The sequence below is a fragment of the Eupeodes corollae genome, chromosome 2 (assembly GCF_945859685.1).
Source record: "Eupeodes corollae chromosome 2, idEupCoro1.1, whole genome shotgun sequence".
Classification (NCBI taxonomy): Eukaryota; Metazoa; Arthropoda; class Insecta; order Diptera; family Syrphidae; genus Eupeodes; species Eupeodes corollae.
Genome location: NC_079148.1, coordinates 18,481,819 through 18,553,907, shown reverse-complemented (window position 1 = coordinate 18,553,907; position 72,089 = coordinate 18,481,819). Strand labels below are relative to the sequence as shown.

At 32.5% G+C, this 72,089-nt stretch overlaps 1 long non-coding RNA gene across 1 annotated transcript; it reads left to right on the top strand.

Annotated features, from left to right (window-relative positions):
• Positions 1–14,436: 14,436 nt before the first annotated feature.
• On the top strand, positions 14,437–52,058 carry LOC129947388 (uncharacterized). The gene is made up of 3 exons (XR_008781709.1): positions 14,437–14,673; positions 51,516–51,577; positions 51,943–52,058. It is a non-coding gene; the product is annotated as an uncharacterized LOC129947388 (long non-coding RNA).
• The last annotated feature ends 20,031 nt before the right edge of the window (positions 52,059–72,089 follow it).

The following is a 72,089-nucleotide window of genomic DNA, read 5'->3' as shown; positions in this document are numbered from 1 at the left end:
CATAAAATTCCAAAACATAGTAATTTATGGAACAATAAATGTCCTTGGCATAGTATACCTCATTTATAAAAATTTCATGGATACCAGGCCCCCTAAGTGTATAATCAAATATTTCCCACTATTTTTTTTTTCTGATTTAGCCAAATTTAATAATTTACCAAGAATAACACATATTTCATATAAAAGACACCAGATTCATAAAAAGTTTGTGCACGTTTTTATAATATTAGAAGTAGTAATTTTACATCTTATCTTGCAGAGAGTGGGTATATACCACTCCCCCTAAATCGAGGACCACAACCAATTTCCCAGCTAAATTTTAAGAATCTTCAATGTCGGGTTGCCATTGTTTAACCAATCATTCGGATAAGTCAGTCAGTCAGTTACGGTTTCTACGGTTTCTACGATTTCTAAAATTCTATATTTCAGAAATTACTCTTTCTAAACTGTTAACATTTTTTGAAATGCGTGTTAAAATAGCGATTTTTGAATTTTTTACATTATTTTTTCTGTTATAGGAGGTATAAACCCGGCTGATTCTGCTCCTGTAAAAGAGAGCAGTGCTAGAACTTTTGCTGGAAATGCGTTTCGCTTCCGTAAATTGACTTTTTCATCACTAAATTTTTCACTCCGATATTTATTCGATTAAGAATTGATGAAAATTGTCCCCCTTTTAAATTATTCATATTTGTGGACCCAGGCCTGACACAGAATAAAGGTACACATTACATTACATATTTTATTTCGAATTTTTGTTACATCAATGAGAATTGTTGTTAGTTATGTTGTTTTTGTTGCTGTTTTTGTTGGTATTTTTGTTGTTATCGCCGTCGTCGTGTCGTTGGCTTAAAACATTCATACTTTAGCTTACTATACATTCGATTGAATAAGAGGCAATGTAAAGAAAATTGATATGAAAACTTTTTTGTTTTATTACAATTGTAGATATAGGCATATGCATGTATATTTGGAGATATATTTTATTGATGAAAAGCAGTTTGACAGTGAATTGTTTGAGATAAATGTATTTATGTATACGAAGAGAATATTTGGGTCAGTAAGCCTGTTAGTTTTTTATTGACAATTTGATAATAAAAAAGTAAAACAAAAAGACCAAAACGAAAATCAATAAAACATAAAAAAGTTTAAATCTACAAAAAGTACTTTCATAATTAAATAAAAGAATACTGCTTTTTATACTTTAATATAACATCTATTGTTTGAGCTGTGAAGTATTAATTCTTTTTATGGACGTTATACCTTTAAATGAAAATAACAGCCTTTTGATTTTCATTTTTTGATGTATGGTTAAATATAAAAAGAATGCAAAAAAATACACAACAAACCAAAAATAAATATGAGGTTTTTCGAAAATTATAGACTGCGCTTTTTAGTTGAAACAAGATTTTAAAGAGAGTGCCCAGAAAAACCATATAAATAAAATTTAACAATTGTTTTCTTATATGCTAAGATTTAAATTACAAGTTATATGAGCGATTTCTCAAATTGAACATTTTGAAATTTGTCATAGTTTCAGGGTCCTTAGTTCATATGTAACTGCATCAGGGATACATTTTTAGCCCGTATTAAAGTGACTCAAAACCTTCTAAAAGTTTGCTTAATCTCACAAACTTTTTCCTGCATAAAAACTGTATCTATAATTTAAGATTTAAAAATGTATCTGTAAAACCAGTTCGTCTTCGAAGTTTTATAAGCCATTTAAATTCTTAAAAAAAAACATAATTTTTCAATTTTTTACTTGTGACATATAGAAACTATATATCAAGTATTGCATTCGTAACAGCTTTTGAACTCAAGATTTTTATCAAACATGACATAAAGACGAAGGTATAGAAATCGAAAAACGTGGGTCAACCGATTCTGTTCGTGTCTATCTGTTTATCATCGCCCCTATACAACTATGGTTTGGGCTGTATGTCAATTAAGTTTAAACTTGGAAATAAAGGTTTTAAGAAGATCCACGTTGGGCGTTCTTTTAATTTGTTGAAAGGCTAAAAATAACAGTAGTCCCCATACAGATTTTTGATAAGAAATCGAAAATTACAGTTGTCTTAAAAACAAGCCTATTCATTTCTTTCAATTTTTTCTTTCTTAATTTGTCTTTTCTGTTGCAAAAAGAAATACTTTTAAATTGTTCTCCAAAGGACCGTTACTTTGTTTTAAGTTTTCTGAACAAGTTATAAACCGATTTCTGACGATTTTAGGAAAACAAATTTGTGAACGAAGATTTTCCTGATTAAATAAATGGCATTTAAGTTTTTGAGCACAAACCTTTATTTTTATTTATTTAGACAGCGTCTATTTGGATGTGGATTTGTTATTGTAACTAGACTCAGGCAAAAGAAAGCGCATCACGAAAATCCGCATCAAGGCTAAATTCGCCAACATAAGCCTAATATGCGCGCATGCCCCAACAGAGGAGAAAGATGAAGACACCAAGACATATTCTTCAAGCTCTTGGACAAGACTTATGAGCAGTGCCCTGGCTATGACATTCAAATTGTCTTTTAGTGCCAAGCTAGGAAGAGAAGACATCTTTATTGTCACAATCGGGAGATACAGCCTGCACGACACCACCTCTGACATCGGATTCAGGCTGATCAATTTCGCTGCGGGGCGAGACGTTCTTGTAGCTAGTACGCAGTTCACACATCTTAATATCCACAAGGGGACATGGAAATCTCCTGATCAATAAACTGTCAACCAGATTGACCACATTGCGATCGACGCACGACTCTTCTCCAGTATATACAGGATATCCGAACTTTCCGAGAAACCAACATTTACACGGACCTCTACTTCGTTGTTGCCAAGGTACGGCTACGGATATCCCGGTCCAAGCCAAAACAAGGAAGTACTTTGAGAAGTTTCGACGTTAAACGGCTACAATCGCAAAAGACTGCCATGTCCTTTTTCGATCTAGTCTTTAGTAACCTCTTAAGGAGTCCTATGCTGCCTGCATTATGCATTGAAAAACAGTGGCAACATTGCCTTGCAGCCATCAGAGATGCCGCCTCTGAAGTGCTAGGTTTCACACGGCTACCACCAGCGAAACCCCTGGTTTGACGAAAAATGCCGACAAGCGCACGCAGCGAAACAAGAGGCATACAAAATGGCGCTGCACAGAAGGACCAGAGCTGCTCGCTAGCTCTGAGGAGAGAGAAACACAGGCTTCTTAGATAGAAAAAAGAGAGCACGAGAAGCTCGCGATTGAGGAGAGAAAGGGATGTCACAACAGGAATGAGGTTCGTAAATTTTACCAAAAAGTAAAAAAAAAACCTCCCAAGAGTACCAGCCACGAACCGAAAGACGATCAGGGGAACATCGCAGTAGAATCGCAGTCGATGTTGAAAATATGGAAAGACCACTTCTTCAAGTTATATAACGGCGATGACGAACCGAATTGCGCTGTAATGGAGAAAGAACCACTCAACCTTGGCGACGCAGATCAACAATTCCGACTACCCGTCTTCAATGAAATGAAGATAGCTATATTTAAACATAATTCAAACTAAGCTGCTGAACTATTTAAAGAAGCAGGCGATGACTTGGTAGGGAGCATGCACCAACTCATCTGCAAAATATGGTCCTAAGAAAGCATGCCCGATGAGTGGAATCTTAGCATAGTTTGCCCGATACATAAAAAAGGAGTTCCTCTAAATTGCGCCAATAACAGAGGCATCAGTCTCCTTAACATTGCATATGATTGGTCCTTTATCGATTTTAAAGCCGCCTATGACCGCATCCATAGGGAAGCGCTCTACAGAGCAATGTCTAGATTTCCCTTTCAAACTTATCCGTTTGTGCAGAATGACGATGAAGAATGTACGCTGCTCTATCGGAAAAGATCTCACCGATGCATTTGATATCAAAAAAGGTTTTAGACAAGGCGATGCACTGTTATGCGACTTCTTTAACATCGTTCTGGAAAGAATTGTGCAACACTCAACCGTCAACACTAGAGGCACAATCTTTCAAAGGTCGATCCAATAACTTGGATACTCATATGATATTGATATAATTGGAAGATCAAAGCGTGATCTCAGTGGAGCGTTTTTGAGCATTGCGACGGAAGCGAAGAAGATGAGTTTAGTGGTCAATGAAGGCAAGACCAAATTTATGCTGTCATCAAAAAAAAAACATTGAACAACGATGCCTTGAACAAAACGTCACTATGGACAGCTTTGAGGTAGTTAAGGACTTTGCTACCTAACACAGACAACGACACCAGCGCTGAAATCAAGCGAAAAATAATTCTTGCAAACCGCTGCTTCTTTGGACTTAGAAGGCAATTGAGAAGTAAAGTCCTCTCTCGAGCATGTACAATCACCATCTATAAGACACTCACCATCTCACTTCTCATTTATGGCGCTGATGCTTCAAAAGAAAAATTCTTCACGTAATTTTTGATGATTTTATTTAAGCTTCTTGAGAGTCTTTTTTGCGTCTTTCTGCATTATTACCTGTATAACAAAATGTATTGAAAGTTTATATCTCTACCAGTTCTTGGGCTATGGACGACGAAAAAAAACGTCGCGAACGTCGCGAACGTACGGACGTATACGAACTTTCGTACACACGCACGCACAGACATCTTTCTAAAAATATTTTATTCTAGGGACGAAACGTCAAGAAATGTCAAAATAGCTAATTCGAAAAATCCAACCCATTACAAATAACAATAAATCGTGCGACCCACTTTTTTCGTTTTTGCTACCATCGTAATGTAGTGTTTGATAGTTTGAATTTTTTTATGAAATCAAAATTTTCGTTAGGTAGCAGTCGTTATAGTAAAGTTGAAAATACAAAAGTTCAGTTTCGTGGCATGTAACATCAATAACGATTTTCTATTTTATTTAAATAACTAAATCTTTTAATAATAGTTTTTTCATACCTACCATTGTTTTTGACAATTAAATGTTAAGAGTTATAGAACGATTGCTTTAGTGGTTAATACTCTACATTGAACTAAAGAATTTTTGGGCTAACTTTTTAGGCATTCAATAAACACACTTAATGATAGTAAGAAGTTTTACGGTAGACATTGAAAAAAATACAAAAATAAAACCAGCACTATGATCTTACTATCAATTTTATTAGACATTTAAGGTTTGTGTATCAGAAATCAAAAAATTCACCCAATTCTTATTAAAATCCTTTTCCAGGAACTTGGTAACTTTTCGTCAGAAAAATCACAGATTTTGGTTTATTGAAAACGTAATACAACATTCAACTTACAGTTTCTAACAACATTCAACTTAATATTTACAAACCATCAGTGTACTGTAACCACGTATAAGTTAAGTAGGTGCCCACCTACTACTGATTCCTTTTCTATCCATCAACTACAATCCCAGGTACCTTTGTGATAATCACATTCAGATACACTCAAATAAACTACCACCTCCTACAACACTAAAAAAAAAACCAACCTTTCCCGAATATACTGACTGAAGTTAAAATAAAACACCGAAAAACCATTTGCAACACTCTTGAGCCTTAATGGTATCTCCAGTTCATCGTAAAAAAAAAACACCCTTAACCTACCTGATGGCCTATACAACAAAGATACGCACATAAATATATAGTAACTTATAGACTAGGCTAGGTATGGTTTGTAGGGTAAGTAAGGGAAGGTATATATATAAGGCAAGTTGTTATGTTGTGGGAAATGTTCGAAACAGGTATACCAGGTATAAAATGGTTTATTTATGCAAATTTTCGTCGTTTTTCAGCTTATTTTGCTAACAATCGTTTACACAGATTTACGTTAACTTGTTGTTTTTTTGTGGTTTTGATTTTTTGGTTTCACAAAAACATGATTCTTCGTGGGTAACCTATAATTTTAAGTTTCTGGTGAACGAAATGAAGGATTCTTTTACTCTATTTTTAAAGATTTATTGTACTTTACAAAAATTGTAGATATTGTCTTCAAACTACTTTTACCTTTCAAAAAATATTGTTGTCAACAATCAGTAAAATTTTGAAAACATCGAATGGACAGTTTTTTTTTACAAAAAATTAAAAACCGAAAAAAATTAACAAAAACTGTTAAAAATTAATTTTCGACTCAAATATCTTTTCAAAACTTTAAAATATTGACTTCAAACTTTAACTTAAACAGATAAAATATTGTTTTCAATATTCAATAATTTCTATATAAAAATCCAACAGTCCGTTTTTTCATAACAAATAAAATCTACAAAAAATAGTACGCAAATTTGGTAAAAATTGATACGAGTACATATAGACAAACGACAGACAGACGGGATGGGAAGTTATCAGTGTGGGTCGCATCCCAGCCTCTTTTTTCTTTAACAGGTGGCATTGGTTGATGGGATGGTTTCCATGGAAGTGAAACCAAACCAGATGGACGGTTTGGTGAATGGGTGCAGAAAAATTTCGTGATGGAATGGCCTCATGGCCCAACCTAAAATTTTAATAATATAAAAGTTAATAATTTGTATAAAATTATATTTTGCTATAATTTACGCTTAAATTATTAAATTGTAACTTAAATTAATGTAACTTAAACTATGTTTATGGATGTATGGACTTATAGGTTTCAAACAACGTAGTTCAAGATGAATCCTATTTCAAGTTTAGTTACAGATCCCGAACGTTAAATCATTTTTCCTTCTATTTTTTTTAAATTGATCGTAAAGTTTTGAAAAGAAGCATGTTTTTTATGTTTCTCAACTTTTGTAGGAATCGAGGTGGAAAATGGAGGTGTCTAAATGCAGCTTCTGGAATCGTCGTGACCTGAAAGTAAACCAGCGGGTGACGAATTCCATAATGACTTGCATTCAGCTGTGAGAGAAGAGCGAGTAAGCGGGATCGCGAGAATCTCATCACAAGTTGAGTTCAACAACAGGGTTGCCATGTTTTGAACTAGTCTCATAACCCAATTTAAAAATTTTTGTAGCCCAAAATCGGAGCCGAAAAAGTAGCCCAAATAGTGGCCCAATACCAATAAAAAACAGAACATTTCTTATAACTTCAATCAAAATTCATTTTTATTAAAAAAAAAAATATTATAATACATTTTTATATAAAAAAAAACAACGAAAAAAGAAACATAAGTCCATAAAAAAAAGAAGAGTTAACTTATTGTCACATTTAACATATTAGGGTAACTGCTGCAAATCAGTCTAGAAGAGCGATATCTTATCAAAGTTATCGTCACTGGCATCGTCACTAAATTTACTTATCATTTCATAGCATCAATACGTAAGCGCATAATTGCATCGATCGATGCTGTAGTCAATCGATTTCTTGGTTTTGTTTTTACACAATTTATGAAAGAAAATGTTCTTGTTGCTTACAGGTAAAGTTAACAATTGTATTACGAAATACGCCAAATCCCCGAAAACTAATTCACCCGAAATGTTTTTTACATTCAGAGCCAACTCTGTCCATAATTCTTCCAATTTCGTTGGAAATTTAGAGGGAAAAAACGGACTCCAATCGAATGAAGGGAGATTATTCCATTGTTCTTCCAAATTTTGAATATTCTGTACTGTTTTCTTGCTTTTTGGTATTGTCTCCAAGGGTAGATCCTTAAAATTTGGCCGATTTTCGTAAAGGCATACATTCGGACTAAAATAACGAATTTTCTTAAAAATTTTGTAGTTTTCGGGTATTCGTTTCTCTATTTCATGTAAAAACGTATGTATAAATTGTTTGATTAAAGCTTTTACTTTAAGTATACTATCATTTGGGTGTTTTGTTTCAATTTCAGTAAATTCAAACCTCAGTTGTATTTCATCATCATTTTTCAAATTGGTTTCAGTTTTTATGTGCAAGTGAGGATGACAATGCCGATGAATTAAAAAACTGACTTTTAAGAATAATTTTCGCCATTAAAATAACAAAAAGATTTATATCGTCTTGGGCCTGGCCAATGAGTATGTTCATTGAATAAAAAGTGTTGACAAATAGTAGAATGCATTAAGGGTATGTTTATAGGCAAAAAAGTGATTTATTTATAAATCGTTGATGTGCACGGAAAATAAAATCGTCAAAGATTAGATTTGGGCTATTTATAGCCCAATTATGATTGGGCTGTCATACTGAAATTGCTGTCGGCAATTTTGGAAAAAGATAGCCCAATTTCCGATAAATAGCCCAACTTGGCAAGCCTGTTCAACAAGCCGTTCTCCGATTGGCTGTTGATAAAGTGATTGAGATCCGCCACTCTACATTGGCTGAAAGCTGAAAATGGCGGGAGTTACTACTTTTCGAGTAGTCGAAGTGAGAGGATCAAGAGTTGAGAGAAATAGAAGACGACAAAAATGGATAAGATAAGTGAAAAAAATTAACTAATTTAAAAAGAAAAAGTTAGAAGAAAACCAAAATTTCAATAAAAGGAAGGAAGTAAGGACTGGTTCAGGATTTGTAGCTGAAGGAACAAGATAAGTACAAATTGATTGATTGTGAATATTTTTCTTGCGAATCCAAATTTCTTTTGTGGGAATAGAGACCTTAACGGTCCATCGTCCAATTTTTGTTTTACCATTTTTGTAATCTTTATAATTACTGAAAAGATCCTGAGTTTTCATCCTGCAAAGCAAGGTTTCTCAGGCACCTCAAAAATAATCATTTGATTGTGAGCTCGTCGTGGTGGCAGCACTCAATTTGCTGCTTGTTGCAATTTTTGTCTTGTTCGCCTCTTCACCGCTGTTGTTTGACAGTTTTGCATAAATTACACTTTTATAATTTCGCGGTCTTTTAAAATCGTTTTCTTGTGTTCCCTTTTCCATTTTATCTTTTTATTATAATAATATTATTAAGTGTTGGGCAAATAAAATTGCAACAAGATCATATACAACTTTTTTTTGCCTAAAATGCCAGAGCCACATGCCACACAGCACCCGCAACAATAGACTTATTGAGAGGCAAGTTCTGTGAACATTTTATTTCTCGTTTGGGACCGTTCAGTTGCCCGCCTAGATTGTGCAATTTAACGTCTTTAGAGTATTTTTTGTAGGGCTCATGTCTATACAGACAAGCCTGCTTCAATTGACACATTAAAGCATTTATTCGGGAGGTACCGGCCGAAATGATGGAAAGAATATACCAAAAGTGGACTAAGCGGATGAACTATTTAAGGCGCAGCCAAGATCAATATTTGCAATAAATATAATCTTCAAACATTAAATTATATGAACCATACCATCGATTCAAATAAAGATTTCATGCATGTTTTTTGTTGAAAAACTTTTCTATAGCTTTTAAAAAATCATCCTTTATTATTTATTTATAAGACTAAGTGACAATTAAATTTGAACTATAACCTTGAAAGGCCATTAAATACAAATTAAAGCTGAAAACTGTGACACCTTTCAAAATAATGTCTATCCAACTCGTATTTCCTTGTATTTAAATAAGGCTCGAAGGAAAAAGACATAAATATGTATACGACCATTTTATTTGCAATTATATATTTTGTATTTTGAATGCCCTGCTCTTTTTTTACATCACTTCTATTTTTATTGCATTTGTGGAGCTGAAAATGTGAGTCAGGGAACACATAAGCTAACGATAAGAAATCTACATTTTTTGAAAATTCACTTTTTATTTTAAGCACTATAAACACTACCATCCCCCTCCACAAACCATCCATCCTACTAAAAGGAAGAAAAAAAAAAGGATAATAAAAATCCACGCACCCGTACCGTTGATAGTGGTGCGGCGGCGATGACGATGCCATTATGCGGGACTTGGTACAAAATCCAGGACCAAATACGCTATCATACCAAACAACGTACATACGTATAGATAGTGCAAAGGACAAAAAGCTGTGTAGTGTATGAAAGAGCAAAAGTTGCTATCGTGAGGCGATATTTATATGAAAACACTGCACTGCAATGCACGTACCTATACAAAATATACTTATGTGTATAGGAACAGCTATAGGAGCTATATTCTCGTAGGAGCAAAAAGGATGGTTATTTTCCTGGCGGCACTTGACGTTAATTATCCTTGTTAAGTGTGAAGCTCATAATGTGACACGCTGGGAAGCGTTTAACCAATATTTATTGTAGGGAAATGAAAACACCAACTGCGGGCTAAAATGCTCATTATATGAAGGATGTGTGTTCAGTGTTCCTGTGTTGTGTGTTGTGTCTTGTGTGTGCGAAGTGCGATGTTGGTTTTTAAATTCATACTATGCCTCATATTATATTTATTTTGCTCACATTTGTATTTATTTTTGTTCTATTGTCCTTGGAGGTAGTATACAAAGCACACATCCAACAGTTTCCAGTTTAAGAGTTGTTGCTTTTTTCTTTTAGAAAATACATGTCTATACTCTCTGGTAAAATTAAAAATCAAAATATTTTTTAGCAGAGTTCTCCACAGCAGCGTAAAAAGAGGTGCTTTAATTTCAAGGATTAGATACAAAATGAATTACTAACTTATAAAGCTCCAAATACATGAAGCATCCTCTAAGATTCCAAGGACGTTACGTTATGGGATCTACGATGATTGGGTTCTTTAATCTTGAACTTAGGGGCTGTCATTAGAAAATAATTTTGACAAGAGCAATGTTGTCTTTTTATTTCATGTGGCCCAGCAAATTAAGGTCTTTTTTAAATATTGCTTTTGTGTGAAGATTGATATGAAACAAAATTTTGGGTGTCGTAAAAAAAATAGAAAAATTGAGAACATGTACAAAATATTTCGGTCATGAGTAAAATTTTAGAAAGTGATGCATACTAAAAAATACTAAAATAAAAGGTGCATCATTAAGATTTGTATATGTAGATCAACGCCGTCATGTTTCAGCCAATTTTAAGAAATCAACACAATTCTTAAACATCATTGATTTAGCTATGATTCGACACATATCGAATGAACGTATTGCAATCGTAGTGCCTTACATTGAAAACGATACTTCAATTGTGAAAACTGTGCAGATTTATAGTTAATAACATGCACGACTGGGTCGAACGAATATGTTCGTGCATGTAAAGAGTCTTTTTAAAAATGTTCTGTATATATATTTGAGATTTAAAATATACCTCCAGAATCTTCAAAAATTGCAAGCCATTTAACTCCTCATTAATTTATTTATTTTGAAAAACGTTAGAGCGGTGTTTTTATATAATTTTTGTTCGTATTTATACTAACGCATTCATACGTATCAGAACCTTTTTTCGTCGTCCATAGCTCAACAAATAATCAAGATATCGACTTTAAATTCAACATTGAAATTTAAAAACAAATTGAAAAATTTGGTTGCATCACTAATCTCTCAAATTAATAACTATAAAATATGATGTGGAACATACTTGATATAAACTCGAGAACAAAATTAAAAAAACATTTTTTATTAAAAATCACCAAAACTGAAAAAATGTGTCACCTAGAATATTTCCCCAACGAAAAATGATATTTCGTCCAAAATAATTGTATACATTGGAAAATAACGTTTTCGACACCCCATAAAAGTTATTTGCTTCAAACTAATTTGTTCTTAACATTCTTTACCGATGGTTCTTAAGTGTGAGGAAGAACTTTTTTCTTTCGCAATCGTTGACTTAAACAACAATTCTCAGTATTCTCAGCCGAAGCCTTAACAATTTTAAAAATTACGCAATTTGCCAAATATCGAAGAAAAAAAGGCTGGGATGCGACCCCCACTGATAACTTCCCATCCTGTCTGTCGACTTGTCTTGCTTACAAGTTTGTAGGTTTTCATGTTGCGTTAAAAAAGTTGTCCGTTGAATTATTCTTAAAAAATTTTAAATTATCAACAATATTTTTCATATAAAGAAATAGTTTAGTTTGAAAATCTAGTTTTGTTAAATAGTACCATTTCTTAAATTTTTACAAATTTAATAAATAATTTGAGGAATATTAAGAAATACTCATCAATTTTTACCAAATTTTCGTACTATTTCTTTTAGATTTCTTTTTTTATGAAAGAAAACGGACTGTTGGATTTTTATAAAAAAATTACTGAATATCGAAAACAACATTTTCTGTGAAATAACAAAAGTTTAAAGACAATATTTTTAATTTTTGACAAGCTATTTGAGTCCAAAGTATTTTTTTAAGGTTTTTAATTTTTTGTACAAAAACTGTCCATTCGATTTTTTCAAAATTTTACTGAATGTTAATATTTTTTGAAAGATAAAAGTAGTTTAAAGCCAATATCTACAATTTTTGAAAAGATATTTGTTTCGAAAACCAATTTTTACAAACTTTTATACATTTTTTAGCTTTTTATTTTTTGTAAAAAAACTGTCAATTTGTGTTTCTCAAAATTTGTCCTAATGTTGAAACCAATATTTCTTAAAAGTAAAAATTAGTTATTAGCTATTATCCCAAATTTTTGAAAAGATGTTTGAGTCAAAAATCAATTTTTACCAACTTTTATTAATTTTGTTTAGGTTTTTATTTAAAAAAAAACTGTCCATTCGATTTTTCAAAAAATTGTATCGAATATTCAAAATAATATTCCTCATATCATAAAATTAGATAAATGCCAAAATTCAATGTTTTGAAAAGATATTTAAGTCGAAAACCAAATTTTAACTACTTTTCCTTATTATTTTTTAGGTTTTTAATATTTTGAAAAACTGTAAATTCGGCTTTTCTCAGAATGGTACTCAATTTCGACAACAATAATTAAAAAACCATTAGTTTAAAGCCAATGTCTAAAAGTTTTGAAAACATATTTGAGTCGAATTCCAATTACCATTTTTGAGTAATGTTTTTCTTTTAGGTTTTTATTTCTTATTTAAAAAAAAAACTGTCAATTAGATTTTCTCAAAACCTTACCAGGTGTTAAAAACGTTATTTTTCGTTGCACACAATTGTTTTGTAGATAAAATCATTTTGTATTCGTAAAATTTTGGGGGTGAACATTTTTTTTATTTCTAAGAAAAACCGGTTATTTAATTTTTTTTTAAAAAACATTGTTTTTTTGTTTGGTATCACATTACAATATATTTTATAAAATTTAATTTAATTTTCTGTCGCGAACGTACGAACACACGCAAGCACAGACATCTTTCTAAAAATCTTTTATTTCGACTCTAGGGACTTTAAAACCTCGAGAAATATCAAAATTTTCAATTTGTCAAATCGAGCCCATTACAATAACTTCCTATAGGAAGTTAAAAAACAATGAAATGCACGGACAATTTTTCAGCCGTAACCGCCATCGAAAACATCAACAATCGATCATTCAACAAAAATCGCAGCCTAGTTATCTATTCATTGCTAGGCCTGCTTCACCAGGTTAATGATTGGACAGGCCCAGCTGATCCATAGTCACCAAATTAATAAAGACCCTCCACCCATTTGCCTCCTTTGCCAACTACCATCATTTAGATTACCATCAACTATTTAACTACTGACAGCTCGAAAATCAATGGCATTTTTTAATAAACTCTTTACCGATCATCTAAAAAATCTCCTTTTGGTTTCTTCCGACACAAAACATGAACAATATTTTCAAAAGTTTAAAACTATTTAACATAAATATATCAGAATTTTCAACCCATATTATTATTGAAAACCTCTGCGGGGCGCCGGGCGGTTGGAATAAGTCAGACCTATTACTCTTTCTTACTTCAACCGCCTCCTTGCAGCTGGCAACCTAAAACATCATAACATTGAAAATAATAACATTTGGTTAAATTATTAGAAACCTCCAAATTATTTATAAAAATATTTAATCAGCAAATGATAATACACAAAATTGCTAAAAAATGATATTTCGCTCGAATAGTCAAAAATATTTCAAATTATTGACTTCAAAATTATTTAATTGAATATGAAATGGTTTTGTTAACATGAGGTAATTTTTTTCAAAAACATCCAATCAGGTTAAAAAAATCCGTCAACTTTTTTAATAAAAATTGGATTTCTACTAAATTATTTTTTATTTTTATGTTTGTATTTATTTCGTATCTATAATTTATAACACTCAAATTGAAGGATTTCAAAAGAACCTTAAGTATCGTTTTTTTTTAACAATTAAAAACATAATAATTCATTTAAAACTACAATTTGCATAAATTGTTATAAAAGGTTAATCTGTCATTTCTTTCAGTCTTATAAAAGCCGGTTGTTTACAAAAATGTTTATAACACTTGCCTTTTTTGTTTGACCACGTGTTTCGGAGAAAATAGAAAAAAATAAGACTTGCGCAGTAAAGTTGAAAACTTTCAAAATAAAAGAGAGTATTTCAATTCAGTTTCTCCCTCATCTCAAATGTATGAAATTATAAATCTTGCTCTCTCTCAATATTAGTTCATAGGATATTTTGTTTCCGAAAACACTGGGATTTCGGAATAAACTTTTTGTATAAATATTTCGTTGTATCTCAAAATTCTGAATGAATAAAAACTTCCCATGATATCTCTGGCAAAATATCCTAATAGATAGTCAGTCGTTCTTTGTATTTACGTTCAACAAGAAGGAGACGAGAGTTTTTGGTTGACTGATTTTTAATTTCGATTTTTCAAAAAACTCGATATAATTTTCTTCTCAATACAAGCAAATTAATAAATCTTAAAAATATGGTTTTCGTAGTGATTAAGTTTTTCAACTTAAGATTTAAAAGTAAACAAAAAATTTAAATTTTATTTGAAAACTTACAAATGACTATAAATTGCATTATTTTGTAATCTGACGGTAAGTTTAAAAAGTTATGCACGATTTTACTGTTTTTGATTTTAGTTTTGTAGATTATTTTATAAGACTAAACAATTGAATATTTTAGAAATTATTTAAGACAAGCAATTTTATAAAAAAACCTTGGTTAACTAAAAGATTTAAAATGTTTATTTGCTTGCGTTGCGTACAGGGCTATCCATTTTCTAATTCAAAAGTAAAATTAAACAAAACGCACTTTAAATTTTGTACAGTTTTATTATAATTAATTAATTTTTTTTCATTATATTTCCTTTTTTTATAAAGTTTGAACGTTGACATTATGTGTGAAACACTACGTCATTTAAATGAATACCACGCAAATTGTTGCCAGCATCTATTCTTTTGAGGTAATTTTAAGGTCTTTGGAGTAGCACCTTAAAAAAAAAACTACCAGCGGTGTCAAATCGCATGAAAGTTGATATCACTATGACGAGAAATTACGCAGCCAGGAACTGTCTCTTGCAGTAAGGCCATTTCCGTTGGAGTTGTGTGGCATGTGGCACAGTCTTGTTAAAACCACATATTCTATAAGTCATAATATTTGAAAGCTGCCAAAAACAAAAGTCGGTTATCATATGACCATGACGGTCCAAATTTACGTTGAAATCGTTATCATTTTTGAAGAAGTAAGGTCCAATCACACCTCCGACTTTTTGTAAATGTAATGGCCTCTCTCCAATTACTAGAGGATTCTCAGAATCCCAAACTCGACAATTTTGTTTCGTTGAAGGAAATTGTGTTCGAAAAATCAAAAAACGCCGTTCACCACCTATTGGTCAAGCAACCATTCGACATATCTACGACATTGTGAATGGCCAGCTGGCTTCAGAAGTTCTGTGAGCTGGACTTCATATGCACTTAGGTGTAGTTCCAAATGCAAAATAAGCCGTATTGTGCCATAAGACAGTACTAATTTCTGAGAGCGACGAAGAATCGGTCTTCGGCAACACTTTCATTTACGCAGCGATATTCTCAGTGGTTCGAGCAGAATGATGATGCACAGGGCTTACACTATCTTTAACCAATCCAGTCTCTTCACATTTCTTCACAATATTGGCAATTGCTTGCGTAGTTGGATGATTACGTAAACCATAACCTCTTCTTCAAGCATCTCTGTGGAAGGATCAACATTTTTAGTAGGTTTTAACAATATGTATGCATTGTGCGATAGATAAGCGATCCATTTTTGTAAATGCCGGACTTTCAACTGACAAACAAAAAAATGGTTTAACAACTTCATTTGACAAATATCGAATTACAGCCCTATACTTTTGAAACCGCTAAATGGATAACTTGTTATAACAAATTAGATGGCGCCGACATTAAATTTATGAAAAACAAGAAAAAATGCGTATACGCCTCAGTGTACCAAAAAATATCAATGTGTATTCTATTACAGTTATTAAGTATTATTTATTATGCATTATAATTAGTATATTTAATAAATCAATATTTCTGTGATAATATTTTCGTCTCGGATTTTGTCGGATGTACACAACTTGTTTTGGCTTAAAATTAACTAAACATGAATTCGGTTTCTAGAAATTGTTTAAAGTCTCAGAAACTTAGAACTTATTTGGATTAAATGTTGCAAAGTCGATAGAAAAATGTGGATCTTATTATAACGAATTTTGAATATTTAATAACAGATTCCAAATTCTATTGAAAAATAAAAAACTATATTCCCCTTAATGTTAAAAAAGTGATTCTGGCGTTTCTTATGAGAGTTATTATAAAACAGATAATATTTCATAGTTTTAATTTCAAGACTTCTGCCTCAAGCTTTTTAAATGTTAGTCCAAGAATTCTAGATTTAAAAAAACTCTATTTGGAAAGTTTTTTTCATTGCTGATTTTAGTCAAAAAAGAATTCAAACATATTTGAATCAAGAAAGTCTGAATTTTGTATAAGTGCTTTGTAAATTACTGCTCTTAAATATTTTCTAAAAATGGATTTAAAAATCAGAATTTTTAAAATAATTTTAAAATAACTTGCTTCATGGTTGACTAAAACAGAATAATATGTGTAGGTTCCCAAAAATTAAAACCCTAACATTTTTTTTCTTGTTCAAACTCGAAAACTAACCAGAACATTTTCTAATAAATCAGAAAAGGTGTCTGACAGGAAACGAAAGAAAGGCAGATTGCAAAATTTAAAATAGATCAGAAAATCCAAGGATCCAACTTTTAAATATCTAGAAATGTTTAATATCTTATCTATTGAAAGTAAAAATTTAGATTTAACGCCTTGTAAACAGTAACCACTTCTTAAAAATCAAAACTTGGTCTTCAAATAAACTCATTTTTAAAATTCAATAAGAAATATATCACTCTGAATGCGAAGAACCTTGTTAGAAGAAACGATACACGAATCTTTATCCTATTTCCCTAGTGCCAAAAAACGCTCTCAGATGACCATAAAACTTTTTTCTTCATTACTTGGGGAGTAATAAATTTAATTGGCAACCACTCTATATTCGATCTAAGAAAGGTTTTTTCTCTTTTGCTCCAAGCTCAACAGAAAACTAAAAAAAAAAGAAACAAAGAAGAAACAATTTTCAAAATCCTTATAATAACCTATGAAAGTTACATACATATATTTGGTTCATTCTCTTTTTTTCTAGAAACCAAAACCATAAAATCCGGTTTCTAACCCCTCGAGCTGACAAAAGTTTTTGCCTATTTTGGTTTACTTTACTCAGTTCCGCACGACTGCAAAACATTCAATGCTTCTTCAATTTTGTGCGAAGGAGGTTGGCGGTGCAGGACCTCACCGCACCGCATCGCATCAAGAACAAGCATCCAGCGAGAGAGAGCCGTGGGCGTCCCAGCCCAGACCCAGACCCCGGCCCTGAGATCTAAGTCAAAAAGGTGCACTTAAACGGAAGCTTCATATAGCAAGTTCCATCAGCAGCAACGATTCCATATCCATATACACGAATACTCGTGAATGCATACGCCTAACTTGCAACCCTTTGAACAAAACGAAGGGACTTATAGCCTCGAAGGCAGACCTGTGGGATCTCTTCAACCTACAACCTACGTACAACTCGTATAGCTCTTACATTGCAATCCTGGGTGATAATAGAGTTTTCACAGTCTCGAAATTCGTTCGTTTGGCTGGCATCATCAGAGGAATTGGAGGGAGAATATAGGAGGGTTCCGTTCCGCTATAATGGCATTCAAGCTTATGGGTATGGGAATGTCTGGAAGGGGTCTAACGTTCGTTGGTTGTTGCACAACGTGTGTAATTAGTATTCCTGGCATGTAAATGAACAAATTTAATTTTAGCTTGCTATTTGATTTTCGTGCCGCATGAATTCTAGTTCCAGCTATATAGGGGCCAAAAGGACGAATAGTCCTAGCGAAAGAGAAGAAGAAGAGCTTCTAGTCGTGCGGTTGTTTAGGAGCATGCTGAAGGGATAAGTTGTTGCTTTTGCTTTTGCTTGCGCTGCTCTGCGCTATGCTGGCTGATGGTTATAGATGGGTATGGGATAAGGATAGGAATAGGGATATCCTTTCGTTTTATGTGAAATAAATACCAAAGAGGCACATTGTATAAAGTGAATCAATTGCGGAAGTTGTCCTTCAGCAGGGCAATAGCAATACTCTCGACTATCGTAGAAATGAGAAAACGATTTAGTTGGAATTTTAGGTTAGTTTTGTTGGAATGTTTATAGACATTTATTTTGTTATGTAGGTAGGGGTACATACATACAATATACATACATACATATGTATTAAAGGATTCTAGGTTAAGTTGGTATACTTGGTGTAGAGGTAAGATACTGGTTGATGGGAATTTTTGATACTATTTTTGTTTTAATCTTTTTCTATAGAAATGGGTTAATGCGTAGGAATAAGGATATAGTAGCTGTTAGATTTTGTGCAGGGACTTCATTAAAGGGTTTTATTGAGTTTTCATTAAACTTTTATCGTTAATCTCTTTGTGTTTTTGGGTTTTGTGAATTCCTTGAATTTTTTTGAATTCACCAGTTGATGTTCTTATAATAAAAATTGTTATCTGTGATAAACTGTTAGTGCAGAGTGTTATTAAGAAAATTTGTTTTGAGTGAAGCCGACTTATCTGAGAGTAAATTTAAATTTTGTCATAATACACTTTTGGTAAGTTTATGCAAATTTGTATGTTATTCCAGGTGCTGAACAAAATTATCGGTAAAATAAATCCCAATTTCTACTTTTAGGGTTTTTTTCCGAATTTAGATAAAAGACATTTTGGAAATTATTTCCCACTAATAAAAATTTAAACAAAAATACTTAAGTAATTTTCATTTAAATAAAATAAACAATTTTGTTTGCAGACATTTGAAATTTGAAAGTAATTTTTTAATAACTATGAACAAAACATTGAAAAATATATTATTATTTTAATTGTTTTTGTTTAGTCTTTTATAACTGTTTAAACTGAGAGCACTTACACAATTTTGATTTATAAATTTGAACCAAACATGATTTTGCGATGGTAGAAAAAAAAAGAAAAAAGTGGGCTCCAGCGATTCCATGGGTCTGTCTGTCCTCACCCCTAAAGTCAATTGATTTCAAACTTTTAATTTATGGTCTAACGGGGTTTGAATCTAAGAGTTTTTTTTAATTTGTTTTTTAAACAAAAATGACGGTAGTCAATAAACACATTTTTGGGTTAAAAATAGAAAAAGGTTTTTTTTTTAAACGGACCGATATATTTTTATGAAATCTTCTATAAACTTTTTCTAAACTTGACTTTTTTCAATATAAAGGATATATTTCTAGAATTGGTTCAGAAGAGTACCCCCATTAAAACTATTCTTGTTTTAAATTTATTTTTCTCAGGAAAAAATAAAATGATTTTAATATTTTCTTTTTGATCAAGCCCTTATCTATCTAATATCCGATGATCAAAAATATCTAAGTTTTTGTATGAATGTTTGTATTTGAATTCTTTAAAAATATTTTTATGAACTTCAAATAAAAAGGGTGTATTTTTAAGTGCCAAATAAAATCTCATTGAAAATGGATCTGCAAGGAAATGTACAAATTTTCTATATAAGAAATTGATTTGAAAAAAATAAAAAGATCCAAAAATATTGCTTACAATAATATTTTGGGCATCCACATTCATAACTTCCCATCCCGTCTGTCGATTTGGAGGTTTTCGTGCTGTGTTAAAAAAGTTGTCAGTTGCATTATTCTTAAAAATTTCAAAATTACCAAAAATATTTTGGATTTAATGAAAAAGTTTAATTTCAAAATCTGATTTTATGAAGAGATTTTTTTAGTCAAACCAATTTTTATAAATTTAAATAGAAATTCGTAGAAGTTTTTATTTCTATTATAAATAAAAACAAATTTTATAAATAAAATTAATTTAAAAGATATCGAGAACCGAACATCAATTTTACAAAATTGTCGTACTTATTTTTGTTGAAATATTTTTTTATGAAAAACGGACTGTTGGATTCTTATAAAAATTTACTGAATGTCGAAAAAAATATTTTCTGTGAGATAAATTAGTTTAAAGCCAATATTTAAAATTTTTGAAAAGCTATTTAAATCGCAAGTAATTTTTTCCAAGTTTAAGTATTGTTTTTTTTTGGTTTTTATCTTTTCTTAAAAAAAAACTGACCATTCGATTTTTTTCTCAAAATTGTAGCGAATGATGAAAACAATAGTTCTTATAAGATAAAATAAGTTGGAAACCATAATCTCAAATTTTTGAAAAGATATTTGAGTCCAAATTCAATTTTTACCAACTTTGAGTAATGTTTTGTTTGGATTTTTATTTTTTATACAAAAAAATATCAATTCGATTTTTCTCAAAATTTTACCTGATATCAAAAACGTTATTCTTCGTTGGGCAAAATTATTTTGGAAAAATCCGTACCCCAAAAGATATCGAATTCAAATAATATTAACTACACACGAACCGGTAAGTCTGTTTAAAAAAGCACCTATATAAGATTTAAGAATATACCTGTAAAATAAGTAACAACTCATCCCGGAAATGAAAAATACTTCTAAGGATACTTAACGAAAACAATTGGTTCTGTATTCAACTAGCTCGTTTAAAGCTTTTTCCTTTGGATAGCCTTATTTTAGTTTAGTATTAGAAGAACGAGGACGGAAAGTAAATTATCAGAAGATAAGAAAGAGGAAAAACATATATTTTTAAATTGTAAAGCGATCGCCTAATGGTTGTGTTGTTAGGCAGGTGTCTAAAACGCCCAGCCGTGTTTATTATGATAATGAAGGAATTTTATCAAAAGGTACTTACTACAATCCAATCACATTCCTTCTTTCCTACAAGTTTAACGCGCAAACTTGGAGTTATTACGTTCCGTTTATTTTGTTCGTTAAATTTGGAAGACACAAGCATACAAACAAGAACAAGAAATTGCTATTCATGTTTTGTTTACAGTCAGGCTCTTATGCGTTTTAGATTTTAGTTATGAAAAGACTCTTGGGAAATAGTTGTAGAGGTTGTAGCAAGTAAGTAAGTAAGCAAGTTGTTCATTTATTTACACTTCAATATAAAAAAAAGAGGCTGGGCTGCGACCCACATTGATAACTTCCCATCCCGTCTGTCGATTTGTCTTGCTTAAAAGTTTCTCTATACGTACTCGTATAAGTTTTTACCAAATTTGCGTACAATTTTTTGTAGATTTTATTTTTAATGAAAATACGGACTGTTACATTTTTAAATAAAAATTACTGAATATCGAAAACAATATTTACTGTTAAACAAAATGAGTTTGAAGCCAATATTTAAAATTTTTGAAAAGTTTTTTGAGTCGAAAGTAAATTTTTACCAAGTTTTAGTATTGTTTTTTTTTTTAGAATTTTATTTTTTGTAAAAAACTGTCACTTCGAATTTTTTCAAAATTGTATTGAATATTGAAAACAATATTTCTTATAACAATATTTACTGTTAAGCAAAATTAGTTCGGAGCCAATATTTCAAATTTTTGAAAAGATATTTGAGTCGAAAATCAATTTTTACCAACTTTTGTTAATTTTTTTTAGGTTTTTAATTTTTTGTACAAAAACAGTCAATTTGATTTTTTTCAAAATTTTACTGAATGTTAACAACAATATTTTTTGAAAGATAGAAGTAAATTAAAGAAAGTATCTAACACTTTTAAAAAGATATTTGAGTCGAAAATGAATTTTTACTAACTTTTATTAATTTTTTTTAGGTTTTTATTTTTTGTAAAAAAAACTGTCTATTCGAGTTTTCTCAACATTTTTCAGAATGTTGAAAACAATATTTCTTATAAGATAAAATAACTTTGAAGCCTAAATTTTAAGTTTTTGAAAAGATATTTGAATCGATATTCAATTTTTAAGTAATGTTTTTTTTTTTTAGGTTTTAATTTTTTATAAAAAAAACTGTCAATTCGATTTTTCTCAAAATTTTTTCTGATGTCAAAAATATTATTCTTCGTTGCACAAAATTGTTTGGGAGATGTAATCGTATTTTACTCGTAAAATTTTGGAGGTGACAAATTTTTTTTTCAGCCTTTTGATCTATAACAAAAAGTTTCTAGCGTTTTTGGTTCGTAAGATATTATGGGTTAACCAAAATTTTCATCCACGCAATTTTCTTGAGAGCCCTTTCTGCATTTTTGTGCCTTATTATCTGTATAAGAAAATTTATTTGAAATCGATATCTCTTTTGGTTCTTGAGCTATGGACGTAGAAAAAATCGTGGCAAACGTACGGACGTACGAATGTAAAAATCTTTTATTTCGACTCTAGGGACCTTGAAACATCAAGAAATGTCAACATTATCAATATGACAAATCGGACCGATTACAATAACTTCCCATGTGAGGTTAATAATTAAAAAAAAACTACTTTAAGATTCAAAATTTTACCTGAAAAACAAGCTTTTCTTAAAAAATTTAAATTCCATTTTATAAATCAAAAAACTCTTAATTTTCAATTTTTTTTTTAAATAAAATTTTGTATATATAAAATTTTTCAATTTAGTTCTAAAAATATTTTTGGTATGCAGTTGTTTAGTGATTTTAAATATACGATCTTCATTTGAATTTCGTTAAAAAATGTTGACCTGTTTTTGAGATATAAAATTTCGAAAAAAAAATCAATATTTTTTAAAAAATCCAAAAAAAAAATACAAAATTGCACTTTTGATACTCAAATATTATTAAGACAATATAAGAGCTTATTCAAAAAAATTAATGAAATCAGTTTATAGGATGCTAGGAAAATTAAAAACGCAATAACGGTTCTATGTGCGGTACCTTTTCTGAGCAATACAAAAACATGTTTTTCTTATTAAAATAACCCAAATTAAAAAAAAATTTAAGAGAACATTTAAAAAAAAATCTATCGGTTTGTTTTTGATAAAATTCGAATTTTCATTTTGTGACCAAAAAATTGAATGGAGGCCACTGTTAGTTTTTATCTTAAAAAAAAAATTAAAAAAACGCCTAACGCGAATCTGCTCAAAACCTTAACTTCCAAGTTCGAACTCAAACGACATAATGATTTCTGCTGAAGGAGCGTGGACAGACAGACAAAACAGACCGGAAACGCGGGACCCACTTTTTTCAACTTGTCTACCATCGTAATATCATATTTGATTAAAATCTCAAGTTTGAAATTTTTTACAAATGCATACATGTAGCAAGTAAAAAAGATCATGGATTTTCGAAAAAAATGGTTTAGAAAAAATGTTATGATTTTTGAAAAAAAATAAGCTAATACATCTTTTGAGAAAATAGATAGCATATACATTTTTGAAGATAAACTATACACATATTTTTAACCAGGATCTATACCATATTCCGGAGAAAATTCGTACAAATCAGGCGTGCATTTTTTTGTTTTATAAATTTTGAGATTTTAAAGAACAATTGGGTTGAATTTAACACTTTAAAAAGAGTCTAGAATACAACTCACGGTGATAACTACCTATCTGTCGATTTTTTTTAAACAAAATATTAGTATGAATATTTATTGTGAGTTACAAACATTTCAATATAATAATAATTGAGCTAAACCCCCATTTCTTATGCGGTTTTAGTTGTTTTTGTATTTCTTATTTTTTTTGAAAAGTTTGTCAGTTGAAGTTTTCAAAAAAAGTATGTACAAACTAGCAACCCAATTTTTTCATATTTCCCACATGTTTTTGGTTTCCGATATTTTTAGTTGATAACTATTTTATTAATTGTAGCATAATTTTTATTTGAAGTTGTTTTTAACTTAATTTTTTAAAATCCTTTCTGCATAGGTTGATGTTTCTTTCCGTAAAAAAAATATCATGAAGTCGATATCTCTTCTGGTTCTTGAGATGTGAACGACGAAATTATCTATGAGCTTTTTTCATTCCTTTTATATCATATAATTGTTGTTTATAAGTAAATTATTTTATAGAAATTCAAAAGAAACTTTTTGATAAAAAAAAGTATATTGTCATTTTTCTAAAATAACAAAATCTAATTGACAGAGTTCCTTAAGAAAAAAACTTACAGAAAATACTGCTGCTTTCCTTTGACTTTTAAAATATCTTCTCAGAAAATACCTACCAATATTTTTTAAATAGAAATTTTAAATTCAAAAATATATTTCCTTTAAAAAGTATTCAAGAGTTTTAAATGGTAATAATCAATCTGAATCACATACCGTGCTCCGTGTTCCATGGTTATTTTTTTAACTTATACTCAACTGAAGACCAATACTTTGTAATGAAGTTCAAATTATTTAGCTCTTCTGTATATTAAAAATAGCATTATTGAACAAAGGAATTATTTTATTTCCAAAAAAGATATTCGTGATGTTTTGATAAATTTGAATGCAAGAAAATCTGTGGGATTTGATGCTATAACAAATATTTATTTAAAAAATCTCCCAAAGAGTGGAGTTAGGTTTTTGAAGAAATTATTTAATAGTTGTTTAATAATTAGTTATTTTCCTTCGACATGGAAAAAAGCAAACATTATTCCTTTATTAAAACCCGGCAAAAGTGCTTGCGAGCCCACTCACTATAGACCAATAAGTTTATTAAGTTCACTCAGCAAATGCTTTGAATTATTGTTTAAATCTAAAATGTTAATCCATATAAATCAAAATAATCTACTGCTTCCAGAACAGTTTGGCTTTGGGGCTTTTCACAGTACTTTTCAACAAATTAACAAAACAACTCAATATGTTAAAAATAACTTAATCTCTGGAAAAAGTACCGGTTTGGTACTTTTAGATATTGAAAAGGCATTTAACTCCGTCTGGCATAAAGGGCTCATACATAAATTAAAAACTTCAAATTTTCCTTTATACATAACAAAAATTGTAAAGTCCTTCCTTTTCGAGAGGCAGTTTCAAGTTACTGTGAACTTTCCGATTTATTTCACATAAATGCAGGAGTACCTCAAGGGTCTGTTCTTGGGCCAATTTTATACATACTGTATACATCCGATTTCCCGAATTTAAGATACTGTGAAAAGGGTATTTTTGCTGATGACACGTGCATTTACGTATCAGATTCACTAGGTTCCGTTATTGAAACCAAGCTGCAATACGATCTAAATGTAATTTATTCATATTTCAATGATTGGAAAATAAAAATCAATGGTGATAAGACTCAGGCTATCTTTTTCACAAGGAAAAGAAAGTCTTGCCTCTTACCCAATAACAACGTCCATATCGATGGTAAAAGAATTGAATGGGGTAATTCCGCTAAGTACCTCGAGGTATTCCTTGACTCTAAACTTACTTTTGGATTCCATGTACGTCAAGTTGTAAATAAAATCAACGTTACAATAAAAACGCTTTACCCTTTCATAAATCGAAGATCCAAATTAAGTATTGAAAATAAAATACTTATATTTAAATCCATATTTCAAGCAATTATGTTTTATGGCTCTCCAGTATGGAGTAAATGTGCAAAAACACATATAAAAATTGCAAATAGCTCAAAACAAAATTTTAAAAATGATGCTCAACTTGCCTTGACACTTCTCAACGCAGGATCTTCATTCTGTCACTAATATTCAGCTAGTCCAAGATAGAATTTTAAAGTTAAATGTAAAATATATTCTTTCATGGCAAACATCAGAAAATTTCTTAATTTCTAATCACGATTTTGGTTAATTTCTTAAAATAAAAAAGAAATAAAAATATAAAAAATGAAAAACAAGTGATTTTAAAGATGCGTTTATTAAATTAATAAAAACAGTTATTTACATTTCGTTCTATATTTATGTATATAATAAATTTGTTCTAGTTACTTTAATTATTTATTATTTATTAGTCCATCTTTTGTTTATATAGTACATAGTTGTTAACTTATTAATTTAGTTGTTTACTTATTCATTTATTTGTTTGTTCATTTATATATATACTTTGTATTTGTGAATTTAATATCTTGTTTTTATGTATTTATTAATTTATTTATTTATTTATTTTTTTATTTGTTCATTTATTTATTTACTTCTATCAAAATGAAAAGACTGATTTAACTATTAATAAAAATAGTATTGTACTGTGATATTTATATACAATTGTTAGCATTATTTCTATTTATTTTATTTATTTACAAATTATTTAAAAAAAAAATACAAACAAAATGGTAGTTTAAAAAAAGACCACTTCCAACAAAAAATATGCACACTGCTAATTTTCAAACTACAGAAATTTAAAGTTCAATATTTAATTGGTACTAACATTTAAGCAATATTAAATTACAACCTCAAGTGTTATTTTAATTCCTTTACTCTAAAAATCCACTTCAAAAATAGATCATCTTTAATGTTATTAAATCCTTCTGTTTTTTGTGTTTTTGTAGTTTCATCTTCTCAAATTCTATTTCTGCTACGCTAATTTATTCCTCTTGAAAATAATATTCTATACGAAAATATAACCCCTTTTGAGATATACAACTGCACAAAAACAATCTACTGAAGTTGGAAATTAAATTTTGGAAGGAATTCAATTTCAACAAACATTTTTAAGTTACCTTCCTTGCAAACCACCACGAACCAACACCAACCAAAATTCAGAATTCAGAACTAAGAACTAAGATCCCAGAACCAGCATCCAGGACCATCATCATGGTATCGTGGTTGAACCTTTTTATTTTTGTTCTTTTTCTTATTATTTTTGTTCTTGGATTTTGAATTTTTTGTTTTGTTTGCTTTTTTTCAAACGAAAAAGATGATGGAGATAAAATGACTTACTGGCGCCAGACAAGATGACGCAATTCCAGATCGAATTGAAAAGTTTCGACTTTTCTATGATATTTTTGGTAAAAGTATAAAGAATCTAGATGTGGGTATAAAAATAGCAACTCAATGTCTGCATTCAATAGCGGATTAATTTTATCGGGAAAAATGTTAAGATGAAGGGCGCCAAAAATGTCACGGAAATTGTTTGCACCATATTCTGTTTTGTATGTACTTAGGTGTAAACAAGGGTCTAATTTTGAATTTGAATACCATACAAAATATGGCTTGAGAGTCAGATCTCCTCTTTCCCAATAGAAACCAGGTTTAGAAAACATACTTTCCCTTATAATACGTTTGGTAAATGTTGGCATATAAACAACAAACAGATGATACAAAAATAAGGTGAGATAACATCACAACCTGTCATCTCTAAGCATCTTGGTATCTCTAAGCAGATTGGTTATAAGCTCGATAATGGGTTTCATAATTGGATACTGTATAAAAGGTCATGGCAAGCAGCTAGGTGCATTCCGAAATAATTTGTACATAAGTTTGATGAATGGTTCTTGACCTCATCTGTACCTGCCCTGCTTTAGCTTTAAAACGTTAAACCAACCTAGGAGAATTCTTCTTTATTATTCTCAGATACATTTAAATCACTACACATACATTAGTAAAGCTCAACAATAACAGACTCTGCTCGACAAAGTTTTGTACTTCGCAATAAAATTTTACATTTGTGTTTAGAAGACTTTTACGACTCCAAAATCATTCTATTATGATTTTTGAAAGATCCTTTTTTAAACCTTGAAAAAATGCATATTTTATTAAGCTTATGAAGTAGCATTTTCAATAAAATTCGTTAAAGTTTTTTACATCTAGGTTAGGTTAGGTTAAAGTGGCTGTCCATGATAAAAACGGACACACTTAGGCCAGTTTAATGGCCCATTGTGATACCACATGTATCTTGAGGATTCCTGCTAAGCTCAATGGAACCAGTTTGATTTCCTTACAAAACGTGAGAGGCTGATTATGCTGATATGATTTAGATCGTTTATATCGTTAAAGAAGAATTCTCCTAGGTAATTCTTGCGCTTTTGAGCTAGAACAGGGAATTTACAGCTAAGTTGCATTAGCAATAGTTTACAAGTAGCGATTGGTATGCCAGCATTTGAGAAACGTGGTACGATGGACTGCACTGTACCGTTCCTGGCAAGTTCATCTGTCTTACAGTTGCCTGGAATGTCTCTCCCAGCACCCAGCAAAGGTGAATATTAAACTGACAGTTATGGATTGTTATAGAGTTTGTAAAGGCAGAGTCCAGAGATTTGATAGCGGTCTGAGTATCTGAGAAAATACAGATATCAGATGTTGATATCACGTTTTCTTCAAGCCTGGGCAAGACTTCCTTTATCGCCAATAGGTCCGCCTGGAACTTACTATAATGATTTGGCAGGCCGTATCTTTAATATTCACTCAAAACAATATTTATATTATTTTATAAGATTTTCGAGTTGTGCTACCTAAATCTTAAGGAAGGTCTGTACCATTTATTTTGGAACGGTTTTTAACGTGTAATATTTTCCTTTAATTATGTGATACAAAAATTATTCGGGAAAAGCCAAAAGAAGAAACTAAATTTTCATAATCAATACAACTTAATATTAAAAAATTGAAATATTTTTTCCCAACAATTCTCGTTTTGAAGATCCGCTCCTGAATCTGATTGTATTTGCTTTTTCTATTTGAATCATTTTCTCTCCCTCTTATCTTTCATTTTATTTTAGAATGAAACACTAAAATTTGATGGTAACTTCTTATTTTTCGTCTTCTTCTTGGAATATATATAAATGCATGAAATATAAAGGAACGATTGAGAGTTTGCTATAAAATTGATGGTATTCAAATGAGTTATTTTTTTGCATTGAAATCACTACATCAAGTTTTAAGTTTCTACAGCTGTTTCGAAAAAAACAATACTTTTTACATCACTAGAATATATCAGATTTAAAATTTTCTATTATTACGATAGAAATTTTCTGTCAATAATATAAATCAAAATAATTGTGAAACAATGAGTTTTTCAAGATTCATGTTTTAAGTCCTTATTTTGTGTTTTTTTTCCAAGAAAAGGATATATAAGCACGTATGGTAATACGATTTGTTATCCTACAGGAACAGTGACAATAGGATGCAAATATGTTTGTACTTTGGTAAGGATGATGTTAGAATAGTTTTATGAAAAAAAAGTTGTACAGTGGGGCAATTTATAGATTTGGTTACAAAATTTTGTAATTTGTTTAGTATGTAAAAGTTTCAACTTATTTTTAAGGCACTACGATTTCATAAGAAATATAAAGGAAATTTTTTGAGTGTATATACTTCGGCAACAAGAACAATATCATAAATAAAGGGTGCTTTTTTATCTAATATAATTTTGGCAACGCTGCGCTAGTATTAACAGCTGACGCACGTTTCGTGTTTTGTTTTACTGTATAATTTATGAATCGTCTGACAAATGAACAGTGCTTGCAAATTATTAAATTTTATTATTTTTTATTTTTTGGCTCAATGGGTACGTAAATCGGCAGAATTGTCGATTTTGGATTGAATATCAGCCAGAAACATTGCAAGCGCTACCGATGCATCCAGAAAAACTAACAGTTTGGTGCGATTTAAGGGCTGGTGGACCGTACTACTTCAAAGATGATCCGAATCGTAACGTAACTTGAATGGTAAGCGATACCGTGAGATGATATCCAACTTTGTTGCCCAAAATGCAAGAGCTTGACTTGCATGACATGTAGTTTCAACAAGACGGTGCAACATGCCACATAGCACGCTCAACAATAGACACATTGAGAGGCGAGTTTTGTGAACATTTTACTTCACGTTCGAAACCAGTCAATTGGCTGCCTATATCGTGCGATTTAACGCCTTTAGACTATTTTGTGTGAGGCTATGTTAAAACTTATCTCTACGCAGACAAACCCGCTTCAATTCACGCATTGGAAGCCAACACTGAAACATTTATTTGTGTGAATGCCGAAATGTTGGAAAGATCATGCCGAAATTGGACTAAGCGGATGGACCATTCGAGGGGCAGTATAGGTCAACATTTCAATGAAATAATCTTTAAACGTTAAATAATATGGACCGTACTATTGATTCAAATAAAGATTTTATGCATTTTTTTGAATTTTTGAAAAACTTTCCTATAGCTTTTAAAAAGACACCGTTTACAAGGCTGATATGATAAATGAAGATTAAAAACTAGTGAGGATTATTTAACAATTGCATAAAATACTGACAATTTTCCACCAGTGCCTTAAGAATATTGATTATAGATTTGAAAAGTTATAAGAAAATTATTTTATGAACTAACATATTCTGGAAAAAACATAATATTATTGTTGTTCGGAATTTTAAAAGATTTAATCTGGAAAACCTGATTTAAAAGAAGGATTTTAAAATAAATCAAAATTAAGTTTACTAAAAACCATAGACAAAGTATAATTAGAATGCCATCTACAAATTCTATAGTTAATAAGTGTAATCAAATATATGAATAAACTTTTAGAAAAGGGTTTCTTTTAGAAGAAGCGTGAAATATTTAAGAATAATCATACTTGCAACTCCCTTTGTTCGCGGCCTCCTTAAATGCGATAAAAAGCCAATAATGTTATGTTTAGGGAACTTGGCCACTCTACTCAAGCTTAACCGTTTACCCAATTATAAAATTTGATGAATTATTTAATTGGACTTTTTGACCTATCTTTCCAAGTCTAATATAACAAATTCAAGTTTTTAAATATTCTAAACAACATTTTCTGCATAACGCAATCTGCAGTACTAGTAGGCAGTTGTAAAAATAAATAAATAAATTAGGTGGCGCAACAGTATGTAGATAACCAGGGCCTAGTGACTTACAACTCTCAACAATTCCTGTGTGCGAGTAAATGCAGAGATGGAGGGGACCTACAGTTTATATGCCGAATCCAAAACGGCTAATTTGAGAAAGCACTTTTTCATGACTTACTCTTGGAGAATTGGTCAATTCCTCGCAAGAGCCAGTACCCGTGATTAAAACATTAAGTGGCCCAAACAGGGATCGAACCCAAGACCTCTCGCCTAACAGTCTAACGCACTAACCATCATGCCACGGGTACTACTGGCATTTTTGTACTTCACTTAAAAACTAACAAAGAGTTTTTTTCAATGGATCACAAAAATTCTGGAATGCGAAAATATTTTTTTTTAAATTATTTAGTTTCATAGTCCAAAAAAAGAAAAAACGTTGAGTGCTTCAGATTATGTCAATGACATCACCATATTGGAGTCTTTCGATACACTTTTAGCAGATAGTGCCTCTAGAGTTAAAGTGGAGGCTCTGCACTATTCTTCGCGATATTCTCAGGAACGATAATCCACAGGCCTTGCAATATCTTTAACCAATCCAGTCTCTTCAAATTTCATTTGCATGTGTAGTTGGACGATTATGTAAAGCATAATTTCCTCTTAAATCACGATCTGTTTCCGTGGCAAAATCACCATTTCTGTAGTAGGTTTTAAACAATTTGTATGCATTGTGCTATAGTTAAGTGATCCATTTTCGTAATTGTCGGACTTGCAACTGAATAAAAATAGTTCAATAACTTTCCTTGACAGTCCTATACTTTTGAAACCATAAAATGGATTACCCGTTGTTTACTTAAAAAGTAGTTGTTTCGTAATATACTTTTAAGTTTAAATTTAAATTTATTTTGTTCCACTATAGTCTGCACATTTTTAATGCACATTCACTAAGTGTATTTTTTTTAAAGCGGAAATAACGTAAGTGAATGAATAATCAATTCTCTGTCCTTAGCATTTTAGAATATACACATTTTTATAGGATTGTTTTTGAACTACTTGTGTAAAATGCCTGTTGCACTAAAATTAAAATGCGTGCACAATTCTGGAATGAATTTACGAACAGTCGGTCGTAAAAAAAAAGTATATAAAAATTACTACGTACATAAAATAAAACTTGGAAAAGCAAAGTTTAATTGACGTTTTTGTGTTTTTTAACTCGTAACGAATGAAGTTTCCTTTGTTTTTTTTTATTGTTTAGTTGATTATTTTTTATTTTTATTTTTACTAACTCAACACATAACCCAGGATGTGAGGAATTTATTAATAGTAAAAACTCACACTCAAAATGAGAATGTATTTCATTAAAATGTTTCACCTTACTTTGAGATATTAAAAAAATCGCATGGAATAATGTTAGTCATGCAATTGAATTGAAAATATTTATAGTATACAAAAAAAATGCAATGTTTCCATTCAGAAAAATGTTTCTAATTTAATTTTTTAAATTGAAATATGTATAAAGTACATATGAAAGTTTAGGTACATATGAAAGTATTCAAATTGTATACTTTGTGGGTATGAATTCCAGGAAGAAAAACTCGCAGTTATTTTGAAAAGAAAATGTTTGGATATATTTTTTTATTTATTTTTCAGATATATATCAGTAAATTAATAATCTAAAAATATTATGTGGTTTCGGTCTTTCATTTTTTAATATTTAAACATAACAAAGGAATCAGTTAAATAAATCAATTCAAAATTAATTAATTTATTATTCTATCAAATTTATCCCATTGTTATCTCAAATCGTAGAATGGATTTTTTAAAAAAGAAACAGTAGAAATTTGATTTATGGTAAATTATTTAAAGCATTGTTTTGAGTTTTATTTAATTAATTAATTTTTAACAGTTTGTCAGATTTGTATAGATTAAATGGTTTTTCTAATAACAGGTTTCCGCTTTTTGGGCACTTGTCACTTTTGAATCTATTATATCATTACACTTGACAATATAAAACTGCAACATTAAAAACACGCTTCAACAACGTATTTCTCGAACAACTGCTCATGATTGAAAACCGAGATTATACTTAATTTTAAAACCCTTAATTATTATATTATTGCTGAGCCTAGCAACTACTATTAAACCTCTAGAAATTATTTATTTTTTGAACAGATACTGGGCTACCTAATCTTGATTTATTTATTGTAATGGGTCCGATTTGTCAAACTGAAAATTTTGACATTTCTCGACGTTTCAAGGTCCCTAGAGTCGAAATAAAAGATTTTTAGAAAGATGTCTGCGCGTGCGTGTGTACGTACGTTCGTACGTTCGCAACGTTTTTTTCCTCTTCCAAAGCTCAACAACCAGAAAAGATATCGACTTCAAAAAAATTTTGTTACACAGATAATAAGGAAGAAAGATGCAGAAACGGCTCTGAAGAAAATTGCGTGGGTGGTTTTTTTACCATAGCAGTTTGAAAAAAAAGGTGAAAATTTTGGTTAACCCTAAATATCTTACGAACCCAGAACGCTAGAAACTTGAATTAAATTTTATATAATATATTGTAACGTGATATCAAAGAAGTATATTTTTTGAAAAAAAATCTATCTAACGGTTTTTTTTATAAATCAAAAATACTGAAAAAAAAATTTGTCACCTCCAAAATTTTACGACTTAATATGATTTCATCTCCAAAACAATTTTGTGCAACGAATAATAATGTTTTTGATATCTGACAAAATTTTGAGAAAAATCGAATTGACAGTTTTTTTTTATAAAAAATAAAAATCTAAAAAAAACATTACTCAAAGTTGGTAAAAATTGAATATCGATTCAAATATCTTTTCAAAAACTTAAAATTTAGGAATGAAATTTATTTTATCTTATAAGAAAAAAATTTGAGAAAAATCGAATTGACAGTTTTTTTTACAAAAAATAAAAACCTAAAAAAAATTAAAAACAGGCTGGGATGCGACCCACACTGATAACTTCCCATCCCGTCTGTCGATTTGTCTTACTTAAAAGTTTATCGGTATGAACTTGTATCAATTTTTACCAAATTTCCGTACTATTTTTTGTAGATTGTATTTTTTATGAAAAAACGGATTGTTGGATTTTTATATAAAGATTACTTAATATCGAAAACAATATTTTCTGTGCAATAAAATAAGTTTGAAGCCAATATTTTTTATTTTTAAAAAGTTATTTGAGTCGAAAGTAAATTTTTACCAACTTTTATTAATTTTTGTTAGGTTTTTATTTTTTTGTTAAAAAACTGTCAATTCGATCTTTCTCAAAATTTTATCAAATGTCAAAAAATTATTCTTCGTTCCGCAAAATTGTTTTGGAGATGAAATCATTTTTAAGTCGTAAAATTTTGGAGGTGAACATTTTTTTGTTCAGTTTTTTTTTTTTGATTTATAAAAAAACCTTTAGGTGGATTTTTTTTTTTCAAAAAATATACTTCTTTGATATCACGTTACAATATATTATATACAATTTAATTCAAGTCTCTAGCGTTTTTGGTTCGTAAGATATTTAGGGTTAACCAACATTTTCACCTTTTTTCAAACTGCTTTGGTAAAAAAACTACCCCCGTAATTTTCTTGAGAGCCCTTTCTGCATTTCTGCCTTATTATCTGTATAACAAAATTTATTTGAAATCGATATCTCTCTGGTTCTTGAGCTATGGACGACGAAAAAACGTCACGAACGTACGGACGTACGGAAGTACGAACGTACGTACAGACGCAAGCACAGACATCTTTCTAAAAATCTTTTATTTCGGCTCTAAGGACCTTAAAACGTCGAGAAATGTCAAAATTTTTAATTTGACAAATCGCAGCAATTACGATAACTTCCTGTGGGTAGTTAAAAATGAATTCCTATTTTTATTACAAGGAAAACTAGAACTATAGGTAACTTAACCAATTAGATTGGTGGTACGACTTTAGTCTGGTCTGGTCATATCACATAACACTGTTTTTTTGGAATCCAATTTTGATATGTGGTTGAATATCTTCCTAACCAAGTTTTGGGTATATTTTGTACTCACACAATCGAGAGAGTCCTTTTGTTTATCGATCTTAATATATTGATGTTCAATTTTTGTCCTTTTCAAGCAAAATTAAGGTGAACGTATTAAAGTAGTCTGTGAATAGGTGAATTTCACAAGCTACGAGTATAATTAAGATAGATTCTTATGTTCAACAACTTCAAACATTTTAAAACGACTATGAAATTTGTATAAAAGGTATTGATTACTGTGAATGGAACATTTTAGTTTTCAACAAAAATAATTTAACCCACTTAAACCACCCTCCCATCTCCTCAATAATGTGTTACTTCACTTCAAATTTAAAACAGTTTTGTTATTAAATTTTGATTTATACGAATTCTTTCGAAGTGAATGTTTAATTTTAAAAGCAATATTTTTAATCCTTTACATAAGTTAAAACGGAAAAATGATAACTTTGGTTTTAAGTGTCATACCACCACTATATCATGAAACTCTGACAAGCATAGTATACATACATATGAACTTTTTTATGCATATTCAGTAGATTTTAATTTATCAAATTGGTTTAGTATTATAAAAGGTAATTCATTTGGTCTTTTTTTTTTAAGTTAGCAACGCAGGTATTTGACACCTGTCATACTCAGCAGTCATTTGAAATAACATAAAATTAGTTTGAATGATATTTTTCTTCATATTAAAATAGCAAAGGAAAAACCTCATAAATGATCTGACATTTAACACCTGTTATGCTCAGTTGTCATTAGAAATGTCATAAAATTGGTTTGAATGTTTTTCAAACTAGTTGGAAAAAGTAAAAGGCTTATAAAGAAAGAAATTCTCCTTTTTAAGGTTGTGGACTTAATTTTACGGCCAATGGATATTTTTTTATTTCGTATTTTTGTTCAAAGTAATTCATACACTACAACTCAATATTATATATGTATGTATCAGCATCAAATTTGGTATTGACAATATAGGAAAAAGTTGGTTTAAGGGTTGCTTCATATGATCAAATTAACGATAATGATTTCTTCGTTATATCTAAATCCTTTTTCGAAGTTTATCGTTTCCAAAATATATCGACATATATACATATAGACTTATATATTTCGTATCGACTGAATATCTTCATCAAAAAATAAAGTTTGCAATTTTATGGCCATGTCATTACGTCACACAGTTTGGGTTTTAAGGTTTGGTCTCTTTAAAGAAAATCCTTTGTTTTCATTTTCTGCCTTTAAGTGTTGCTTTGTTGGAGAAAATATGTCTGAATCTATAAAGTTTATATTTATGCATAGACATAAAGCATACCTTATTACGCACCTACATATGCCTATAAAAGGAATACAAAGGCTGACATAGGGTGTAAACCTATTATAAGATTTAGCTGTGTCATCGATTTAATTGGTTTTCGTAAGGAAATCAATATTCTATTCTTTAAGGCATATTATTAGTTCAATTTGAGATGACAACAATTATTTTTTTTTTGTAAGTTCTTATGATTAAGTAATACACAACCGCAAGGCTGTTAAAAAATCATGTTTATAAACCTCTAAAGTAACAACATTTAACATAAACAGGATTATAAACCTGAGTTGTTTTATAAACCTGAGTTGTTTTATAAACCAGAGTTATTTTATAACCTGTTATCCCATTTTGTAGTACCCGTGGCATGATGGTTAGAGCGATGGACTGTAAGCCAGTGACGATCTCGATTTTATCGGGGGTTATAGGCTGCCAATGTTCCTCGTAACATTATCGCCCCAAAGCAGTTTTGATAGTGTGAAGAGAATCACATCTCTCGACAATCATTTTGTACGCTGGGAAACAAAAGACACGACGACATTCTACAATGTACGAAGTGCCAGAGGTTTGGCCATGCCAATGCCAACTGCAATATGCAGTTGCGCTGTGTCAGGTGAGGAGAAACCCACATCGAAGGCGAATGCAAGCTGGGGAATGAGCGGGTTGAGGATTTGACCTTGCTCAAGTGTGTCCTTTGTGGAAACCAAAGGCACCCGGCTAACTATAGGGGTTGCCCTAAGGTCCAACAAATGAAACAGAAACAGGCCAGCCAAAAAGCCGAAAGAAGTCGAACAGTTCGACAGGCCCCAATACAAAAATTCGTAGATCCCTAATTTTCCTACGCCCAAATGTTGTCAGGGAATGGGAACACGAGACAGGCTCCACCAACGGTTGCCCCAAAGGCCCTTGTGCCTAAGGCACCAGAGGTGCAGCCTGACATTGTAGCCTTGTTGTTGAGCATTCAAGTTCAACTAACAGGACTGCAAAGTCAGATAAAGGAGCAAGGCAAAAGGGTAGATCATCTCTACTCTTTGTTGCCTGGCCTGGCGCAATTTAGACGACTTACAGACCCACGCGACTTTGAGGTTAGGACACTGAAATCGTCAATAAAAAATGTCAATCTGTTGATTAAGGAGAACTACAGGTTATCAATTAACAAGTACTGGGACCGCAAGATCCGGTCAGTTAATTCGAGTGACCCAAGTATGTTCCCCAAAATCAACAAGATATTCAGGAAAAAAACGATAATGACCTTCCGTGTCTTAAACTCCAAAGAACTGAAGAAAACAGAGACGTACTCAGGACAGCGCAAATAGATACAGAGGAAGCCATCTTTGAAGATGACTTTTACATAATTGAAGAACCGAAAGAAAAAGTGGAGGCGGTGGGAGCCGCTTTCCAGCAAGTGTACAAGGTGAATGTTAGCATTCGCCCCAACCACGACCTGGAAAACAGAGCCCTACTTAATAACTTTTACCTTCGAAATAATATGACACAATGGCGATCTGAGAACCGCGGTTTCATGCGGTTCAATGACGATTCCTTGGCAAATGCCATAATCTTCGAGCAAACGGGATCAAGTCCCTTGGTAGTGACGAAGGTTGAGCTTCAGCTCATCTTCAATTCAATAAAAAATAAAAAGTCAGCAGGTGTGGATGGTATATCCAACGTTGTACTAAGCCATTTACCGATGGAAGCAATTGACATTTACACCACACTCTTCAATAATGAACTGAATAATGCATATTATCGAATGCATTGGAAGACCGCTGTGGTTCATCCTCTCCCGAAAAAGGGAAAGGACAACTCCAACCTGTCAAATCTTCGGTCGATAAGTTTCGAAAAGATCATTAATAGGGCTCTGACTAAGTGGGCTGCCGACAACAAAATAATTCCGGATAAATAGGTCGGGTTCAAGGCGGGTCATGACACAATTCATGCTGCGTCTAAACTCGTTTCTGATATCCAATGGACTAAATCAAAACAACACTGCACAGGTGCTGTTCTGGTTGATTTGGAAAAGGCCTTTGACACCGTATTGTTAGAGGGTCTTTACCTAAAACTAAGCAGGCTTGGCATTAGCAAGCCCTTGTTGTACATACTTTATGATATGCTTAACGGTAGAAATTTTGTTGTCAAAAGTGGCAATGTAACTTCTACCACAACATTCTCAATTAAAAATGGTCTTCAACAGGGAGCCGATTCTCTTCAGCATTTACACCAGCGATCTGATAGGTAGTCTTACAAAGGCAATTGCGTACGCCGACGATCTAATTGCGTACAGAACGGCCCGAAAGGTTGATGTTATTAGAATTCCCTTGCAGCGTGATTTCGACAAGATTCAGCAATATTGCGACGACTTGAAACTAAAAATAAATGTCCAGAAGTCGGAGACAAATCTGTTCCGGACTCCGTTGGCTGGGGCCACAGGGGATACGTTCAAGAATTGGCGCAAGATGGTCAGCGTTGATTTTCACAGGCAGCCATTAGCGAGCAAAAGTGTAGTGAAGTACCTCGGTATATCGTTTATGGTTGTCCTGTGTGGTTCAACGTTGCCCCTTCCCAGATGGAGAAGTTTCGGTTGTTCGAGCGGCAGTGTTTACGACGCTGTACCGGCTTATTTCGAACAGCCGAGTATTCTTATGTGCATTACTTTTCTAACGAGGTCCTATACAACGGGGCTTGAATCAACAGAATTGACACTTTCGTGACAAAACTCGTTCGAGGTCACATTGCAAGAGCTATGTCTTCGACCAACAATTACTTTTTGGGGCGTTCTATCCGAACGACGAGTATTTTGAGAGTGCACGCTTGAGCGGCTTTATTCCACCAGAGGCATTCCTCTTTTTAGATAGATGCGGTCTGATACAGGATAGATTGGCAGTTCCGTTAATCTACCACGTCAGACGAAAAACCGTGGATAGGTGACTCCTGTACAATCGGGACATCATGGCACAAGGCGGAGCTGAGCTCCTTCGGTTCAGTAGGGCTGTGTCCGAACGGGACCGAACTTATAGGGTGAAGCAGGCGAACCAGTTTTGGTGGCTTCAATCGGCACTTGAAAGGGGTAGCCGCAATGGGGTTTTAAGCCTTGGCCGGCCTTCATACTTGTTTTATAGTTTTTGGTTTTAGTTTTAAGTAGAATAAGCATGGTGGCACAAAAAGAAATAGAAAAAAAATACAAAACAAAACAAAAAAATAAAAAAAAAACATTAAAAAAAATAGAATAAAAAAAAAATAAAAAAAATACAACAAAATATGAAAAACAAAAATGTTAGATAGTTAGATTTGCTTCTGTGGTTGCTCTAGTTTTTAGTAGTTTATAGGAAGAATAGGTAGTTTAAGTTAGCTTTAAGTTTTATTTAAGGACCTAATTTTAAGTAGTTTGTAAGTAAAAATAAAAAAGGATATTGATATTAGTTTTTTTTTCTTCAAATTTTCTAATAAATACAAAAATAAATAAAATTAAAATGAAGTAAAATAGATCTTAGGGCCGAAAGGCATTAGTTTTAAGTGTTATAGTTTAACTTAGAGTGTTCGTATGGGACCATTAAGTTAGTTGTAAGTTATGGATAATTAGGCTAATTTAATGAATTTTTGTCAAGCTTTAAGATAGGTTTAAGAATGAACTAATAAAATGAATTAAAAAAAAAAAAAAAAATGCGATTGACTGTCATGCAAGAGGTCTTGGGTTCGATCCCTGCCTATGCCACCTAAAGTTTTTTTCACGATTACTGCCTCTTCGAGGAATTTACAAATTCTCCAAGAGTAATTCTTGTCATGAAAAGTGCTTCTTTATATTTGCCGTTCGGATTCGGCTTAAAACTGTAGGTCCCCTGAATTCTTGACAACAGTACTCGTACACAGGAATGGTTAAGAGTTGTCAGTTACTAGGCCATAGTTCACAAACGGACTGTTGCGCCACCCAATTTATTTATGTATTTAACCCCATTTTGTACATAACCTGTTTTTTTTGTAACCAGGATTATCTTATAACTGGTTATTTCAAACCTGGGCTATTTTATAACTATGTTAAGCCTTTGTTTACTTATGAAATTTTTATTTTCTCATCACATATTTGAATTTTTAGTTGTGAAAATGTTTTGAAATGAAAATGTCCGTAATCTTTTCAAAAAGTGGAATAAAACAGATAAAACACGTCGTTTGTATTTGTTTTCTTCCATATTAATATATTTTGAGCTATAAATGTTAGAATTCTGAACAATCTCAAAGATATACATTTTTTCTACGATTCTCAGTTTGGTTTTAGGGTGGACAATGGGTATGTCTGCTGAAAATGCTCTTTAAACCTACATTTTTAGTATCAACAGACCATGAAATCCTCCTATATTAGTTGTATCTTAAAGGCTTTTATAGCTTTTGTTGAGTGTTTTGCTTCTTACCTTTAGAATATATCAGCCTTTCACTGCTTTCCTTGAGCTAAGGAGGAATCCTCAAGATTCATGTGGTATCACAATGGGCCATTAAACTAGCCTAAGTGTGTCCGTTTAAATTATGGACAAGCACTTTAAACTAACCTAACCTGCCTCAAGAATAGGTCTCAGAAAGTCATAATAAAGAGTAATGTAAATAATTCTGTTCCCATTAATTAGGGAGTTCTGCAAGGGTCTGTCCTTGGGCCTTTGCTTTTTCTTATATTCATTAATTCTTTATTCTCTCACCGGTTAAAAGGAAACCTCACAGCTTTTTACGGATGATCTATAGGTATTCATATAATTCTTCGAGAGGTCTTAATTTGATTGGCGATATTCTACGATGTTAGTTAATTGAATAGCTGGTTCGTGACGGAAAAGATGGTTTTAAATAATTAAACTAATTTTTCATATTAACTACCAAAATTGACTATCCAGAATTGTCATCGAGTATCCAGAAGTCAAATTAGATTTCGGTCACGAAAAAAAATTATCATATTGACTTCCGCAGTTTTCCTATTCGAAACGACATACAACCCTAGTTTCAATTTCCTTTAACCAAAGTTATCATATTGAACTAGAGTTGTCACATTGACCACTTTGAATCCCAAAATTGTCAACCGAAAATTGTTTTATTGACTATTGCGGTTATTGACTGAAATTGTCTATCAAAGTAGTCAATAAGATGACTTTTTTCGTTCTGTGTAGTAAGATTAAATACTTTGGAGTTTTATTGATCAAAATTGAAATTGCTTATAATACATTTCATATTTAAAACAACATTTCCGCATCTCTCTTTGGCACTTGTTTCTTTTGAAAACAAATTTGAATGATATAACTCTAAGATTTCAATATGAAACTTTTCATTTAAGATTTCAATGTGGTGTTGCTTGTGGGGTTATACTTCTGCCTTTTAAAATTTGCTTTTAATTAAGGGAAAGCTTTTAGTTCATTTGCTGGACTAAATCGTATTAGACTTTTGAGTTACATGACTATTCTTTCGTTAAAGCATTTATACTATATGTTTTTCAATATGGGCGGGTAGATGTTGTGTGTGAATGACGTGGCGTTTGCTGTGTGTCACGTAGCGCCGCCGGCCGTCCTGTTTGAACCACATTGCGTCTAGGTCCCTGTGGTTCAATTTGGGATGTAAGAAATTAGTTGTCATCGATATGAATAGCGCTCGCTGTTGACGGTGCCCACCTCACTAACGTCGTTTTCAAAAAAAAATAAACAAAAGATTTGACAGATTCACCAAAACAAAATGGCCGCAAAGGGACCCATAAATCTTCCCGCGTCAATTTGAAAACCCTATATTACAAAGTCTCACAAGTTTTCTTTTTAAATAGCGTTTATTTTTGAAGACCTTTACCTTTACTTATTGTTGACTGAACCATTCCATCTACTGCTCTTATAAGAATAATTGTAAATATGTCATATGGATTAAGCAAATTGATAAAAGTTGAAGTAGCCATTCCGTGATTTTAACTTTAGCAAATTGTTAACAGATAGTAAGATCGTTAACATTTTTGCACCAAAGCTTGGCTTTATTTTTTGTATTGTACGCGCACTCAAGGGGATATGAATACCCTTTCAATGGTGGGAAACATTGAGTCTGCTAAAGCATTGGCTATTTCATTAGACATTAAAGTATTGTTTATGAAAGTAGCGATTACAAAATCACAGGCGTGAAACCTTACGACGGCGCTCGAGAGATACAAAAGCTTCAGTTAGAAAACGGTAACCTATCATTTTTAAAGCTCTCTTTTGAATTCTGTCTAGGAGACTCAAGTAGTTTATAGGGGCACCTGTCCAGATATGGGAATTGTACTCGAGTTTCTGACAAATATAGGCTGTATAGGTAGGAGTAAAAAACTTCTTGTATCTTCGGAGAAAACCTAAACACTTAGCAGCAATTTTGGCGATGTCAAATATGTGATCACTCCACAACAAGTGCTTTGTAATGCACATACCTAGGACTGAAAGCTGTTCGGTGTCCTCAATGGAAGTACCACTCATGGATAGTGGCATTGGGAGAAGATTACGCTTTTGTGACCGTAGACAGAATTGAGTTTTCGAAGTATTAAATTCTACACGGTTTTTGATTCCCCATTGGACAATGCTGTAAAGATCAGAATTTAACAACCTTATCATACGCTGCCGTTGGTAGTCCACATCCGAAGAACAAGGATGAGAATCTAAAAACGAATATGAGAAGCTGAGGGTACAGTCATCAGCGAAACAATTTAGAAGTATGAAGTTTCAGACAAAAGATCATTAATAAAAATAAGGAAGTAAGTCGGAGACAAAATGGAACCCTGGGGCACACCAGAGTTTATTTTGTTTATATCAGATTTGAACCCATCCAAGACTTCTTGAATTGAACGGGCCGAAAAGTAATATCTAACCCAACGAAGAAGGGATTCATCAATACCAAATGCACGCATTTTTGATAAGAGAGCTGGTGCCAAACTCTATCTATACATATTACCTAAACAAAAAATCCTGAAGAAAATATTCCATGAGCAATTGTTAAAGTATAAGATCCAGAAATACCTCAATAAGTTATAGTTATTAGTCCTCTTAATACATTTTCTATATGAGCAACAGATGAATAAGAAAGTAATGCCTTAAATCAATAATTGTACTTATGTCCTAAAATTTGTAAAAAAAATCGTAATAATCCGTAACCACCTAATTTTCATATAATTTCAGCTAAAATTATTGTTCCAGTTACTGGATTTTAATAATGATGGAATTATAAATGCGCTTAGTTTTGGTTTCAACTCCTTAAATCAAACAAATTTATTTTTTGGTTCATATTCTCAGGTTTATAAATTTTTATAAAAGTTTAAAGAAATTGTTTTTGATTGCAAATTAAAAACAAGCTTTTCAGTCCATAGTAAAAAACAAAATATTGATATGTAAAATTTAGTTAAGTTTTTGATACACGAGCTAATTTTGTTTAAGTAAATTATTCCAACATTCACATAAATTTATTTTAAATTAAAATTTTCTATGACAATAAACTCAATAAATACATAGCTTCGGTTATTTCTTTGCATGGGTTAGATTTTAACCTAGGTGTTTTATTTAACCTGTGTTGTTTCACAACTTATCTTATACAATCGGTTATTTTAAACAGGGTTATTTTTTTAACATATTTTTATGAAATAACCAGTTGAAACGAAGTTACTTATAAGATTGTAGATGTAAATTAGGTTGGAGTGGCTGTCCAGATGTCATTGACGCACCTAGATCTCAAGGGTCCATTGTGATACCACTAATGAAGTTACTTATGGGAGAGTAATGAACTTAAACAAACCATTTCGTACTTTTAATAAAGTTAGAGAGACATTTTGTGTTGATCGTTGCCAGTTCACTGGTATTATCGAAGAAGGGATTACCGAGAAAGTTATTCCTTCTAATGGAGAGTGTTGGACATGTACATGAAGGTGTTTGACTGTTTCCTCTTCCTCCTCGTTTATGCAGCTTCTACAAAAGTCATTTGTGTAGACCCCTAGCCCCAGAGCATGTCTTCCTATTAGGCAGTGTCCTGTTATTACTCCAATTGTAGAGCTTATACTTTGTCTGCTCAGGGATATCAAGCCTTTTGACTGTTTTTAGTCTATGCTTGGCCATATTTGCTTGGTTGCTAGGCATTTGGTACTCTGTGACCATCTAGCATTTGTTGATTCTAGAGCATATTGTTTGAGAAGATATTTGCATGTAGCAAGTGGTGTTCCTATGTTATGTTTTTGTCTAACATTAGGCAGAAGTGTTCCGTTTTTGGCGAGCTCATCGGATTTGCAATTTCCCGGAATGTCTCTGTGGCCTGGCACCCAAATGAGGTGAATATTAAACTGTTCCATCATATCCGAGATGATGGACAATCGTGGACTATTCGAGAGTTTGTGGAGACAGACGCGAGAGATTTAAGAGCGGCTTGGCTGTCCGAGAAAATTCGTGTATCCTTGCATGACATAACGTTTTCTTTGAGCCAGGATAGTGCCTCTTTAATCGCCATTACTTCTGCCTGGAATACACTACATTGATTGGGAAGTCTGTATGATAGACTCAGATTCAGTTGTTCCGAATAGATACCACTTCCAACTCCGTAATCGGTCTTTGACCCGTCTGTATAGAAGTGTACCGCATCGTCTTCCAGGGGTCTCTCTTCTTCCCAGGAGGATCTTGAAGGGATGGACACATGCAAGCTTTTACCGAATACAATTTTTGGAGTGGTATAGGCTAAGCGATCTGGGATAGATCTGAAATTGTCTAGAATAGTAGTATGTCCAGTATTGCCACTGTTTCATTGAGAGGTGGCTCTAATCCTCACACATGAGTTGGCTGTCACCATTTTGGAGAAGATGTTAAGAGGATGTTAGATTTAAAAGCACTTCCAGTGCTCCTGTGATGCACATTCCTGCTGACCGCTGGACTTTGATGAGCTTATTTAGATTTACCATCTTGTCCAGTGCGGTCCACCATACCACAGCTCAATAAATGAGTATCGGTCTGATTACCGAAGTATATAGCCAGTGGTTTATTTTTGGGGAGAAGCCCCATTTTGATCCTATGGCCTTTTTACAAGTAAAAAGCGCTACAGTAGCCTTTTTTACTCTTTCATCAATATTTGCCTTCCAATTTAGTATTTACCTAGTTTTTTGTCTAAAATGAGTCCTAAATATTTAGCTTGGTCGGAAAAGCTTAATGATATTCCTCTAATCTTTAGTGGGCTAATCTGAGGAATTTTATATCTTCTCGAAAAGAGTATTAATTCTGTTTTATGTGAATTGACGTCTAAGCCACAATGCTTAGCTCATTTTGTTAGCCTATTTAAGGCATTTTGTAGGAGTTTCGAGAGAACTTGGGGTGCTTCCCAGATACGGATATCGTAACGTCATCAGCATAGGCAATCACCTTGAAACCCTCTACTTCCAATGATGTAAGTAAGTCGTTTACTACCATGTTCCATAAAAGAGGCGAAAGGACCCCACCTTGGGGGGTGCCTCGATTCACCGATCTGGTGGTAGTAAAACTTCGCATGCTAGAAGTTATTGTCCTGCTTTTGAGCATGAGACTTATAAGATCTATGAGTGATTTCTCTAATTTCAGCTTATCCATTGCTTTTGTGATCGCCTGGTAACTGACGTTGTTGAAAGCTGCTTCAATATCCAGGAACGCTACTAAGTTATATTCTTTGTATTCGAGGGAATATTCAATAATACGTACCAGCGAGTGAAGTGCTGATTTTACTGATTTTGCCTTAGAGTAAGCATGTTGAGCTGTGGAAATGAGATATGGTTTTAAGTTATGTTTGATGTAAATTTCAATCAATCTTTCCAAGGATTTAAGAAGGAAGGATGATAGGCTGATTGGTCGTAGATCTTTAGAGTTAAATTGGGAAGGTTTCCGTGCTTTAGGAATGAAGACTAATTTTGCCATTCTCCAGGCTTTGGGAATATATCTAAACCTTAAACAGCTTATCAGAATGATTTCCAATGGTGGAATGACCATGTTTGAGCATTTTTGTAGTTCGGTCAAATGGATCAAAGCTGTCTATGGGCAGCTCTTTCTGAATGGTTCTAGTTTCTTACGCCACCAATGAGGTTTCTTTTTACCCTTTAAAATTGTAGATATAAAACAATCGGTTTTATTTTATAAAAAATTAAATAATAAATCTATATTTCTAAAATAACTTAAAGTAAAAAGGACATTTATGAATGAAAACAGTGGCGTTCACATACGCCACAGTGTCCCAAATAAATTCTATCGAAATAAAATACAATGTAGCCAATATTTTTTCATTTATTGTCCTTACAAAATAATTTAAGCAAATTTAGTTAATCCACAATAATCATTATTAACAAAATAAATCCAATTTAATTTAAAACCAAAACCAGAAAAGAACGCAATCGTTTAGTTCACCTCATTTCATGAAAACAATTAAAAAACCATGTACAAATTAGCAACAAAAAAATAAAACTTAAATTGAAATAAAATTAAATCTACCACAGGCAAATCAATGCATTGCATTAAACATATGGTGGCACAATACACAACACAGAATAGAGTCCATAAAAATGACATTTTGTGGTGTTCCACTAGTGATTGTGGTCAATTGTTGAACTCTGATTTAAGGTTTAATTAAAAATTTTTATTTCATTAGAGAGTGAAGTTTTTTTTATCACGGAATTTATTGATTTGAAATTAATTTTGCCGTTCTTTTAAATTATTATGTGTTTGCATTGCGGTATCTATATTTGTGGGTGTGTATGTTTAAAATTCTTTTCATTTTATGTTGAAATTGTACACACAGTCATTGCCAAAAACAAAGGAACGTTTTTCAATTTGTATTATAACTTTTTTCTTTTTTCCATCCCTGACAATATTACTCGCATACAGAAATGGTTGAGAGTTGTAAGTCACTAGGCCCTGTTTTTGAACGGACTGTTGCGCCACTTAAAGAAAAGTTTTCCTTTTTTACACTAAAAAAAGCTTACATATCATGAAAAACGGGTAATACATGAAGGGTCTTGTCTAGGGATAATTTTTAGAACTTAAGTAAATAGGCGACACCAAAGTTACTTTTTGTTTAAAGTTTATTGATAAGTATTTAGTTTATAATTATAATTAAAAATAAATGGAAATGATGCGTAACTCCTGACCAACTAAACTCTCTGCGCACAAGGACAACGTAAGACTGAATAATTCAATGTGGATTTGGAAAAGAAAATGAAAGGGGCCGCTTGTTCTCTTTTGTTATGTCTGTCCGTTTGTTGAGTGGTCGGTTCTGTCTTGTTCGTCTGTTGGAGTAGGGTGATGTGTCGAGGTTTGGCCAATTCCACATACATATTTTTTGAACAATTCAATTATGAAAGTACAAAAACGATAAATCTTGAAATCAAGACAAAGCACGGTATATGTGTGCGGTGAAGTGGTTGCTGAAGTTAAAAATATTGTTGTGTCTCATAAATGATTCCAAGTGTCAAAATTTGATGCATCCGCATCTAAGGAATTACTTGCGAAGTATGTTGTTAACAAAATTGGTCTTAATGAAACCACACAGTAAAATGGGTCAAGCTTGTAAAAAGAGATGCTATAAATTTAAAAACCGTTAAGTTTGAAGTTCATATTCCACTTAACAAATTACAAATCTTATGATCTCATGGTTATAATAGTGAGAGATTTTGTACTAAGCTAAATTCCAAAAAGCGATCAAATTGTGTCACTTCCTAGTCCAGTGGAAATAAATTAAAGTCCAAAATTGGTAGTATTAATGTAGTTCAAGGTATTCTCAAAACATGGGCGGAGTACGAGGTAAACTCAATGCTCTTCCTGTTTATGCTGACTCCTGTAAATTTAATATTAATGCGTTTGTGGAAACCTGCAGCGAATAATAACGAATTAATTTTCTAAGTAATCGTGGTAAAGGGGTAGTGTTTTTACGGCAGACCAGCGTCGACTTAAAGCTTATTCAATTGATCTAAATAACTTATCTTTACGTGAGGACAGCATTGCTCAAATATATGTTTGATTTGAAAGTAATTATGATTGTAAATTGTTGATTTTTAACTTATACCATTATTATTATTTATTAATATTATAAGCTTTTATTTGTCATTATTGATATTTTGTACAATATTTATTTACATTTTTGTTTACATTTTCTGTTTCTTTTGAATTAATTACTATATAAATTGACATAATTTGTTTTAATCAAAGTAAAAATCTCGAATATGAAAATCTCGAAAACAAAAATCTATAATGGGAAGAAACTCAAAACAAAAATCTAGAAAATAAAATCTCGAAGTGCCAAAATCTATAAAAAAAACATCTCGAATGCACTAATCCGGGCGAATTTAAAACATTGCCTCAAAAATTCAAACATACATTCTGTATAACTTACTTCTCCTTAACAAACTTAAAGTTGACAAGTAAAGTTATCAGTCATACAATTGCGCATTGCTACACATGCACCTTTCTTATTGTTTGAAACTATTTTTCTTGCTTAGAAAATAAAATATTGGGTAAACTGATGTGTTTGTGTTTTATTGATTTTTAACTGTTAAAAATACAAAAAAAAACTGAAATTTTTATTTTTTTTCGAGATTTTTTTTTAGATTGAGTCTTTCGAGATTTTTGTTAATTCTGGATTTTTGTGGATTCGAGATTTTTGCGTTCTAGTTATTTTTTTTTTATTTTCGAGATTTTTGGCATTCTATATTTCGTCATGATCACGAGTAAAACCCGTGGCATGATGGTTAGTTCGAACCCTGCCTATGACATCTAAAGTCTTTTCACAGGTACTGCCTCTTGCGATAAATTGACTAATTCTCCAATAGTAACTCTTGTCATGAAAAAGTGCTTTCTCAAATTAGCCGTTCGGATTCGGCAAATAAACTGTAGGTCCCCTCCATTGCTGACAACATTACTCGCACACAGGAATGGTTGAGAGTTGTAAGTCACTAGGCCCTAGTTTTCAACGGACTGTTGCGGCACTCAATTTATTTTTTTAATATGTGAGCAAAGTTTGAATCAATAAACGGATGCGTGTCAAAATTCTATGATCTGGCATATGCCTCCCCCAATGTTGCCCAAAGATCTCTATCTTTTGCGTCATTGTACCAACTTTGTATTTCTTTAACCAAAGCGTCTGCCCATCTTTTCTTCGGTCGTCCAATTGGTCTTGTGCTTTCTGGTGGTGTCTACTTTGTAATGATTTTTGTCCATCTTTGGTCCTGTATTCTAGATATATGTACTGCCTAATTCCATTTAAGGAGTTTTGCTCGTTCCACCACGTCCGTTAAACCAGTTCTTCGTCTTATTTCTCTATTTCTCACTCTCTGGCTAATTCGTAGGTTAAGTAGTTTTCTTTCCATCTTGGTTTGGCATATTCTTATTTTGTCAAGTAAACTTGAAGTCAAGGATATAGTCTGTAACCCATACGTCTTAACAGGTAGAATAGTAGAGTCTAGTATGTATATGTTTTCGTGTTTCGTCAGTTAGATTCGATTGTAATATTTGTTTTGAACTCCAAAATTGTTTCCAACTATTGGTAATACGTCCAGAAGCTTCTTTTTTCTCTTGGTTAATCATTGACTTAGTCTGTCCTAGATAAGTATAGTCTTTTATGTGTTCGTTATCCAGCAATATGTCATCTTTAATATGGTTAGTCATTATCTTAGTTTTTGACTTATTGATATGAATTCCAACTTTCTTGCATTCATTTGTCAATTCTATGAGCATATTTTGTATTTGTCCGGAAGTTGATGAAATGAGAACTATGTCATCAGCGAATCTAAGGTTGCTCAAATATTGTCCCTAAATATTTATTCCATATCTATTGACCCAGTTTAGTTTCTTGAATATTTCTTCCAGTACGGCAAAAAATGATGGTGGTGACATTGGATCCCCCTGTCTTACGCTTTTCTTTATTTTTATTTCTCTTCCTATTCTTTCGCTTTTTATGTTCGCCGCGCTGTCTGTATATATATTTTTCAACGTCCTTATAAAGATAGGATGAATTCCTTGGTTTGTCAGCGCTGTCCATATTTCGTCATGTTCTACTGAGTCAAATGCTTTACTGAAGTCAATATATAAAAGATACAAAGGGTTTTTCAAATTCGTTAGTTTTTTCAATTAGTTGGTTTACTGTTTGTAGATGGTCTGTTGTTGAAAAACCTTCTCGAAATCCTATTGATTTCTGTTTAATGTGTCCTTAATTTTTGTGTACATTACTTTCGAGAACAGTTTATATATCATAGAAATGTTGCTTATTGGTCTGTAGTTATTTATGTTATCTTTATTTCCTTTTTTGTGGATAAGCGTAATTGTTTTCAATATTTGAGCATTTCTGTTACAATACCATCATTTCCTGTACACTTATCTGTCTTAAGACCGTCAATTTCTTGTTCAATATGTTTTTGTAAAAAGTGTAACAGTATTTAAGTTGGAATAACTGTCCGCCATCGATATATTACCATCTTTTATTTCTTTTGTCGATTTGAAAAGTTCTTCTAAAAACTTGGTAGCAGACTCATTTATATCTCTCCTTTTAACAGCGTTGTTATTTTTGTTATTAATTGATGTTATCCACTCTTTTCCGTTGTCAAGAAATGATTTTGTCTTTTTAATAGATTTTGTGTTGCTTAATATATCATTTATCATTGTTTCGTTATATGTTAGGATATAATTTTTCGCATCTTCTTTTATGGTTTTCCGAAGGTATCTTAGTTCATTTTTTTCCTGGTCTGATAAGTTGTCCTTGTTTCGTAGGTTATCTCTTCTGGTTATCAGCGCTTTAGTGTCATTTGTTAATTTATCAGGTTTTGTAGTAACAGCATTCATGATTGAAACTTTCGCCAAGTTCTTTATTATCTGTTCTAATGAATCATATGTACTTTGAAAATTTTCGTTTATTCTATTCGTAGTTATATTAAGTCTTATTTCTTTCTTAATCATGTCATTATATTTTTCAATATTTTCGGTTGTTATTATTCTAGGAATACTGAGTGTTTGTTTGTTTCTTTTCAGCGTATTAAGGTCCACTTTTATTTTTGCTCTTACTAGCCTATGGTCGCTATCAAATTAAAAATTATTCAATACGGAGATGTACCTACTATTTCTAACTCCCAATGTCCAACAAAGCACATAATTCTCAAAATATTTTAAGTAATTTTTTTCTTTTCCTTCTAACAAGCGTGTTTCATATAAACAAAATATTTCATAGTTATTAGCATATTTAAAGAAATCTGTAAATAAAAGTTTACACCACTTATATTATAGCTTAAAATTCTAAAGTTTACATTTTTTAATAAATTTGTACTTATGATAACATTATTTGGACAGACGGAAATTTTCTATGATGTTTTTGCAGAAGTGTAAATACTGTCTTGAGAAATTGTTAACAAATATTAAGCGATAAAATTTATGATTTTTTGCTAATTTAAAAAAAAGAGCATTGTTCCTATAATTTTGGCCATACCTGTATGTATGTATCTTTTTTTCCTTTTAGTTTCACCATCATGCAAATTACTGTGTGTCGATAATGATGGGGGTGTACTCTATACGTTAAAGGTTCAAATACTCTCTAGAAACCCTGTACACAATATATTGAAACATTTTGCATAGTGTTTCATTTGTATATTTTATTATATTTTTGCTTTCTTTTTCTGTTTTTTTTTTATAAAACAATTTTCACATCGATTTAATGGTTGATGATGGAAGACCACACAATCAGGATATAACTTTTTTATTCTCTCATATTATAATGTTAATGGAATAGCAATGTTAAACAATTATTTTTATTATTTTTTTGTTTCATTATGAGCACATTCAACTTTGAGGAAATATTGCACATACATATTTTTTTTTCCTTTTCAGAAAACCATTAAAAATTAATGCAAATCAAAACGTTTATTAAATAATGTTTTATTTTTCAGATTTTGATGCTTGAATTACATTCGTGTGGAAAATAAATTTTACTGGGACTGAAAACTTTCAATTTGTTTAATTATAAGATTTTGTTGAGATAAATAAAATAATAAATTTTAGGATAGCTCTCAAAATGTTTGAATATTTTAAAAATGTGGAATTTGAATAAAAAAATGAGGTATGTTTTACTGGTGAGTATCTAGTGGCCTAACCTAGGGAAGTAACATAAGATCCATAATTTGTGGCGTTAATCAGCAAATTTACGATGGTTTCTATGTATTCGTTTGTTCCCTTACAATGTTGATTATAGTAGATATATGTAAGTGCGTTAGGAGTTTACGTTTTTTAGGGTCATACTAGGTGAATCTGTAGTATAATACAAATATTTTGAGACCTTTCCTGGGGTGCTTTTATAAATTAATCAAAAAAATATAGAAAACATTGAAGAAATAAATCCAAATATTCATAACTCAACCAAGGAGAGGTGAGAAAGTGAGAGAAGTAAAAGTCGTATTCTTGCAGTGCTCAAGTTATTTATTCATAGTTTTGTAATTTTAAAGTTAAATATAAAAAAAACTGCTTTATAAACTTTGGTTAAGCAGAACATCATAACATCACAGAGGAATATCTTGAAATTGCCTACAAGGTATGATAATTAAGGACCTTTTAAATATATCGCATGGGGTAGCCATTTCTTCTTTGTTCTGCGAATAACCGATATATGAAGTCAAAGAGAAAATTGGGGGACACATCTCCAAACAATTCGCCAAATAGTAAAAAATCCACACTTCAACTTCATAAAGTATCTTTGTTGACCGAAAACAACATCGCAATGGCATCTCAAGCAAACGAATTGAAGTCTATCATCGACGGCTGTTTTGTCGAGCACTTAAAAATATCGCGACAAAAGACGTCCTAACTGTCACCGCTGAAATTCAGCTCTTACGGGCGCAAAACGAGCGCCTTACGGAGCGGTTAGCTGTCATTGAGAACTACTGCGAAACACTTGAGAAGCAAATCGAACTTTTGCACCGAAAATCATATGAAAACACGGTTGTAATGCATTTACCGTCAGACGATAAGGCAGACATGAATAGTCTAGCGAAACAATGAAAATGCGGAGCTACCTTTTGATAAATCACAATAATTGGTTAATCGTTACAACAACAAAACGATGATGGTGTTAAACTTCGACAACAGAGAAACAGCACAAACAATTATAGAAGCAGCCCCGAGATTAAAAAACTCCGGAATTGTGGTGAATCGAGAAAAATCTTTACTTTTCCGAAAGAAGAGGAGAACACTTGATCAAATCAAAAGCAAGCTAATGGAGATGAAGAAGAATCCGAATGTAAATATTCAAATCAAAGGCGCAAAAAATCGAAAATTTTTCATGTTCACACGACTCGCTACGAGGATTGAAAATATCAACAAATGACGAGCTGTCATTTGTCAAGAGGAATTTTGGTGAAGATGCAATGTGCTTTTTTGACAGCGTCATCGTAAACTAGAAAAACCATCATGTCACTGAAGCGCCATCTGTGAGTGCGTTCGCAAACAATCGTCATGGTTTCGGTACGAACTTTAATGACTCTAAAGCTTTCTGGGCCAATGTGCGCATTTAAAGTGACCGTAATAGGTCAGTTATAGATCCCATTAAAGTGGATATACTGGCATTGCAATTTGAACAACTTTTCATAGCTGATCCATACCAGAAGTCTATAAGCTTTGCACTGCCTTTTATATATATTGAAGAATTAGACGCTCCATTCTCAATGTTATAACTTGTTGTAGCGCTAAAAAAAAAGAAGAACAACAAGGCTGGACGGCATACCAGCTGAGTTCTACAAAAACACCACCTTGCAGTTTTTAGAATTTATTTTAGTGCCCTCTACAAAATGTTTGAGGAGGAGCAGTTTCCAGGAATTTTCCAGTCCTCATCTATCTCTTCTCTTTTTTAAAAGGTAACCCTATTTTACCTGAAAACTATAGAGGCATCTCTGTGCTTAGTTATCTAAGGAAATTATTCACCCAGATCGTATTCCTTGTAAGATGGGTCGAACAAAACAGCAAGTAAGTTGCTTTCAGGCGGGCTTTCGAGCTAATCTTTCGTTACCTAGAGAAAAAAATAAATCTTTACTCTTTTTTCGTTGACTTTAAATCAGCATTTGACACCATTAACAGAAGATGTCTACTATTTAAACTTGCAGCTATCGGGCTATCGACAAAATTTATCCGAATCTATGAGCAGCTGCTCTAAAATACAACAGCTGTAGAATCAAATTATAGTAGCAAATCAAAACCGTTTACTTGTAATACAGGTGTGCCTCAAGGTTGCATTTTAGGCCCGCTTATCTTTTCACTATTTATAAATGATATTGAAGACTATATCCCTGGTGGTGTTACTTTTGGTGATTTATCTATTAAAGTTTTGCTCTACGCCGATGACTTGGTGATCTTAACTGATAATGCAGTCACAATTCAGCTTCAAATAAACAAATTAAAACAATTTTGTGATCTATGGGATCTCCAAATAAACACCTCAAAGTCGAAGATTATGGTCTTTAGGTCACAACATCGTAGCATTAGAACTAACCGCAACTGCACCTTCAATGGTTCCAACTTAGAAGTGGTGAAAGAATTTAAATATTTAGGCTACACTTTAACTTATAACCATAACCACATAAAAGATAAGGTGAGAGTTGCAAAAACTGCAAAAAATTGTATGTGGTCAAACTTTTTTAATAACAAACTTGTTGCTCCTACGTCTAAGTTCAAAGTGTTTGAAGCAACTATCAAAAGCTGTTTGTGTTATAGCAACCAAGACTATGGGTACAAGAAAATAGAAAATATCAAAGCTGTCCAAAGATATTTTTTTAAGCGTATCTTTAGACTCCCAACTAGCACGTCCAATTATGCTATACATATCGAATCGGGACTTGCTCCAATATTTACTATGAATTTAAAAGCAAACGCTGATTTTATATTGAGGGTAATGGAAAGGTCGGCCAACAATTTGCAAGAGAGGGTCCTATCAGTGTGTTTTCGATGCCGGTGTACTCCATTTAAAGACTGGGTCCTGATTTGGCCTCGGCACACAACTTTCCTCTGTCTCTATCTGTTGATAGTTTAGATACGTGGAGAAGCGCTCTCTACGAATATATATCTACCATTGATGATCACTTATTCCAAAGCTATCTAGACAGGGCGAGGGAGTCTGTGTCGAGATCAATTTACAGTAAACTTAACCTCAGACTCGGGTCTTCTTATTACTTTAGATATAAATTTACTGTAATGGAAATGAGCATCATATTTAAAGCACGTACGGAGATGTTAGAGCTTAATCACAGACCGCACAGAACTGGTAACAACCAAAACTGCGCTTTGTGCAACCTTAATCAAGTTGAAAACATTTTACACTTTGTTGCATTGTGCCCAATCTTGCAGGAAATTCATCGGCTTTATTTTAACTAGAGTTTTCTGACACTTAAAGAATATCTAGGTGTTCTGAATGGAGATAACGATTGGCGTCTACTCATTCAGTTTTTATTAGATGCAGTTTCGTATAGAAACATGAACATTAATATATACTAGAATAATAATTCTATTACAATTTTTTTTCAGCTAAACAAAAAGCCTAAATCACGTTTGAAAAATTGCTAATCATTAAATTCCTTGAGATATCTTTCTTTTTCTGAAATTTCAAAAATTCTTTATGATCTATGGATCCCTTCTTTTGTTTTAGCCAAACTAAAAACCCTTAGAACATTTGAATCAATTGTTTAACACATATTGCCATAATTAAATGATTGCTGTTTTTATAAACTTGATAATTTTGTTTTAGCTAAACTAAAAGCCTGAATCAGATTTTTTTTATAAATGTATTTATATATTAAATTACCTACACCATTAAAACTAATATTTTTTTTCTTCCCTCTGGCATTATTCTTTTTCTTTTTTCAATTGCTATTTTCTTTATATAACCAAATTTTTGTACTAGCCATGCTTGTAATCTTTAGTTTTAAGTTTGTAAATTTTGAAATGAAGAAATAAAGATGATAATAACAATAATAATAATAATAACTCAACCAATTTGTATTAAAAAAAAAATTATATGAAAATTGTGTACAAATTTGTAACACTTTGAACTAATTGTTGATATTAAGTTGCTAAAGCAGCAAAAAACATAATTTTATAAATACAAAAAAAAACATAGAATAACACAAGAGTCTTAATTGTAAAACGTTTAGAAAGTAAAGCTTCTTGAAATTCATTTTGCTTTGGTGATATCTGTCAAATCTTTTGTTTACTATGCAGTTGTTTATGCCAAATTATTGTGGCAAGTTACACGATTGAACAGCATGTTCAAATGGTAAAACGTAATTGCGTCAATTTTACGGTAGACGTGGTGGCCCTTCACAGTACACTCTTCAATATTTGGCGGCCAAATTTTAGACGACCGGTTCAGTACACAATCAGCCAACACCCGTACGTTCAAGGAACGCAAGATCGCCGGGGCCGTGAATGTTTATATCCGAACCCAAGGCAGTCTATTATTCGCAGTGCTCAAGAACTCGGCCTTTCACAGACTTCAACTTGGTGAAGCGCCGGGACTTGGGCCTACACCTGTAAAATATCCAACTGACTTAGGAGCTTAAAGCTCATGGCCATAAACATCGCAGTTTGATCCCTAACTGGGCTTCGAATCATTTTTAAGGGGACTTCAATTTTGGCCGAAAATCAATTTGACGAGGCTACCTTTTGGATTAATAGCTGTGTTAACAAGCAAAATTGCCGTATATGGGACGACACCAACCCACAAGAGGTTCACCAGGTGATATTGCTTCCTCAAAAAGGATTTTCGGCCGGCGACGTCCATTCCAATTGGTCTGTACTTTTTTGAAAACGATGTAAGTGACAATATTTCTAATGGCCCAAATTGAACCATCATCATCTACCCGCCCTTATTGAAAGCATAATTATATTTAACAATACTTTAACTATCAAAACAAATGTACGAAAGCAAATATTCAAAGAATTTAAAATTCTGTTCGTTCAAAAAAAAAAAAAAAAAAACATATAAACTAAACTAAAAGAGCTCTCTTATTTCTCTTTGACGATTTAAATCTGTTGATAAGATATTCATAACCCTCCTTTGCATGCCATTTTATAAAGATGGATCATATCGTTCTATATCACATCATCTCAAGCATTTGTAATAGGTTTTTTTTTGTACTATTTGAAGTAAAATTTAACCAAACGGATTGTGAAATATTTCAAGCCAGGGATAACATTTATAAAAAAAGAGAGATAAAATTTTGCGTTCAAACCACAGTGCACAGCAGAAGCGACGTGCCAAAATCTTTTGCAGGAAGTGGTATCATTTAAAAAGTAGCTTCCTTTTCATACGTACGAATGTCTGTATAAACTAAGCATGTATGTATTGTATATAAGTACTAACGGGTGTAGAGTATTTTTCAAAAAGGACAAAAATTGTATTAAAAATTATTATTCTCTGTGATACTACACACAGTCACAAGAATATATGGTAAGCGCGATGAGGAAAAAAGGATGTTTAAAGAAGTCAAAGTGGCATAATACTACTAACTTTTGATATTCATGCCCTAGCATAGCGCATCGATATTAATTGAACAAAATAGAATCGAGAAAAATTCATGACCAAATATTTCTGTTCCTGATATGGTTTGCAGAATACTGAAGAAAATTATATCAAGTAGTCTTAAGATGTTGTAGTGTCTATTTTGTTTTAAATGCTTGGAACAATTGTTTTCCAAGAGGATTGATTTTGATACCTCATGGTAGCCATATTGTTTCTTTTATTTTCTGTCAGAATATCTTCTTTTAAGACAAACCACATTGGGAAGTTAAAGCTCGAAGCAATATGTGCAAATGTTGAAACTTTATTTTCAAAATAGGAGTTCTGTAGTAGCAACTATTAGCACGTTGCTCCCTATTCGAAGTTTAGTGGCCAAATTGGGGCCACCAGTGCATTGCTGCAGTTCGTGAAATCGTTCTGCAAATTCCGAGCCAGTATGAATTTTTATTCATGGGTATAGTTTGGTTTGTTTCGTCCTATCCTTGTACTGAAATCGTTTTTACGGGCGATTTCAATGTACACAATTCTTCATGGCTTCAACATTCAGGCCAGACAACACCCGATGGAGTGTTAGCAGAAATCTTTGCTGAGTTGAACCACCTAACTCAGCTAGTCAACGAGTCCACCTGAATATCGGACGTTGAAGGTCGAGCAGAAAACACTTTTGACTTGTTTCTTACCTTTGACCCTGATTAGTAAACTGTTTGTGTTCTATCTCTTCTAGGCATATCTGACCATTGTGTTATATCAGCAAATTTCTCGGGTCAAAACTGTTCAGTTAAAGAAAGAGCTCCTAAGGGAACCGTTTGGCAATATGAGAAAGCCAACTGGGATGATCTCAATAATGAATTCAGGATCTTTAACTGGTCACTGGTTCTCATTCTCCTGGGAATGAGAACTTTTATACCGAACAGGGTTAAAAGTATCAGACCCAGTAAAACGCTTGGTTTGATACGAGCTGTAAAGAGGTTATTGGGGCGTTTCCGTTGATATAAAGCCAACCATACTGAGGAAAGCCGGAAAAAGTTCAAACAAGCCAGGAAGGCCTGCAACGCCCATATTCGACGGACCAAATTTTTACAAGACCAAAAGGCAGTAAAAAAATTTTAGTCATTTGTAAAAAACATGAGGAATTCTTCCACTTCTTCGGTTCCTACGCTCGTTGTCAATGACACTCCTCTTGTTTGCTTTTTAGAGAAAGCTAATCTCCTCTTTGCTAGGCAGTTCGCTGCCAATTTTACGCTGCCAGTGAGTTTTATGACTCCTCCTGTACTTGAACGAGTTAGTGATTCTCTGGGACCAATCTTTTTTTGCACTTGTACTGTGGCAAGAGTCCTTAGAGATCTAAACACAAAAACACGTGGGTCCGGATGGTATCCCCGTTATTGTTCTGAAGAGGTGTTCTTCAACGCTGGCAAAACCACTGCGTAAGCTTTTTCATCTGTCCTACTCCTCAGGTCCCATTCCGAACGGATGGAAAACGGCATTTATTCAACCTATTCCCAAAAAAGACGAAGCTACTTCACCCTCTAACTACCGACCGATTGCACTTACGTCCCTTCTTTCCAAGGTCATGGAAACGCTGATTAATTATCAGCTCAAGAAATATCTTGAAGATCGAAAGCTTCTTAATGACCAGCAGTACGGCTTTCGAAACAATAGGTCCACTGGTGATCTCATGGTTCATCTCACCGGACAGTGGAGCAAATCTTTACATCGTTTTTTTGAAAGTAAGATTATTGCACTTGATATTTCAAAAGCATTTGATAGGGTTTGGCATCAGGCTTTCTTATCATGAATCTCTGCTTCATTGGATTAGTAATTACCTTTCGGATCGTTCAATACAAGTAGTATTGGATAATTTCAAGTCTAAAAAACCATAAAATAAATTCTGGTATGCCCCAGGGCTCTGTTTTATCTCCAACACTCTTTCTCATTTTTATTAACGATCTCCTGTCTGCAACCTCTAATCCAATACATTGCTTTGCTGACGATAGTACTCTTAGCTTTTCTTTTTCGTTTTCACACTCACATCCATCTTCATCGGATGTGTAATTGCAACGACAAAATATGGTAAGCTCATTAAATTCCGACCTAAACAGAATTTTTCAATGGGGACTAAAAATCCGTGTGGGATTAAATGCTTCGAAAACCCAATGCTGTCTTGTATCGTTAAAGCGTGATATACCCCCATTGCCATTATCCATGGATGGCACTTGCATCAATGAGACTGAAAACCTCGATACTCTCGGTATGTGTGTCAACAACCACCTCTTGTGAAATGACCACATACTCGATGTCGCCAAAAATGCCGCAAGGTGTTTGGGTTTTCTTAGGCGATGCAAGAAATGTTTCACACTTTCTGATCTGGCTGTTATCTACGTCCAAAGCTTGAGTATAACTCCCATATCTGGGCTGGTGCTCCTGCAACTTACTTAAACCTCTTGGATAGTATTGAACGTAGAGCATTTGAATAAATAGGTTATAATACCATCATAAGTTCATTTCTTTCGCTTGAACATCGTCGTAAGATCAAAAGGCTTGCATATACTTTGCAAAAAAGTCAAAACATTCAAAACTAGAATTCTCACTAATCACTACTTGTATAAAATACAATACTTGTAAATTCTTCAAAAACTTCTCTTAGTAAAAATGCAAAATCAAATTCCATCAAACTATCCTCAAATTGTAGTTTCAATGGATTCGTGAAAAGAGGTGGGACCGATATCAAAGTAAAAAGGAAAAACATAACGTAGCCAGGCATAATTAATAGAAAGCCTTCTTCGATTGTAAAATCATTTAAGAATTTTTAATAAAAAAGAAACGCTATATATTTCTAGAGCGAATGTATTTTCCAAGATGCGTTCGTAGGATGAAGGTAATCGGTTAAAAATTGTCTGAATTCTAAAACCCAGCAACTTAAAAAGTGTGCTTTAAATAAAAAGCCCGTAAATTTTTGAGTAGCAAAACTTTATGTGCAACCTTACAAAACATTTAATACTACATTTCGAAATTTTGAGTACTTAAAAGTTTTTTCAAGTCATAATTTGTTGGAACAACATTTTTAGCTCGTAAGAAACCATTTAAATTTCCAAATTTTTAGATGACTTAATTCCTTAAATCTTCAATTTCAAATTAAGTTGAAAGAGTTGAGACGCATCCATCCTTCATGAATGACATAAAATATAATTTTCGTTTTAACTTTCAAATTATTACTATCAAAAAAAATTATAATGGCAACACTATATTCACAACAGGAGGCACTGCAAGTCACTATATTTAATGAGACAACACCTGGTGACATGCCTGTCATCGTTGATGTGGAAGTGGATTTTATGCAAAGCAAAAGTTTTCCCCAAGACCAAGTCACGGGGAACGAGACCCACGCTATCCATTAAGTTAGACGACTGTGTATGTGTGGGCTAAGGTCTTGACGTTTATGTACTTACCTATAGTATAAATCTAAGTAAGCTTGATTTGAGAAGAGTAAGGGTGAAATTAAACCTTATCCTTTAGGTAAGGATAATATACCATTCGCATTGAGGTTGAATAATGCGTCTTGAATTCAGATTATAGGCAGAAAATTACCTTTTACATTGACTTGTTCAGAATATAATAATGTGTGACATGAATGAGAGATTATATACCTGATGTATGTGCCTTCGCCTTGCCATGCCATGGGATGGTTGCGAGATCCTTGCGGCATTTGTATAACTATGTAATGATTTTCCGTCAAAACTCAAAGGATATCACAGTCAGGAATAAGGAACGTGCGTGTTATATAAATTTCAATATAAGGTAGGAACCTTACCTAACCCACCATCCCTATCACCGTCGACGCCACGCCGCGCCGCCGTTTGGTATAGAAGTCTTAACGTGAAAATGTGCATGAATATACAAAATACTAGGTTTTTGAATCAATTTCTATAACATAACGAAATGAAACTATAATTGGAATCGAACAAATCGATATGCGAATGAATGAAGAAAAATGCAAGTCTAAGCGAAATAAGATCTTTTCGTTCGTGATGAAGAACCATATAGTAGCATGGAGCTTCGTATATTAACCTACCTTTTTTCAAAAAGCAACTTATAAATGATTAGATTTCCAGGAAAAGTAAATGATTAGTCGTATAGAAAAATAAACCCGAAGCTGTGGCATGAGCAATGGAAATGGACCAAATTGATATATTTGAGCATTAATTACACATTCAAAGCTAATTTTTCCATCAGCAAAGTTACGAACATTCATTGGTTCAATTACTGAATATTTTGCATATTCGTCGAACTCTAGGGTTTGACAAAAGATCGAAGTCAATGGGGAAATTGGGTCTAATATACAAACATTTTGTATGCAATTGATAAGTTGCGTCAATATTTAATTTATCGTTCTATGTTTTTTTTTCTAGGTTTCTATATTAACTCATAATAATATTAATTCACTTGAGGAAAACTTTTTTTATCGAATAATTTGTTGTTTAATATCAAAGTGTTAAGTATTAACCTTCCGCGAATTGGTTATGAAATTTTAAATTTGGCATTCCAGGTTTTTTATCTTTGTTTCAGTCCTTAAGCTGAACTTACTTCCCATCACTAAAAACAAGGAATAGTTGTAGGTTTCAAGACATTGGTTCTCTACGAAATTTCGAGCCTTCTAATTTATTTTGAGCTTATTATGAAATAATGATTATAAAAACAAACGTTAAACATTAATTTCAAAAAATTTCTGATTCAAAAATATGGTTGAAGACCATTTTTTATATGAACAATTTTCTGAACATTATCTTAAGCATTGAGAATTTTATTTGGAATGTGCTTCTAGAATATATTAAATTTGAATCAGTTCTTTATAATGTTTCGGTTTGATGAACTTAAAATTCTAAATTTGCAATTCTAAATTTGACCGATTTGGACTTTATTTTAATTTTTAATTTTTTTAAACATATTTAAATTAGCTTATGTCACTACATTTTTGCTATATTTTTATCTTCCGATAGGAAGTTATTGTAATCGGTCTGATTTGTCGAAATGAAAATTTTGACTTTTCTCGACGTTTCATGGTCCCTTTAGTCGAAATAAAAGATTTTTAGAGAGATGTCTGAGCGTGCGTGTTCACGTACGTTCCCGACGTTTTTCGTCGTCTATAGCTCAAGAACTAATACGGACGGATTTACTGTTGACAACCTGCGCAAACGAATTAAGGACAACGAACTTCGGATATGGACGTGGAATCTTAGGTCCTTAGCAGACCACGTGCGGCCGAAGAACTAGCGGAGGCCCTAGACTGCTTTAAAGCAGACATCACCGCCATCCAGGAAATACGATGGGAGGGGCAGGGCAAAAAGAGGATGAAAAACTGCGATATTTACAATGGTGACTGCTACCTTGAAAACCAACATAACTTATTTGGATGCGGCTTCGTCATTATAGCCAGACTTAGGCAAGAAGTCTTGAGCTATAGATGCATCAAAGAGCACCTTATGACCATACGCATCAAGGCTAAATTCGGCAACATTAGCCTGATATGCACGCACGGCCCCACAGAAGAGAAAGACGACGACACCAAAGATATGTTCTTCGAGCTCTTAGACAAAACATATGAGCAGTGCCCTAGCTACGATATTATAATAGTCCTGGGCGATTTTAATGCCAAGCTAGGAAGGGAAGACATCTTTGGTGGAATAATCGGGAAGAACAGCCTGCACGACAACACTTCCGACAACGGATTCAGGCACATAGATTTTGCTGCAGGGCGAAACGTCATGGTAGCCAGTACACGTTTTCCACACCTCAACATCCACAAAGAAATTTGGACTTCTCCAGATCAATCTACCGTCAACCAGATTGACCATATTGCGATCGACGCCAGACACGCTTCCAGCATCATGGATGTACGAACTTTCCGAGGAGCTAACATCAACTCGGACCACTACCTCGTTGTAGCCAAGGTAGCACTTCGGATTTCCAGATCCAAGTCAAAACAGGGAGGTGCTGGGAGAAGGTACAATGTCGAACGGCTACAATTGCCAGAGTTCGCAAAATCCTTTTCCGAACGAGTTACAATTAATCTCTCTCGAAGTTCTCTGCCGCCAATACAATGTATCGAAAACCAGTGGCAACATTGCCAAGATGCAATCAGAGAAGCCGCCTCTGATGTGCTGGGTTTGAAACAGCCACCAACAAGGAACCCTTGGTTTGATGAGAAATGTCGGCAGGCAAATGCAGCCAAACAACAGGCACGCACAGCGACGCTGCATAAAAGGACGAGAGCTGCTCATGAGCTCTATGAGCAGAAGAGGCTAGAGGAACGCCGACTTCTCAGAAGGAAAAAGGGAGGGCATGAGAAGCGTGCGGTCGAAGATGTTGAGAGGTTTAAAAGCAGGAATGATGTGACAGTTTTATGAACAGGTGAAACAAAATTCACAGGTACATAAACCTAGAACCAAAGGCTGCAAAGACGAAAGTGGAAACATCATAGTGGAACCGCAGTCAATGCTGAGGATATGGAAGGACCACTTCTGCAGACTGTATAAAGGCGACGAAGAACTAAATTCCGCTGTCAGGCAGGATGATCCACTCAATATAGACGACGAAAGCCAATAATCCCGTCCTCCCGACTTAGACGAAGTAAAGATTGCCTTATCTAAGCTGAAATCTAATAAAGCCGCTGGAGCGGATGGCTTTAATGCCGAGCTCTTTAAAGCAGCTGAAGATAAGTTGATTAGGAGCATGCAACATTTTATCTGTAAGATATGGTCGGAAGAAATCATGCCCGATGAATAGAACTTCAGTATTGTTTGCCCGATCCTGAAAATAGGAGACCCTCTAAACTGCACCAACTATAGAGGCATCAGTCTACTTAACATCGGCTATAAAATCTTCTCTGCCGTAATATGTGAACGTCTAAAGCCCATCGTCAACAACCTGATTGGTCCTTATGGTTTGGATTCAAAGACTTTTCGGGCCGGAGCATTGATTTCCATGCGCTCTACGTGACCCAGCCATCTTAGTCGTCGGACTTTTACCCTTCTGGCTAAGTCTACGTCGCTGTACAGCCCGTACAGCTCGTCGTTCCATCTTCTCCTCCACTCCCCTTTGATGCATACTGGACCGTTGATCACAGGAAAACTTTTCTCTCGAAGCGATCATTCGCTTTTGTCATAGTCCATGCTTCTGCACCGTATAGCAGGACGGGGAAAATGAGGGTCTTACAAAGCGACACTTTGGTCTCTCGAAAGAGTTCTTTGCTACTCGATTGCTTTCTTAGCCCAAAGAAACAGCGGTTAACAAGATTTATTCTTCGTTTTATCTCAACCCTTGTGTTGTTTTTTCTTTCGTAGCGGAGCCTAGGCAGACGAGGTCCTTAACTACCCCAAAGTTACGTCTGTCGATGGTGGCCGAGACGTTGGTGTTGTAAGCCCTTTCTTGACGACATCATGAACTTTATTTTGTCTTCATTAACCATTTTTGCCGCCTCTGTCTCAATACTCACAAAATCGACGGATCCACTTTCTTTCACTTCCTTACCATCTTGATGTCATCTTTTATTAAAGTCTCGACTTCGATTTTTTTACCAATACAATACTTGGCACAAAGTTTCTATGTCGCAAATAAAAAAGTTGATCAATAAAATGAACGAGACTAACACAATGCTTTAACTCTTTTTATTAAACTATAGATTAATTATAAATGTGCTAGTTTAAATGAACAAGGTAGTGCCTGTGGCATGATGGTTAGTGCGTGGGACTGTCATGCTAGAGGTCTTGGGTTCGATCTCTGCCTGGACCATCTAAGGTTTTTTTCACTGGTAATGCCTCTTGTGAGGAATTGACAAATTCTCCAAGAGTAATTCTTGTCATGAAAAATGCTTTATCAAATAAGCCGTGCGGATTCGGCTTAAGACTGTAGACCCTACTTCTTAACGGACTGTTACGCAACCTAATTTATTTATGTTAAATGAACAAGACAATTTTTTTATTAGAAATTTAAACTTACTTTAGTTTTGGAAGACTTCAAAATTATATACAAAATTTGGTAGAAATTTCATCAAGTAGATCAAATTGCCTTCACAAATCATAAACAAATATGCGGATTGATATGTTGATTGAAAATGTATAAATATCTTGGTTCAAACTAATAATTGTCTTTGAAGTGACAAATTTATCACCAAAAAATCAGCTTAAATTAAACTCATTTTAATTGTAACTGTTTCTAACCAGTACCATGCAAACTCAATTTTCTAATAAACTTTAACAAAAGAAAACCTAAACATTTCAAAAACGGTGTTCTGATACTTAAAATAAAGCACTAACATGTTTTGTGGCTTAAGTTTTAATTACGGCTGTCCTTAAACCGTTACAAATTTTTATCTTGCTTATTCAACTAATGTTATGACACTTCAAAATGACAGCTGAGCTGAAGTTTCAAGCCTTAAACTTTAAAGACTCTACACTTTTCATAATTCTTAATCTTCATTGCAGAGTGTATTTAAAAAAAAATGAATCCTTTTCAACCATACACAAAAATTCTTAAATTCTTTTTTCCCAACGTCTCTGCTATGTACTGCGATGCTATGTATTCGCGAACTTGAATTTTAAACATAATAAATATTTTTAAACACATGTAATATTTTCGGTTGTTTTTTTTTGTCCAAAAAGCTTTTTCTTATAAACGACACATTTCTTAAACAAAGTTTTTAAAACATAAACAAAAATTTCAATGACAGAGAAAATATTAAAAAATTGTGTCAAAGGTCTACACGCTCTCAAAATATTTCTAAAATGATTGGCTTACCATTTAAAAAATGGTGTCAACCATATTTTTGAATGAAATAGTTTTTCAAATTTTAAATGTTTAACGTCTTTTGTATATGATAAACTCAAAATAAATAAGCTGGCACATCACTTAATAGAAAACCAGGACTTAAAGTTTTTATGCAGGATCCCAGAAATTTGAAGTAAAACCGTAAAATACTTCCAATTACCTTTTATACTATTGTATGTTCTTAAAGACCTTTTTATGAGTATCTGAATTTTGGATTGACTTAAATTGATTGAAATATTCGTTTTTAAATATTGAGTCAGTTCTACAATATCTATTTGTTAGTATTGTTCCGTAAAAACGACGACAATTGTTTTAAATACATTTTAATAAGCATTAAGAATTTTGTTTGGAATGTGCTTCTAGAATGTATTACATTTGAAACAGTTCTTTACAATGCTTTGGTTTGATGTGCTTAGAGCTTTTAATTCCAAATTTGATCGATTTTCAATTAATTATAATGTTTGTTTTTATAAAACATATTTAAATTAACTAATAAATGGGACGTCATTTCTGACATATTTAAAAACTTCCAATTGGAAATTATTGTAATCGGCCCGATGTGTCGAATTCCAAATTTTGACATTTCTCGACGTTTCAAGGTCCCTAGAGTCTAAATGTATAATGGACAAACTGTCCCACTTCTCGAAAGACTTCATTGAAACTCATATCGTGTTGCGATGTTTTACCTTCCAAAAAATTTACGAACTGGTTTTCCCTGCTTTCTTCGTTTTCTAGTTCATTGAAATTGAAATCATCCGAAGAGTTGTCATCAAAAACCATATCCGTCTCCTGTCTAAGGTGAGAAGAATTGGCCACATCATCATAATATCATAAAGCTGATCCTGTCTGTATCCAATGGAAGTCGTATCGTTTGCTGAATTGTCTTCATCAGCCATTATCGTCTGGTCACAGACACTTTTCCCATCTGTAATATTAATTTTTTTGCGTCTTTTTACAACAATGTTAGTAGCTTCTTGCCTTTTTCCATGTAATGCTTTGAGGAACTGAAACTGCAATGAATTTTCATCACAGGACTTTCTTCCATGTTCACCGGATATATTCCGCACTTCCAAAATCCAGATATTAAGGTGGCTGAAGCGTTTGGAATAATTAGTTCCATCATCGTTTTTAGTAGTGGTGGGAAATCTTCTTTCTTTATATTGGTATATTGAATACCTTTTGGACTCTCCGACAACATCTTGCGCCAGGCTATTTTTAGGGGCCGGAAAAATGTCACGTCAAGCGGCTGAGTTAGGTGGGTGTTGGGTTGCAGGCAAATAAGGGTTACTTTGTTTGCGCGACACATTTGAAGAGCTTGTACAGTTATATGTGAAGAAAGGTTATCACAAATAATCACTTTTTTTCCTTCAAGCCTTCTAAGTCTAGAAATCATTTGACACTCGAGCCAGTCTGTAAATATGTTTGCATCGAACCATCCAGACACACTTACGTTATATCGACAGCCTGTGGGGCCATTTTCCGTTCACATCTTGGTAGCCTGATACACAACATAAGGCAACATAAGCTCCCCATCAGCGGTACCGCAAAACATCACAGACACTGATGTCTTGGAAGCATTTCTAATTATTTCTGGATACTTGCTTCCTTTTTTAACGAGAACGTTGTTTTTCCAGGGTCATCAGTTAAATTCGTTTCTTCAAAGTTGCAAATGTTTGTATTGGGGACGTTTTTAACCTCTTTTTTTTCGAAGAAACTCCTGAGCATAGGCTCATCTACTGCCGCTCGTGTGCGTTTAACATTTTCTACAAAACGTACCGAACTGCGTGGTTGTCTGCTATGAAAGCATTTATCCAATCAATGCCCGGGAGGTTATTTTGAAATACTTTAACATGTCTTCCACATCGACTTAAGTAGTTTTTGATTATATGTCGCAGTTCTCCGATATTATCGCCCAAGGAAATCAATCATTCGACAAAACTTTGTTCTTCTTCTGCAGTAAAAACATTGGGCCGTTCTGGTTTTTTTTTAAATGCATTCCCTTCAATTCGCAAATGATGGTTCTTCTTGGAATTTTATACTTTTCTTCAGTCTGTCTTTGTTAAATTTCGCCCCTCCTTATCTTATCCAAGCAATTTTGTAGGGTCTCAGCTGTATAATCGGCATAACGTCTTGGCCCCAAGATCCTGGTATATTTTCTAGGCATTTCTGTGAAAAGTAGATTCGTATACGATCATTGCGTTAATTAAAACTAAAAACAATATATTGGTACCTAGATACAGAAATATATATTTAGGGGTGACTTTGCTCCGGAGCAAAGTAAACCAAAACCAACTTTCGAAGTTACTTTGCTCCAATGCAAAGGTACCCCAAAATTAAGAAAATAGATATGTTTTCACAAAAAAAATATTATTATGTTAACTTTGTATAAAATTAAAAGATTAAAAGACTCTTAAACGGTAATATAAATTATTATTTTATATTTGGATAAACACACTTTAACACTTCAAATTTTCTACCTGCAAGAAAACACACAATTAGGTCGTTCCTCTTCCGACTACTATGGTTGACTGAAAATTAAACGTAGATATGCAGCTGCACATGATTTTGCACAACCATTAACATTATATTATGTTACAGTTAGATTTGGTAAAAATTTACTTTCGACTTAAATAGCTTTTCAAAATTTAAAATATTGGCTTCAAATTTATTTCATCTCACAGAAAATATTATTTTTGATATTAATAAATTTTTTTATAAAAATTCAACAGTGCTTTTTTCATTAAAAAATAAAATCTACAAAAAATAGTACGCACATTAATTTCGTAAAAATTGATGTACGGTTTTAGATATCTCGTCAACAATCGAAGATATTGACTTTAAATTTGTTTCATTCATCCAATTTTCATTTGTTTACATAAGAAATAAATACTTTTAAGAAATGGTAAAAAAATTGGTAAACATTTGTTTTCCACTAAAAATCTGGTTAACAAAACAAGATTTTGAAATAAAACTGTTTCACTATGTGCAAAATATCGTTGGTAGTTTTGAAATTTTTAAGAATAATTCAACTGACAACTTTTTTAACACAACACGAAAATCTACAAACTTTAAAGGAAGATAAATCGACATACGGGATGGGAAGTTATCAGTGTGGGTCGCATCCCAGCCTCCTCTTTTTATATTTGAATAAGTCCTTATTCATGTGACTTTAAAATGCGTGATTTAAAGAAACTCAAATGTACAATTTCTTACTTTTTTACTAGATTTTCTCAAACAATAAATTTATGTATGAATATTAGGGTGATTCATTTCCGCAAAAAATTTTCTCTAAGTTGCAATTGTATATTTGTTGTTTTTTTTATAAATTAATGTGTTTTTTTATATTTATTATAAGTCAAAAATCATAATAACTATGGAAAAGTTTTTGTTGTAGAGAATTATATCGAAACATGAAGACAATTTTAAAGAGCGTGAAATTCCCTATAAGGTCCATAAAACCGATTCACAACATTGTAAAAAGCGGGCGAGCATTAGAAATTTGAAAAAAAAAAATATTTTTTTTACATGTATTTTAAATGGGAAAACTTCAAATTTAAACTGCAAGTACTTAAAATTGATATTAAGAACTCTACCTTGGTGAATTTTTTTTTTTCTAAAGGTAGATTCATATTTTGCTTGAGCGCCGAGAAAAAAAAAATTTTTTGCGGAAATGAATCACCCTAATGAATATACGTATACAATTTTCAATTAAAGATCTTAACTTTCAAGAATATAGTCAATGTTCGACTAATTAGCTTTACACAGAAAAAGGACGAACAAAAAATCCTGTGGGAATTAAATCAACTGATTTGTGGTGTCTAGACAACAGAGTGTTGGTAGGTTAGGTAGGTACTTATAAAGTCAATAAAAATAAAAAAAATAAATGGCACTAAAAATAAGGCAATCTTTCTTAAAGGTTCAAGTTCATTTTTGTTGTATGTGTTTTGTGTTTCTTCACGTGCTTGGAATTAATTAAATTGCTGATAAACATTTAAAGTTCCAACTGTCGTGTTTGTTTTTTTTTTTTTTTGGCGGGAAACATAATCCCTCCTTATTCATAATAAGGTGAAAATTTGGCATTTCTCAAAGTGATTTAATGACTTTTCTTAAGTGTTATGGAATTTGTTGGCATTAATTTGATTTATGATAAATTATTTTTATTTTTTCATGATGGAAAGCAAAAATGATTGCAAACGTTTGCGAGTTTGTTTTCGTACAATTTTGAGGAGATACTTCGAAGTGAAGTTGGGTTTACAGGAGGTTCAAGTGGATCTTAAGGCTCAAATGGGTTGATTTTTTAAACATTTAAAGTGTCAAGGTTTTTGAAATATATATCATGTTTTAAAATAATTTCTTCTTTTCTTATTAAAATGTTTGAAACAAAACAAATAGTGGATGTACATATATTGTAAAGGACCAATGATTTAAGTGACTTTTAGTAAAGAGAACGACATTGAACTTATTAAATTCGAGACCTTATAGAAAGTACATCTTTTTGTCGTTCAATATTTCTCTCTAGACGCGTCGAATGATTCTTCTTAGAGCTTTTGCAGCAGAAATTCAAGTGATTGGATTTTGTTTGAAATCAGACAAATGGCATCTCAAAAATGCTTTTTAATATTCCTCCCCATTCCTAGGTTTTCACTTACTTAACATTTGATCAACTGAACAACGATTGATTTTATACCATTTTTAGCATACGTCAATACCAAAAACTTAACAAATTACGGCCATTAAAAAAAATAAAAAAAAACATCAGGAGCAGGCATTTTAATGCAGATACTATGCTCTTTTCATCCGGAAGCCATTAGATGAAAAAGCAAAATAATTTATATCTTCTTGTTTAGCTGCTGTTTAGCGCTTTGATAGAAGATACGAAGATAACATTTTTTAACACATCATCCTCATCGTGCGTCGTCGTCGTCGCCGTCTTCAAGTGGAGTATTGGTACTTGTAAGAATATGGTATCATGTTTCCAACAAGAAATAACAGAAAGATAAACCATAAAGTATATGATTCCAGCACCCTCTTAACTTAACTTGTTTTTGTTTTCTGTTGAAGTAAAAGTTTTCTTTTTTGATATTTTGAAAAATAAAAAAAAACCTACTCTATGTTACGAGTACACTACATACTACCTGCTAGGGGGGAAGTTTCAAGGATAATAAAATATTCATGTCATTAAGCTTGTAATATGGATCATAAAAATCTAAGAATGACATTATTTATATAAGGACTTGTATCTTTATGTTTAAATGAGGAAAAATAATATAAAAATAGACTCAATCTTTTAAGACGTTGAAAACATAAGTTCATGTTCTGTTGTTGTTGTTGATTTATGAGGTGTGGCAGATGATGATTGTTCAAGTGGAATTTCCTTGTGCGAGTTTAAAAAAAGAACAATATAATCAAACGATATTGAAAATTAAAAATTAAGTTTTCAAGCAATAAGACGTATGTTATAAATTAAATTCAGTAGTGCAAAAAAGCCAAACGTTATTGTTTTTGAATACAAATGAATACAATATAAAAAAAGAGGCTGGGAAGCAACCCTGACTGAATATTAATAAACATATTTTGTATGAGAAAGCAATTTTTAACAGTTTTTCTGTTGCCTTTGTAAGTTTTTTGTTTTGTAAAAAAAGTTGTACACTTGCTACAAGATTTTGATAAAATAATTTAATTTAAGTTAACAACAAAATTTTCCATATTATGAAA